Source organism: Enhydra lutris, unplaced genomic scaffold (genome assembly GCF_002288905.1).
Source record: "Enhydra lutris kenyoni isolate GAN:26980312 unplaced genomic scaffold, ASM228890v2 scaffoldscaffold63, whole genome shotgun sequence".
Lineage (NCBI taxonomy): Eukaryota > Metazoa > Chordata > Mammalia > Carnivora > Mustelidae > Enhydra > Enhydra lutris.
The window spans coordinates 9752136-9812707 of NW_019154147.1; the positions used below are offsets into that span (position 1 = coordinate 9752136).

The 60572-nt window shown below is 45.0% G+C and overlaps 2 protein-coding genes across 3 annotated transcripts; one reads left to right on the forward strand and one right to left on the reverse strand.

Annotated features, from left to right (window-relative positions):
• Positions 1–2748: 2748 nt before the first annotated feature.
• Positions 2749–21586, forward strand: LOC111158807 (aspartoacylase). The gene is made up of 6 exons (XM_022521076.1): positions 2749–3134; positions 6696–6891; positions 8562–8655; positions 12899–13006; positions 17371–17480; positions 21232–21586. The coding sequence occupies exons 1-6, from the start codon at positions 2899–2901 to the stop codon at positions 21427–21429; spliced, it is 942 nt and encodes a 313-aa protein (XP_022376784.1). The 5' UTR covers positions 2749–2898; the 3' UTR covers positions 21430–21586.
• A 6928-nt stretch (positions 21587–28514) lies between these two features.
• On the reverse strand, positions 28515–56994 carry LOC111158806 (transient receptor potential cation channel subfamily V member 3). Of its 2 annotated transcripts, none has more exons than XM_022521075.1 (17): positions 56876–56994; positions 50913–51017; positions 50678–50764; positions 49758–49912; positions 48796–48972; positions 44236–44376; positions 42318–42598; positions 40034–40210; positions 38948–39106; positions 38231–38332; positions 36431–36504; positions 34404–34569; positions 32978–33044; positions 31462–31736; positions 30117–30229; positions 28903–28982; positions 28515–28609 (listed from the first exon to the last, which is right to left on the reverse strand). In XM_022521075.1, exons 1-17 carry the CDS (start codon positions 56992–56994, stop codon positions 28515–28517), a joined length of 2373 nt encoding a protein of 790 aa, XP_022376783.1. The 2 variants fall into 2 exon arrangements, with proteins under 2 accessions (XP_022376783.1, XP_022376782.1); XM_022521074.1 differs by having other exon boundaries at positions 28515–28612.
• Between the last annotated feature and the right edge of the window lie 3578 nt (positions 56995–60572).

Sequence of the window (60572 nt, forward strand, 5' to 3'; positions counted from 1 at the left end):
ACCGATTTTTACCTTACACACACACACACACCCCACACACACCCCAAAAATGGATTTCTCATTAAAAACAAATACCTTAAACCCACTATGAGCAACATGTGTGTTACGTCTGTCAGGACTACTGACATGGTCAATGTGGAATCTTTACTAGCAGTGTATAAACTTACCTATTTTATACTGATCTTGTTTTGGCTACATTGATTTGTTTTCATCTGGAAAGTTGGTCAGAATGGGTGACAGCAAGAGGGCCACAAAGGAAGGAAAAAATTTAAATAGTGAGAGTAGTTTGATTAATTACATGACTGTTGGACAACCGCATTATGAATGAGATACCTTCCTTATATGTAATATTGGAGAGAAGACCCTCCTTATCCTCCAGTCATACTATTTTGTAAACAACAACTTAAATGTGTCTCCTACAAAATTTTTTGCATGCATTTATTGGATGAACAAGACTATGAAAAATTTATTCTCCCTTTGTTTTATACTACATTATTTTACTAATAAATCAGGCACCATCACCCCTACAAAACATTTGTAGTGCTGGAAATTACTAGGCTTATTCTTTTAAATACTTCCAAACATTAAATATTCAACCTAATAGTGAGATGGTGATAACTAGAAAGGGTTCCACTTTGTATACCATCAGTTCTTTGAATTTTCAAAAAAGAATTAGACTAATAAAAATTTTTAGATATTGTAGAGCTCAAAAATTTGGTGTGCTTTGGGAAACAGGGAGTTAAAAATCTTTCGGAAGTTAACTTGGTATAAGAGTATGAAAAGCCTCTGTTGCTCTAGTTCTAAGGAAATGCTCTCCTTTTTTTCTAATAAAGCTTTCCGCAGAAGACGAACTGTACACAATAAACAAGGTAAGTGTAGGACAGAATTGCTATAATTCTTTTAACTCTCAAAAAAGTTATTCATTTTGACATGTAAGGGAAACTTCATTTGTGAATGTTAAATGTGTTTCAAAGGGTTTATCTGTTAAAATTCCATAAAACAAGCCTCGAAATGCCAGTCATTTGTGCCAGCTAAGAGTAAATAACCAAGGCAGCATTTCCAGAGAGACTAGGGCAAAGGACAGAACTAACCACAATCAGCAGAAAAGAAATAAAACATAATCAAGTGTTAATAATTCACCATAGTTACAACTCTTAAAACAAAAGTAAACAATACAACTATCATTTGTTAACATTTAGGCTTGTTTTCAGAATCTCCACACTGAAGTGTTCTGTGTAAGTTGATGTGGATAGAAAATTAAAGGCTACAGAGGCATTTTCTTAGGTTAGAATGGTAATTTTAATGTGTAAATTTGGATTTCATTATTTTGCTTTCTCTAGCTCTGTATTACAATTTTTTAAAAGGAAGAACATAGGTATTAGTTTATTAAATATTATGAAACAGTCACATTTTATATTCTCCAACATGTGTTTTGTTTATATGCTTGTTGTTTCCTGAGCACACTGTAGTAACTGCTTATGTGAATTCCAAAAGAACAAAATTAGAACTTTGGGAAAGTCCAAAAATAACAGGAAGCACCCTGTTCTGTAAAAAACACTGGGCTTACAATCAGAAAACTTGGGTCCCAGCTCGATTTTCTCCTTGTAGCTGAGGGACTTTTCCTTTAACACTGCAATGGGAATGTCAATACCTAACCCACCCTATCTTAAAAAGTGAATATATGAATAAACTGAGATAACATGTGGGAAATTTAATTATAAATCAAACTTTTCTTTGGTTGTAATGAATTTCTCTTGTTGTACCCCTATCAAACAATGTGACATTACTAGTACATAGTATTTCCAGTACTTGAACGTATTTGCCTTTCTGGATGATTGAACATGAGATCAAATCTGATTTGGTTCAGAGTCATTTTCCAAAGGAATGTAATCATCTTAGTATTCTGGATAGTTTCCCCTAATAAGACCGCCTATTGAGTAACACATTCCAATGAAAATTCTGTACTGCCAGTAAGTTAGACTGTGTATTACAATAAACTCTTAATTTAGTTAGTATATATAGCATGCCCCAAGACATTTTCAAGCATTACAAAGACTTGAAAATTATCCCCAGTTGCTTTTCCTTTAGAATTAAGGCAAAAAAATGAGGATGATTCCTAAAGAAATTGATGGAATTATCAAAAACTCAATCAGAAAGAAATTAACGCATACTTCAAAGTAGCTTTTTAAGTCCTAGGGATCATTTCTTGTGTCTCTGACCATGAAAAAGCTACTGAAAGAAACAATACTGTTTCTTTCAGTAGAGAAGTAGAGAAGAAGGTCTCTTGGGATCTATCTGTCTTTGGCTGTTTTTGGAAGTGAGATTCAAATGTCCTCCGATGATGAAACAGATTGAACTCATTTCAGAGTAGAAATGTTTTCAAATGTGAGTGGAAACATAAATATCAAATAATAGCATGCATATTATGAGCCACTTCTTTTTTTTATATTTTTAAATTCTTTATATTTTTAAGGATTAGAAAAATATGAACTATTTTTACTATCACAAGTAGTTGTAGAAGCACCAATAGGTGACCTTCTAGCTGAAAGAAAAACAGAATTTTTGTATTAGTATGAGATGGTAATTTATTATTGCATTTAGATTGACTGACCATGTGAGGGAGTAAGAAGTTAAACAGTTGTGTCCAGTTAATCTCCGCATATTTTAATCCAAATATGGTAAAGGGCAGGGCTAAAGAAGGGAGTGTCCCTATAATAAACAAGGCTCTGAACTTGTAACAGAATAATAAATTATACTCCACTCACGAGAACTATGTACTTTGCACTTTGGTTAAAGTCTTGTTTAAATTTAAATTTCTAAACTTTTCTTAAGAAATTAAGTTTTATATGACCTCCTCTTTTCTGAATTGCAGAAATCAGATAAAACTACTTGATAAAAATGACTTCTTGTCATGTTACTAAAGATCCTATAAAAAAGGTTGCTATCTTTGGAGGAACTCATGGGAATGAGTTAACAGGAGTATTTCTAGTTAAGCACTGGCTGGAGAATGGCACTGAGATTCAGAGAACAGGGCTGGAAGTAAAACCATTTATTACCAACCCAAGAGCAGTGAAGAAGTGTACCAGATATATTGACTGTGACCTGAATCGAGTTTTTGACCCTGAAAATCTTGGGTAAGACTATATTTTGTGTTGTATGTATGGGTACATGTATGGGTGTGTATGTGAAAAGTGGTACGTGTGAGAGAATATGTATGTGTAGCACATGATATACAAATCCGTACATATAATTGCTGTTATGAATAAGATCACTTTCACTTTTAATTATACTATACTATGAATTTCTCAGTGACCTAAACTGGGCATTCACATGCTCTCTTATAAACTTTTGAAAGCATCAGACTGTTCTTAACTGATTTTCTTTTTAAATGCATTCTGTAAAGACTGAGACAAAAAATAACAATGGTTTTTATTTTTAAGCCATATCTTTAAAGAAACAGATTTAATGGTCTTATAATTTATTAGTGTTTGGCCACTACACTTGCATACATATTTGTTAGTTTTCTAGGTGGTTCGCCACTATGTGTTTATACCACTATTTTATGGTAGTACATAAAGTTCTAGTCAAGAATATTGTAACATTTCAATTAATATTTAATGAAAAATGTGAATAAATGCCCATCATAAAAAAAAATATATCAGGCAACTCTGAAATGAGGAGTAGATGTACTGGCTTCAGTGGTGGATCACTGAGAGTTAAAGATACTTCACCTGCATTAAATTTGAATTTAAATTGCAACTGGCTTATAATACATTGCACACAATATGCAATAATAATACTCTAGGTATTAATTATGATACATAATATGAATAATAAGTATTTTGCCTTTACGTAGGTCCTAGTGTAGATATATAAGCCTCTTAGTATTATTTGCTTCTTATCACTTTCTTTTATTTACCTAAAAATATTATTAAACACCTACTCTTTATGGGGCACTGTGCCAGGTACCGTGGGAGTACAAAGCTATGTACAAAATGGTTTTTGCCGACATCAAGTGGGAAGACTACTAAGATAGAAGACATGCAAAGGAACAACAAATACAGCACCGATTTATATACTCATTTTCTAGTAAAGACTAAATTCAGTTTAGAGTTTCTTAAATTTAATCTCACAGCCAATCAAAAGATGGTTATGACTTTTAGTTCAAGTATGCCTCACTTTACGAAATAGATATTTCCTTTTTTTTAAAGGTTTTTTTTTTCAAATTTATTTGACAAAGAGATAGCACAAGTAGGCAGAGCAGCAGGCTCTGGGAGAGGGAGGGGGAGAAACAGGCTCTCTGCTGAGCAGGGAGCCCAATGTGGGGCTCGATCCCAGGACACTGGGATCATGACCTGAGCTGAAGGCAGCTGCTTAACCAACTGAGCCACCCAGGAGCCCCAAGAAATAGATATTTTCTAGGGAAAATTATAATTAGTTATGTTCTGTGAATCAAATAATATTTTTTACTGGCATATATTTTAATCTCAGGAATACTTTATCTTTGTGACTGAGCTTATTTTGATACAATTAAGGTTTATCTAGTCACCTAAAATAGCTTTTAACTAACTCTTATAAGAACTTGTTGAAGAATAACTCTTTTAGGCAACTTCTCAAATGTTAACTTCTCAAATAACTCTGAAATGAACAGGGGTGAGTCTTCTTATTATGACCACTCGATAGTGTACATTTTCAATGAGAGCAGTCTTTTAAATTAAATACATTTTCTAGTTCTTATACTTGAATACTCTTCAGAGGCTAGACAGTTCTCTGTCAGGGTGGTTATAAAACTTATAGATAAGCTAATTACATTCTCCAGTCTTCCCTCTCCCAAATCTGTTCCTTTTCCTGTATTTACCCTCTCAGTAATGTCACCAATACCCACCAAATCCCCTATGGAAATCAACTTGGAACCTTCCCTGTTCCTCAAGCCCCATGTCTAGTAAGTCACTAAATCTTCCCATTTATTCAAGTATTGAATATTTTGCAAATCCAATCTTCCTCTGCATTCTCACTTCCTTAGTTTATTTCTTCTGTGGACAGTTAAAGTAGCCTCCTAAAGAACCTCAGCATTTAGCCCTACTCCAGTCCTTCCTGCTATTCACTCATAGGGATCATCCTGACCGGCAAATCTTATTATGTCTGTCCTCAGCTGAAAATTCTTCAAAAACCTCCTATCCAGCATAGATTTAAGTAACTTAGTATTGCTGCTCTGCCTTTTCGGAGCTTGCCCCTGCCTATTGTTTGAGCTTCATCCCTTGGGACTCCTCCTATGAGACCTGGACCCCAGGCATGAAAACGCAGGGTCCGTTATCTTTTAAGACTCCAGTCCCTAGCTCTGAGCAACTGGGCGGCTAGCGATGCCAATTATTCACCTGAGGGAGAATTAGAAGCAAATCAGTTGGGGGTAGAGGAAACTGGCAGTGTTGTTCTCTGAATTAACTTTTAAAATGCATATCTGGGTGGCTTAATTGTTGGGTGACTGACTCTTGATTGAAATTTAGGTCATGATCTCAGGGTTCTGGGATAAATCCCCACATCGGGCTCCATGCTCAGAGAAAGCCTGCTTGAGATTCTCTTTTTCCTTCTTCCTCTGCTCCTCCGCCCTAAAATAAATAAATAAATCTTAAAAAAAAAATAAAATGCTTATCTATCCATTAGGAACTGTGTTTGGTTGCATATAAAAACCTGAAAACAGTGGCTTAAATAAATGTTTTCTTTTTCACAAATAAACGAAGAGTTTGGCAGTCCAGCAGTGGTTGCAGTGGTTCAATAATATCATTGGTGCCACAGGTCCCTTCTGTCTTCCCACTGTACTGTCCTTCCTATGAAGCTTTTGTCCTCGTAGTTTTGGTTTATGGTCAAAAATGGCTGCTTCATTTTTGACTGCTTGATTACATTTCAGGCAGAAATTACCCAGGTTCAAACTGTAGGTCCCTTGAAGATACCAACAAAAATAGTCAGGGAACAGAAATAGATGGAATTATAGAGAAGTGGTTGAATTAAACCATTGTTTAATGAGGAATAATAAACTTACATCATCATCCTGTACAGTAAGAAAAAAAAAGTATCCTAAAGAGGAAGAGGACATAGAAACTCACTTGAGAATTCAATAAAAACTCATCCCAGAAAAAAAATATATATATATGCATATACCTGCAAAATTTTGCATTTTCTTAGAGCTTAACAGACGTTGTAAAACTTGCCGAAGACCCCTAGTGGTTCCCTGATCTCCATTAGAATCCCTAATTAGATAACATGATCACCTAAGTTTGACTATTTTCGGGCACTAGGAAATCAGCGAGAGGAAGAAGAAATTTAATGTGTGTTTGATGGTGTAGCCCCATAAAATAGCCCAGTGCACATAACTTTTTAAAAACTGTTGATTAAATTAATGAATAAATTTTGTTCAACATTGAAGTCAGATGGCAAATCCTATTTGAAATGTCTTTTCTGGGATCAGCCACATAAATGAACTATTATTTGTGAGCAGGACAATGCACCATTACATAAAATCAAATGGAGAAAAAAAGGAATTTTTTTATTTATGAAATTTTCAGATAAGTTCCACTTCCCTTACAGATTTTTCATATTAAAGGTTTGGCAACTGTTTCCTTATACACTATGTTCTTATTAGATATTTATGTTATCTTAGCCACAGATGTTGTTAATCTTTTTCTTTCTGTTAATAACAGCAAAAAATTGTCAAAGGATTTGCCATATGAAGTGAGAAGGGCTCAAGAAATAAATCATTTGTTTGGCCCAAAAGACAATGAAGATTCCTTTGACATTATTTTTGACCTTCACAACACTACTTCTAACATGGGATGCACTCTTATTCTTGAAGATTCCAGAAATGACTTTTTAATTCAGATGTTTCATTATATTAAGGTAATGTCAATGTTATTAATTTATATGTTAGTATAGTTCCTGTACTTTTAAGGCAGTTATTGGTATAAGACAAACAGAAAAGGATCAGGAGATGAGGGAGTGTCCAAGAGAGATGAGGGAATGAGAAGGACACTAGAATAGAGGCAGTGTTGACAAGCAGGACAAAAGGTGAGGAAATGAGTAAAATAATAAATATAGTGAATAAAATAATGAGACCGTTGTAGATACTTGTGTCTATAAAATTATAAATCTTTTATCCAGACAGCCACCAAGTCATAGGCTATTTGGTAAAATTAATACCAACGTTTAAATTGGTGTGGTTGAAATAGCTCAATTCTAGTTTTAGGAAGCTCAAGAAATAGTCATTTAATGTTGACTAAAAGTCAGTGTTAAAAGGAGTGGCTCTTTTTATTTCTGCCTTTGTCTGCATTTGATTCAGATACCCCAGCACACACCTATTCTTCTAGTACTTGGTAAAGTTAATCATTTTAAGGCTCAGAAATTTACAGGATGAAAACTTCAGCAATCCAGTGCCTATAGCTAGAGAATTGCTAAACCACAGCAAAACCACAAATAATAAACTCTATGTTTATTTCTGTGTAATGGGTACTCTTCCTTCCAGAGTGCTAGTATGATCTAGTGAAAGAGTTTGACCCACGGAGCCAGGAGAACCTAGGTTTATAAATGTCTTTTTTTTTTTTTTTGACAGATAGAGATTACAAGCAGGCAGAGAGGCAGGCAGAGAGAGAGAGAAGAAAGCAGGCTCCCTGTTCAGCAGAAAGCCCGATGCGGGGCTTGATCCCAGGACCCTGGGATCATGACCGGAGCCAAAGGCAGAGGCTTTAACCCACTGAGCCGCCCAGGCGCCCCAGAAGCTAGGTTTATAATCCTTGCTTTCTTACTCACTAACCTTGGACAAGATACCCCACTCCCAAAGCTGTGCTTTCCTTGTTGTATAAAATTGGCATAACAGCAACACTTACCCATATGGCTGTTGAAGCCTTAAATGAGAAGTATTTAAGTATTTAAAGCATTTACCCTCAAACCTAGCATACAGTAAAGAATAATTATTTTCGTTTCCCCTGAGTTTTTGATAATGAGTAGATAGTAGTTCTGGTTGGAGATCGTAATGGAGCAATTCTTCGTTGCTTATTGAAGGGAGAGTCGAACGCTCTGGTTGCCAGGCGTAGAAGCAGCATGGCTGACATTGTCTCAAAACCTGGAGGAGTTTCTTGAATTCTCACTCCGATCAGTGGAGGTGGGGGAAGTCACCCAACATCTACACAGACCTGGACTGTAGGGGTGGAAACAGAATTCATTATGTGATCAATTCAAAGCTAAGTAATAACTGTAACCAGCAGTGAAAACAAAAATAACCAAATCCCTCCAGAAGGAAAAATTATTTCCTGTGCTTTGATCACGGTCCTGGAGAATTGTTTACTGTACCTTCTACCCAGAAAGCTATGCAGGATTCAATTTGATATGTAATGCATTGGTGTGTTTTCAAGTTATAATAATAACACTGAATCTTAGAGTATTTCATAAAGCTGTCTTGCTAATCTTAGCTGATGTGGTAAAACATATTGAAGGCATTATTGACTCTCCAGTGGAAAAGAGAACAAAGCAAATGGTCTTTATGTAGTAAGAAAGATGTTTTAATTTCTTTTCAGACTTCTTTGGCTCCATTACCCTGCTATGTTTATCTTATTGAACATCCTTCCCTCAAATATGCAACCACTCGTTCTATAGCCAAGTATCCTGTTGGTAAGTCATATTTTCCATTGTCACAACTGCACAAAATGTATCCTAGGTGAAACTCTGAGAAAATTATTTTTTAAGAATATTTATAGCTATCTTGCTAATTATTATGGCTTATAACTATCAGTTAATAAGCAAACTAACTCCAGGCAGGCTCTAATTATATCAAATTTCTTCAATTTCATTGAACAGCTTTCTGCATTCCAGGAGATAAACAGTGAGCTGAAGGAACTTCAGTCTTTTATAATGAGCAGTAAACATGCCTACCTTTTGTCCCTAGAAAGAGATCATCCCCGTTTTCCAGGACTGTTCACTATACAAACATTCTTAAAAAATAATCTGGAACCAGGGCAGTCAGTGTCTTGCTGGGAAGACATGCAGAAACACAAAAGACCCATGAAAAATCTTGTCAACATTCTTCTTAGCACCTGCTTTGCATTCATGTCTCCCATAAACTGTTTGCTATCCATTCATTTGTTTGCCCTGAATGTTACTTGGTTGTGAATTCATCTTTGCCTTCTAGCAACTTCCAACAGAAAGGTTTGCATACTCAGTCTCTTTTTTCTGTATTCCACTCTCTTCCTGAGTGACCTACTAACATAGTTGTTTGCAGATATACTACAATCATTAAAATTGCTATCACAACTTAAAATCCTTTTTTGTTAGATCTCAAATGGTTTTAACCAAGAGTAATTCAATTTAAAAACAAGTTGTCAAACAATATAAGCAAATTTAAAGTCATCCTCATTATTCAGTTGTTGATAATTTGGTGTAAAATCAGGTATCTCCTGGGGCAGGCTAAATATCCAAGTATAGGTAATTATTTATTTTTTTTAATATTTTAATTATTTATTTGATAGAGAGAGAGAGATCACAAGTAGGCAGAGAGGCAGGCAGAGAGAGAGGAAGAAGCAGACTCCCTGCTGAGCAGAGAGCCCGATGCGGGGCTCGATCCCAGGACCCTGAGATCATGACCTGAGCTGAAAGCAGAGGCTTAACCCACTGAGCCACCCAGGCGCCCCAAGTATAGGTAATTATTTAAAACAAACCAAATGCTTAAGAATAAAGGATAGAGAGCCTATTTCTTTGGGACACCAAATAAATCAAAAGATTTCCACACTTTGAAAAAGCAGTCTTGGTTTGTGATGTTTGTGGGGGCAATGCTGCTCTTAGCTAGAGCAAATATCTACCAGTATGTTTGGTCCTAAAAAATAAAAACAAATCTTTCAAACATTTTAATATGACAGAGTATTAAGATCATCATAAATAGTTAGAAATACTGTATGCTCTCCCTGCAATTTTGCTATTTGGAATATTTTTATACCATCCACTCATTGGGGAAAAAAAACACTTAAGATCAGAGGAAAAACTATCTGCAACTCAACATTTTTTTTTTAAGATTTTATTTATTTATTTATTTGGGGGAAGATCGCAAGCAAGGGGAGAGAGAGAGGAGAGGAGAAGCAGACTCTCCGCTGAGCTGGGAGCCAGATGTGGGGGCTTGATCCCAGGACCCTGGGTTCAAGACTTGAGCTGAAGGCAGCCCCTTAACTGACTGAGCCACCCAGGTGCCCCTCAACATTTTGTAATACACCTATAACTTTTGCTCATAGAAATTTGCTTTAGCTTCTATTGACCTTCTACAAGAACTCCTTTTGCATTCTTTTGCCAAGGCACCTAAAAAATGGCAGGATCATTCCAGATAAACTTTATTCCAGAAAGAAGCTGTTTGCTTCAGCCAGCCTTAAGATCATTCCTAGAATCTTCTTCATTTTCTGTCTGTATCTCTGTTTGTCTGTCATGTGTGCGTGGGCATGCACACACGCGTGCACACACACAGAAGACTAAACAGATTTTTCTACTAACTGTCCCAGGTCGACTATGGCCTCATTAGAGACTCAGAAGATTTAATTTTATGACCGTTACTTCTTCAGCTCCACTCAGGACTATGCCATGGCTGTTTTCTACAAATCTAAACATTCTTCTCTGACACAGGATCTTGTGTCAAGGTTAATTGCTGGTTTAGAAAATAAGGCCGCCCTATTATCTTCCACTCACAATCAGAAAGGGAAAAAAACTGTCAATAACTGACTTCTGGGTCAAATACCCACTCCTAACCATCATATCTTCTCTCCACATAGGACTGCCCCACACCACACCTTCCATCTCCCCCATCTCCCCCCAGAACAAGGAAACGTAGAATATTTTTTGGCTGCAAGAAGCTCAAATGGCTTAAGCAATAAGATAGATTTATTATTTTATGTAACAGCTCAACAGCATCATGAAGAGCTAGGTTCTTCTAGACTAGAACGTCTACCATTGTTAGCATTTTTTTAGCAGCCCCATGGCCACAAGATGTCCTGTAATTTTAAGCATCATATGCCAACAAGATAATATCTAATGAGTGAAAGAAAATTCTTAGGAACTCCCCTGCAGATCTTGTATTATAACCACTTGGTTAGAACTGGGTCACATATCCATTCTTAAATCAATCACTAGGGTAATGGGAGTACTCTAATGACTTATATTATTCTACATTTACACCTGAGCTGGAGAAAAGTTCCTTTACCTGGAAGATTGGACCCCAACCAAAATCAGGACTCTGTTAACGGAAGAAGGTAGAATGGCTTTTGGGTGGGCAGCCAACAATGTCTTCAACAGCACAGATGTAGACATGTCCTTGAACATGTTTTCACACATCTGTACAAATCATTTATACACAAGATGCTTACCTCGGCCACACTTATACCACATACTTAAATATATGTCCAAACGTGTATACAAGGAAGCTAAGCATAGGAGCACCTGGGTGGCTCAGTGGGTTAAGCCTCTGCCTTCGATTCAGGTCATGATCTCAGGGTCCTGGGTTAGAGCCCCACATCTGGGTCTCTGCTCAGTGGGGAGCCTGCTTCCCCCTCTCTCTCTCTGCCTGCCTCTCTGCCTAATTGTGATCTCTCTCTCTCTCTCAATCTGTCAAATAAATAAATAAAACCTTAAAAAAAAAAAGAAAGCTAAGCACAACAAATAAAAAATGTTGATCGGGACACCTGCATGGCTCAGTGGGTTAAGCCTCGGCCTTCAGCTCAGGTCATGATTCCAGGGTCCTGGGATCAAGTCCCACATGGGGGTGGCAGAGGGTGGCGTCCTTGCTCGGCGTGGAGCCTGCTTCTCCCTCTCAAATAAATAAAATTCTTTAAAAAATATAGATCAAATACAGAAAGATTGTGTGAATTAAGAAATGAGAGAAGTGAGTGAAAACAGAATGGGTGAAAAAGAATGTATATGAATACATATGAATCGTCTGGAAGAGAATGGATGATATTATACTTGGTAAATGGTTTAAAAGTGGAGGAGGTAAGAATTGGAGGAATACCTGTGTTGGAGGGATAACTGTAGGGATTGAAGGGAACAGGAGGGAAGTGACTAGGTATTTGGTGTAAGACTGGATTGGCACTCGGGGCACCTGGGTGGCTCAATGGGTTAAGCCTCTGCCTTTGACTCAGGTCACGATCTCAGGGTCCTGGGATCAAGCCCCGCATAGGGCTCTCTGTTCAGCGGGGAGCCTGTTTCCCCTTTCTCTCTCTGCCTGCTGCTCTGCCTACTTCTGATCTCTCTCTGTCAAATAAATAAGAACTTAAAAAAAAAAAAAGATTGGATTGGCTAGGAGTGAAAAATAAATACAAATTTATTCTAAGGAAAACTAAAACTGTCACACTATCATGTCAGGATGGGTTGTTATGTAAGGGTAAGTAAGAATGTTGCTCTAGGGTCACATAGATTGTCATGTTGACTTACATCCATGGCTCTAGATTTCTGTGACTTAAATGGATGACTTTCCTCCAGTCAAAACTAAATATTAGGTCTATGACAGTTTCTCTTTGTGGCCACTTACTATTTTGTCAATATAAATTTGTCTACTCTGTTTATTAGGTTATGATATTAAGCATTTTGACAATATTGAAGGAGAAGAAAAATGACCCCAGGATTTTACTATTCTAATATAACTCTTTGATATTTTTCCAAATTTTTTCCCAGTCTTGATTCATTATGCTTATAGCATGTACATGCAGATGTTCTGCTTTCATTTTTTGCCTAACATTGTCTCAAATATTTTCCATGATGCTACATGGTCTATCTTTTTAATAATTTTAATCATGGATTATAGATATTTATACATCAAAATGATCAATTTTATAATGTGTTGTAATACTCTTTGTATAAATATGACTATTTCCCCTTTTGTACCGAGGTATAGAAGTTGGTCCCCAGCCTCAAGGGGTTCTGAGAGCTGATATTTTGGATCAAATGAGAAAAATGATTAAACATGCTCTTGATTTTATACATAATTTCAATGAAGGTAAGCAAGAGATTGGAACTGTTTACTTGTTAGTGTGTGTGTGTGTGTGTGTGTGTGTGTGTAAAGAAATCAGAAAAGGGAGCTGAAATGAGCACACAGTGACTTAACCACTGAACACTGAAATAGCAATTGTCAAATTTACCATGCCCATGGTAGTAGATGATTTTTAAAAATGTTATTCACTTCAGCCATTCTTCAGTGACCAGAGTAGACAGTTAAGAAAAGCAGCTACTAAATAAAGCTCTCCAAATAAAATCCTCATTTTCTAATTTCCAGTTTAAAAAGCAAATACTAAGAAATTAAAATGTCCAGTAAACGTATAAAAAGATGTCCAATATTACTAGTTATCAGAGAAATGCAAATTAAAATGAGAAACCATTTTCTCCCATTAAAGTGAAAAAAATATTAAAATCTGATAATATTAACTGTTGGTAAGTGTATACGAAAAGAGGATGCTCTCATCCCTGCTTGTTTAAGTTGGTAAGGGCACTTTAGAGATAATTTTTACAGTATCCACTTTTTAAAATACACAAATCCTGTGATCCAGCATTTCCATATCTCAAAGAAACACAAACACGTGCACACCAAGACGACATACACAAGGGCGGATATCAGTGTCATAGTAACAGCAAAACAGAAATGACCTGATGTCGATCCATCGGTGAACAATTAAATAAACTAATGTGGAAAGATCTTCAAAATATATTGTTAATTATAGAAAAGAAGCTACAGACCAAAACATGCAGTATACCAATTTGTTTAGAATAATAATAATAATAGTAATAAATGCTTGCTTGAATACATCTACACATATATCTTAATACACAGGAAAAGTTCTAGAGGAAAATACACCAAACTGATAACCATTGTTATTGGGGAGGGGAGTGAAAAAACAGATTAATTTTGTTTTTATTGTTTTCAAGGTGAATGATGCATTCATTTATTATTTGTGTAATTAAAAAATAATTAAATGGGGCTGGTGGTAGGATGATATATGGAACTCCACTATCTGCTCATTTATTTGGTAAACCTAAACCTGCAGCAAAAAAAAAGTCTTATTAGTTACTAAAATTACTAAAAAAGTGAATTTTTTTCTTTCAAAAGAATATTTTTTTAATTTAAGTTCAATTAGCAAACATATAGTACATCATTAGTTTTTGATGTAGTGTTCACCAGTTATCCCATCCCTTCACTCCCCTCCCTTCTGCAACCCTAGGTTTGTTTCCTGGAGGGAGTCAGGAATCTCTCATGATTTGTCTCCCTCTCTGATTTTCTTTAAAATTTAAAAATAAAGTATAATTAAAACCAGAGAGACCTGAAACTAATATAACACTGTATATTAATTATCCTGGAATTAAAATTTTAAAAACTTAGTAAAATTTTAAAAACTTTTGGGGCACCTGGGTGGCTCAGTGGGTTAAAGCCTCTGCCTTCGGCTCAGGTCATGATCCCAGGGTCCTGGGATCAAGCCCTGCATCAGGCTCTCTGCTTGGCTGGGAGCCTGCTTTCCCCCACCCCCTGCCTGCCTCTCTGCCTACTTGTGATCTCTGTCTGTCAAATAAATAAATAAAATCTTTTAAAAAAATTTTTTTTTAATTTTTAAATATTCCTAAAAGAAAGAGAGAGAGAGAAAATCCTATGGAAATAACTATTCCAGAAGGCTGAATCGAAATTGTTGTGGAGTTGGTCATTATAGTGACAAGGCTGGAGAATAGTTCAGTGTCGTGGGGTATATAATTCCTTAATGTCAGATTGTGCACCCTACTTCAATCACAGGAATTTCTTTTCTGCTTAGGAATCCTTTGACTCCAAAGTCATAAAGACTGAAAATCAGATTTTTGCCACCTTTGTCTGAGGACAGGGTCGATAGCATTGAATGGACCTGGTATTGGGAAGGTCACCACTAATTTATAAGACACCCTTCCAATAATAAGTGTGGGACTACAGTACGTTAAGAAATGATGTACCAGGTAGAAGGCCACAAACCTGAGTGAAGAAACATGGTTTCCAAATCAGAGTCCACAGAATCCTACTCGAGGGGTGGGGGTCTCCTAGCTGCCCAGTCGCTCTGGGACAGTTAAGGACAGTTGCTCCAGAGCAGTCCTACTGTTTTATTGCTCTTCCATGTAACATTTCACTTAAGCAAAAGATTCTACAGTTGAGAAATGTTAAACCACTATAACTTTTTAGTTTGGTGGATTTTTAACTAACATGGAAAGAGCACAATTACCCAAAGAATGCTGACAAAGAGATAACCAACCACCTAGAGAAAAATCTCTAGAAATGTGCAGAAGAGCTCCGTCCTTGACTCTGTGCTACTCAAAATTGTCAGTAAGTTGGATAAAGATATATGTGACATGCTTATATATAAATGAAAGGTGTCAGGAAGCTTGCAGGAAAATATTCAGGGTCAGGAGGTGGATCCAAAAAGTCCTGACAATCTTTAACAATTGTCTGAAGCAAATGCTTTAAGTTAAATACATTACAGGTACAAAGTTTGCTTTTATGTTTAAAAAAAAAAAATCCAGGAGGTGATGGTCTCTCTCCTGCATTGAATAAACACCACTTGGGGAACTGTGAATAAATTCTGAGTCCATATTAGTGGTTAGCCAAGGAATAAATTAAGAATGCTAAAAGGTTTGAAAACCAAAATAAGAGTAATCCCTAAGACACACACAGAACTTGAATTTACAAATTACCTTCACATAGAACCTCATGAATGTGACCATGTAGGAGTAGTAAATAAGAATATTTAGATCAGCAAAAGAAGACTTTATATTGGAGTTTTAGAAGTGTTATATTGGAAAGCAATTAGACTTGTTTTCTGTGACTGAGGGCAGAGTAGAATCAGTGGGATAGAGTTACCTACAGGCATAAATTTCTAGTTAACACTGACCACACTTTGTGAAGCTGTCCGAGCTAGAGTAAGATGACCACCAGTGGGCCAGAAAGAGATGGAGAATTCTCAAGCACTGATGAAATTAGGCATTTGAGGCTCCTTCAGACTCTGAGATTCAAAGTAGCAAAAACATGCTACTTTATTTTCTACCACTTTTTCCTTTACTCCCAATGGACCTTCTGCTTTAAAGAGAGGACACCTGGTAAGTTTCCATCTTCCCCTGAAAGGTGGGGTAGATTGTAAAAATGGCCACAAATTCTTTCCTTCTCTGCGTCCATGTTCTTACAATGTGCTGTTTTAGATCCTTCTACCAAGAAATGGAGTCTCTTTCCCTACCTCCTGAATTTGACATGTTTTGTGCCACAGAAGAAATTTGAAAAGGACTTGCCCTCTGGGGGTTGCGCTCTTGCTCCCCTTGCCAGTATGTGGATCAGCCTGGCCTAGCCTCTTAAATAATGGGAGGTTATGAGGCAGAGGACTCAGACACCCTAGCTCTAGCCCCATAGGCCTGTCAGATGCCAGACATGAGAGTAAGACCATCTTAGATCATCCAGCCCCCAGCTGACCTGCCAGCTTACCACAAACACATGAGCAAGCCAGTCAGAAATCAGCAAGCCAGCCTAAACCAGACAAACTGCTCAAACAACCCACAGAGTCATGATAAATTGAAGGTCCTTGTATGACACCATTGCGTTTGGGGGAGTGTGTTAAGCAGCAAAAACTGATATAGAAGTGATCACAGGTTACCACATTCCAACCCTGGCTGCACTTTCTGCTCTAAAGACAAAAGATTTTTCTTTGAGTTGCAACCATAGTGCACTACGAGCCCTATGTTGGATGAAACTTCATCCTTTTACTCAAGGCTGCCTGGTATACATGTACACTACGTCTTTTCCAAGTTTCTGGGCTGTTTGATGTTGCTGCATCTTTGGAAGGAGGACCCCACTGTTGGCAGGTTGCCTGTTTCCCTGTGTCTCACAATACTATGTTGAAAGAAGGGGCACAATGCTGAAGTCATCTAACCTGCTGGCAGTCCTCCTGAGGTTGTGCGATCATAGAATGTCAAAGCTGGAAGGAACCTCCAAGATAAGATAATTCAAAATCTTCATTTGACAGGTGAAGAAAGTGAGCCTCAAGAAGTTAAGCTTCTTGCTCAAGATTACACAGCTGGATTAAAGCCTGGGTATCTTGACTTCCATCCCAGCCTCTTTTTCTCCCACACTGGCTTCTCAAGTCCTGTTATCTACTTCTATCCATTAGTGTATTTGTGGACAATGTACCAATAGGAGTAGTTTGAGAACTTCTTTTGGCCAGATGTTGTTTATGAATATCCTTAACTACAATGATATGTTCTTGTAACTGTCTTCATTTTTTGGTGGTTGTTGTTTTTCCCTTAAAGTGTCAACTTCCTTTTTTTTCAAGAGGCATTTTTAGTCACCAAATATACATATTGTTTTCACCATAGGGAAAGAATTTCCTCCATGTGCTATTGAAGTCTATAAAATAATGGAGAAAGTTGATTATCCCAGGAATGAAAATGGAGATATTGCTGCTATTATCCACCCTAATCTGCAGGTAACATTTGCCATTTCTTTAAAGTATTCAAAATAATGATGCTCCACCTTCCAATAGAACTTAATAGCTTATAAACCATTTTACATACATTAACTCATTTGTGTTCTCAAAAACCCTACCGTATAGGTGGGGTATTCAAACCTTCATTCAGTAAATATTTACTGAGTAGATCCGTGCTGGCTCGGGGGGTACACAAATACTTTTGTGGTATTTACAAAGCAGATATACTAAATGCTAAACTGTGGTTTAGAAATCAAGATAACCAGATGCTATAACAGAATAATGAATGTAGGGAGGAAGGGGTCAGGCAAGCCTCTCAGGGAAGGTGAAATTCCTGCCCAAGTGCAATGGGCAGGAATCAGTGTATCTATTTTAACTTAAGAAAACTGAGGTTCACACAGGCTCCCACTTATGGAATGGATAAGTCACAGGGTAAAAGGCAGAACACAGGGAATATGGCCAATGCTATTGTAATAGCCTTGTACTCTGACAGTAGCTATGCTTGGGGTGAGCATAGTATAAAGTATAAACTATGCTGTACACCTAAAACTAGTGTAACACTGTGTGTCAACTACATTCAAAAAAATTTTTTTAAAGAAAACAGAGGCTCAGAAGTTAGATCTTCCCCATAGTCGTGTAGCTATCCGTGGCAGATCTAGAACTAATGTTCTTTGCGGTTTGATCACATTGCTGCCACCTCCCTGCGCTCCGTACTGAATAAGTTAGAGCAAAGCATTCAAATTTCTTCCTTTGCAATGTTTTCGGCCACATTCTTCACTCTCCTCAGAACCCTAGTATGTGTTCCTTGTCTGGCTTGATCAATTATGGCATAGTTAAGGGAGAAGAAAAGGCTCTTGGGAGAGTTTAAAACTGGGAAAGGCAATGGTAGAAAAAAGGAGGAGCAAAGATTCCAAAACGCTAAAACATCCATTCCCATTGTGAGTACCCTACTCACCCTTAGACATCAGAGATGGAGGAGACCTGGTGGATTATCTAATCTGGGCCTTTCAGCTCTGGCTACACATTGCCTAGAGAGCCTTTGAAAAATAATGATGCCAGGATCCCACTCAGATAATCTGATCTTATTGGCCTGAGTAATCAAGGTGGAGAATCACTGATTCAGTTCAGATTCCTATTTAATGACCTTAATACTAGTCATCCAGACTTACAACTTAAAAAAGTAGCCTGCCCCAAAATACAGATAATTGGAACAAATTGTGCTTGGTGCCTTTGTGGGATCCAGGTAGACACCAGAAGGAACCTTGGGCAGTGATTTAAAGGAAAGAAAGATAAAGAGTGAGGGAGAAAGAGGAAGTCCTACAGATAACAAAAATAGCAAGTCCAGAAACAGAGGCCAAGATGTTGATGTCCTAACTGACTACAACACGGGATTTTTTTAAGCAATTTGTATTCCTCAGGGATCCGAGGAATAGTACAAAATCATCGTGGGGAGGCCGAGAAGTGAGGCGGAGAACAGTTAACAAACAGGGTTAGTGGTAGGTGTTGAAAGGAAGGTTAGTGTTGTTCTGATGGCTCTGTATTCTACAAGGAAAAGTGATTCATTAGTTATTGCAAAAAATATATTTGAATGACTAAGTCTATTCTAGGCCCTGAGATTCAAGATAGACAAAGTCCTCCATGGAGCTTCCATACCAAGCAGGGGAGAACACACCATGAATAAGTAAACAATACATAAACAAGTTCATTTCAAATTGTAACGAGTACTATAAAAGAAATAAACAGAAGAATAGAGGCTAGCAGATGGTTCCTATTAGATGAAATGGTCTGAAAGAGCCATCTCTGAGATGATGGCATTGAAGCTGGATCCTGGACCACGAGAAGTCAACCACGTGGAAAACAAGTCCAAAGACCCTGGGGCTGGAAGGAACTTGGAGTGTTTGAGGACCAGCAAGACCAGTGTCAGTGTAGAGTAGGGGGTGAGCAGAGAGGACGGTAGGCCCTGGAGCTAGAGACACAGTCCAGGTTTTATGCTAAGAGTGATGGTTCTTAATCAGGATCTTCACTGGAGTGACCACAAGGATGTACCCCCAAATGCTGGGAGCCCATTACAAAAGCACCAACACAGTGCTTCTCAAACTTAGACCACAGGAGGGGTGCCTGGGTGGCCCATTCGATTGAGTGTCTCTGCCTTCGGCTCAGGTCATGATCTCAGACTCCTGGAATCGAGTCCCATGTCAGGCTCCCTGCTCAGTTGGGAGTCTACTTCTCCCTCTGCCTGCTGCTCCCCCAGTGCTTTCTCTCTCTGTCAAATAAATAACTAAAATCTTAAACAAAACAAAACGAGGGCACTGAGGAGCTTTGAAAAATCTTGATTCCCAGGTCCCATCCCCGGAGATTCTGATTTAATTCATCAAGGTGGGCACTGGATATCAGTTAGGCTCACCAGGTGATTTTCCCATGGCTCCAGTCTGGGTAGCCCTGCCTGACCGTGGCATCACTGCAGGTGTGGCAAAGCAGCTGTGTCACTTGTTCCAGAGGCACATCTCTGGCTGCAAATCACGGTCCAGAGCAGCTTTTCACACGCTGTCCTACAGAGTCACCTGGGGCTTTGAAAAACAAAACCAGCCAATAGGGAACTCTAAATAGTGAAGCGAGGGAGGGATGTGATGGAATCATGCACCATCGTTCCATATTCTGTGCTTACCTGACTCTCTACTGTGCATATCCCAACTCATAGAACAGTGCATAAAAATGAATAAATTTTACTCTATGTAAATTTTGAAATAAATGTTTTAAAATTAATGGCACCTGAGCCCCACCCTTGAGATTCTAGTTTCATGTATCTGTGGTACAGGCAGCCCTTCTACTCATCTATATTTTTTAAACATCTCAGGCGATTATAATGTGCAATCATGGTTGAGAAAATTGCCATAATGCAGTGCTTCCCAAACTTTAATGTTGTGCATGTAAATATCTGGAGATTTGTTAACATGAAGATTTCGATTTAGCAAGTTTGCAGTGGGGAATGAAATTGTGCTTTTCTAATAAACTCCCATGTGCTGCTGGGAAATGTTAGAAATGCAGACTCATGGGCTCTGCCCCAAACCCATAGAATCCAAATCTGCATTTTAACAAAATCCATACACCACCTGCAAACATGTCAAAGTTTGGGAAGAACTGGTTTAGGGTTCCTGTGGTGTGACAGCACTGGGGTTTGAGGGCTCAGAGGTCCAGATCCCTGCTGTGGGACATTCCAGATAACTCAGTTTTTACCACGGAATACACTCACCTTATCCTAGATTTGCCCCAGCCCACCCCCACTGTCTATGCTCGAAGCCCATCCAAGTAGAATCCCTTTGCAGGCAGGCACGATGGTACCATTTTCACATCCCCAGCAGTATAATGCCCAGCACACTGAAGGGTCTTAATGGTATTTCCTAAATTTTGCTGAACAGGTAGAATATACACTTAGAGAGACACGTGTTATTTTTGTCCTTTCATACTCTAAATCTCCTTGGCAACATTCAAGGCAAACTTGGTATTGAGGCAAACTCTAATTACATGTATCAGTTATAGAAATTAAATGCGAACTCTTAAAACTGCAGCCCAAAGTAACGGTTCGGCCTCAGTTTAGTGAGATCATGGTGTGCTTCCTAACACATCTGTCCGGTATCTCCTTATTTTACAGTGCTGCAATCTGTTAGTTGTCTGTCTAGAGCCCAGCTTAAACCTTTAAAAACAAGGGAAAAAAACAAATGTAACTTATGTTATTTTAATTGTTTCCTGAGAGGATCAAGACTGGAAACCGCTGCACCCTGGGGATCCTGTGTTTTTAACTCTTGACGGACAGATAATTCCATTGGGCGGAGACGATACTGTGTACCCAGTGTTTGTAAATGAGGCTGCGTATTACGAAAAGAGAGAAGCTTTCGCAAAGACAACCAAACTAACACTCAGTGCAAAGAGTATTCGCTCCTCTTTACATTAGGAATCACTTCTAACCCCCTGTGTACAGTATCTCTACTAGTTTGTAAGCTCTTGAGGGGCAGGATTGTGCCTTCTTCAGCTTCATACCCATAGCACCAGTCCAGTGCCTTGCACACAGTGGGCATGGAGGCAAATTTTCTGAATGAATGAATAAATGAATTAATGAGTATCTTTAAAAGTATCATATTGGATGGGTAGCTTATTCAAGGAGGTGTATTTCTTATTTCTGTATAGCTCCTTATATATTATACTTGGATAGTTTAAGATTCTGAATAAAACCACCTTTAAATTCACATTTCAAAATTGAAATGGATGTTATCTAAAAATGTTATTAATTTGAGCATAGAATTAAATGTGTTTTCAAGTAATGTATAAATGCTACTAGAAACTAATGATGCAGATTTGGCTACTTTTAAATTTTTCACATTTGAATTAATGTATTAAGTATCCCATCTGTAAAGTTTACCAATAGTTGTGATATCCATAGGAGGTTTTTAATTGCTCTTTTGAAGATGAAATGTGAACAAGAAATGAGGGCTGATTAGAAACTGAATGGACCTCTGTCCACAGAAAGACAGTAACCCACACACAGCATTGCTGCTCTCACATGGCTGCTTGTTCCACGCTGACCTCTGGGAACGGGGAGCCTCCTCCAGACATCTCACAAGCGCCTTGGGAAGCTAACATCCCTTCCCAACTTGGGAAAATCTGGAAGAGGCGTAGTCCTCCAACTGTCACTTCTCAGTTTGAAGGAATGCACTTGCCTTTGTCCCCAGCCAACATGTGAGGAAGTCTTTGGGCTCCTACAGCATAGGTGGTGAAGACAGAAATAGCAGAGGGCAGTGGACACTAGTGGAAATGTGACCCAAACTCATGTCTCTGATCAAATGCGTTCTTTCAAGAAAGCGCCCATGACTGAAGCGCCCAAATCCCTCTCCTCTCTTGATTTTTCTCCTCAAAGTTCTCCCTCTCCCTCCAGCCCCTACAGGAACCACGCGTGTCTCCTCTCTTAGGCCCCCAGGGCCAAGTTAAAGAGAGTTTTTAATCATATGATTTGGACCCAAATAAACCCATGTTTATGGTTTCAAATATATGTGCCAAAATCATACTAATATTATTGGAAACAAAGATATCTCATTCTTCCAGAGCAAACCCCATTAAGCCAATTTCATTTTAATATTCAGTGTTTCATAAAGTGCAAGTAAACTGTTTCCAAAATTTTCAGCACTAATATTTTTGTACTTTGCCAAAATGATTTTTATTGGAATAAACTCTCTTCCTTCTGAATTCTGAAGTAAAAATTCAATTTATCAATGAGCTTTCATACATAACAAGTTTTACCAATCTTCCTTCCCCCACTGTGAAAATGCCTTCTGTTTTATGTCTGAGTCCAATTTTTCTGGGTCAGTTTTTTCCAGATGTAAATGTTGACCAGAGTCCTTTTACTTTTCCATCAAATTTTAGTTACCTATAAAATTTTACCAATGCAAAGTCTTATTTATTCTGACTCAGTATTTACTGAATTCAGAGTTTCTAAATTAAATGTGATTTTTTAAAAATCTAGAGCATAGTGCTGTTTGGTTTTAGCCACTTTCAGTTTTATTCTGTTTTGATTATTTCTAACAGTCTGCACACTCGGTTTTTGCATTTGTAAAATGGGGGTGATCATAATAGTGTCCCCCTCTTAGAATTATTATAGAGAATAAGTGGGCTGATACAGACAAGTACTTAGCACAGTGCCCAACACAGAATAACAAGTTATTCAAGTTCAAATTCCTAATACAAGAGGCCTTTTATGATTTGCTGTTCTCTCCCCCACAGCCTCTCTAGATGCTTTGCCTTTCAGGTCCTCTCTGTTCTAGCCCGTTTCACATTGTTTTATTCCTATACGCCTTCACACAGACTGGTCCTTCCACTCAGAATTCTCTCCCTCCTTCCTCTACCCCTCACCCCCATTCAGCCCTCGCTCTAGCTAATCCCTCCTCTTCCTTCAAAATGCTCCTAAACTCTCCTTTCATCTTAAAGACTTTTTGGCCTGCCCCTTTGCCCCTCTCTGCTTTCATCCCATCTTGAAGACATTACCGATCTCTTTTCCAATGTCTTCAATCTATAAGTGCCCAGTAAAATTTAGTCGCCTGAGTGTGCTTAAACATCCCTTCACTACTGAAGTGTTTTCATATCCCACCAATGTCCTTGCCTTCTTTCCTTTTCTCCCAGCCACTCCCTGAGTATGCCCATCACTCTCAATTAGAATTCACTTCATTGTACACTCTTCAAACATTACTGTGTCCCAAAGGATGGCAGGGGGGAACATATACCATTTTAAGCCTGCAACCCCATTGCAAAAACAGGGGAATGTTCAGATTTAGTCATTCCTCTCTGTAAAGCCTTTTAGTAGCATCCTCTAAACTTTATATGAAAGCTGAACATGTCCTATGTGCTCTGGCCTCTGCCTACCTCTCCAGCCCTATTTCATGTCACTTGTCCCTTTGTTCCCAGCAGTTTGGCCACACAGATTCCTCCATCCTCAGCTGCATCAAGCTCCCTAGTCTTTGCCCACATTGTTCCCTCTTCTTGAGGCCCTATCCCACCCCCACACTCCCCTTACCTGGATGAGACGTATTCTTAAATGTGACTCAGGCTAAGCTAGCACGACTGACTAGCACTAACTCGTAAACCTCAGAGAACCTGGGCCCATGGCCCAGGAAAAAACACTGTGACCTTTAGATATCATTCCATGTCTGTCCAAGTCTCAGTTTCTCCACTTGTTAAATGGGGATATAATACTCGTCAAACCTATAACACTGCATTATTAAGATAACCAGTGTGGCAGGAAAACCTTTATAAATAGGAAACATATCATCTTAAAGGCTTAAGTTGCAAAATACCTTTTGGAAGGTAACTTTTTACAATATTGAGAACCACAAAACTGTTCATATCCCTTGACCTAGACATCCCACTCCCAGAATATATCCTATTAAGAGGGGTTTCCACCCCTCTTCAGTCTTCCACCACCCTATCAGTCCACCCAGAATGTTCCCATGGATAGCACATTCCTAGATTAGAAGCTGAAGCTTACTTGAGTTAGGATGTAGATTATGTACAATTCCCATTTCTTTGCCATTTAAGAAGACACATCCCAGTGAAGGATGCTGCTCTAGGAGTTGTTTGGATTAAGTTAATAATTCACCAAATGCAGCAGATCACTGATTAATAAATTGTTTGCAAGTTCTGCAACCCACCAAGACACAGCAGTGTCTTGGCATTCAAGTTAAAAACTGCCATCCTTATGAAATAACAAAAGAATTTTACAAATGACTATACATATGAGTTGGCCAGTAATGATAGTAATATCACTGCCTCCTCACAAAGGTCCTGTGAAGTGGACAGAAGGGATTTATACTTTCTGATCTCTCGTGGAGCCATGGTTTTATAGCCACACTAAGTAAATTGACAGGCAGCAGGACACGGTAGACGGAGCACTGCTCGGGGGTCATGTAAGCCTGAGCCGCTGACATTTTCTGGCTGTGATACTTTGGGCATGTCATTTCAACTCCCTTAGTCCCTCTCTACTCAAACTGGTTCTAGAGTTGCTGCATGGTTCAGCTAGGGTATTGGACATCAATACATTGTGAGATGTAAACACTGTTCAAAGGTGACCTGTCTCACAGTGTGCTTACTCTGTCCCTGAGTTGGGACCAATATTTCAGGTCCAAAAAGTGGGCTTTCCTTTAGCCTTAGATTAAGCAACACTCTAGGATTCCTAGTTGGTCTTCATAGTAGCATACGTAAGATAAAGGATAAACTACAATCATAGCAAGGCAAAATAAATATTTATTAGAAATCATGAAAGCATTTCTTCAATGGCACTAAAATCTTCTTACTCTATGACTTCTTAATTAAACACAGAGTTTCACACACACACAACACTAAGAACAAGTATGTGAATTAAAATTGACAAGGATCAGGCACATTCAATGAGAACAAGCTGATAATTCTATGTTTGGAACCAAGATCACAGTATAAACATGTAAATCAATGCAAAACTCAAGTATGGCTTACAGGCCAGGAATACGGCCCATCCACCTGGGCCCCGCCCAGAGCAAAAGGACACAGTTAAACCAGGCCTTGAGGAAGGAAAGGAACTTCAATAATACTGGGCTCTCTCAGGCAGGAGCCTTCTAAGAGCTTAATTACTTCACAGTACAATCTCATACACCTTCTACATCCCAGAGAGGAAGGTAAGCAGCATTTTTATTCCAGGTGCATACATCACATAATGTCTAGAATAATAGATTCCTCTTGAGGCAGTTTGGCCAAAGGAAAACTCCCAGCCAAAACCATTATCTGAGCATGGGGGATTCCATCCCTGGAAAAATGCCTATCCCTTAAATTACTGAAATGTAAATTCTGAAGTTTTAATATGTCCTGATATGCCGGTGGATTCGGTGTGATGTGTGTGTGTGTGGTTTGTGCACACCTATGTGCACACTTGAGTTTTAAACCTGTTCTGGGGATCACTGGGACCATGTAGACGGTCAACATGAATCATCTGAGCAAAATCCCTTAGCCCCCTGACGTAATATATGTGGCAACCGCAAAGGCAGGCTTAAATTTACTGAATAACTATGTTGAAACTGTGCTGGGAGAAACCTGTGGCCCAGGAGTCAGAGCACTCTGGCTCCAGCAATTCTGATGTGACTTCCCGCATGGCTGTATGGCTTTAAGCAAGTCCACTTTCTTTTCTGGTCTTTAGTTTCCAGGTATAAAATAAGGGAACTGATTCTTTCAAACCAATGATCTTTGACTCACTGCTTCCTTTCGCCTTGGTAAACCTACCCAGGCTCAGGTGACCTTGGCTGAAAGTCTTTCAGGGATGAATACGGTACAGAAAATGCCCCTGCCAACAAATTCCATCCAGATCCACAGATAACAGCTCTTCAGATGCGTGAGAGGACCAAGATACCACTATTGATTTCCATTCGCCTCACCCCGCAGCCTTTGTTCAAGTGGCAAATGGAGAGCTGTGCAACTTCATCCATTCCTATCCAAATCAAAACAATCCTGGAATTCCCAGATCATGGCACCATGGATCCCAATGGCTGCCCTTCAGACCAGAACATCTGCTCTGGACATACACAAGTAGGGAACTCCAGGCACAGGATGCTGACCTCCAGGCTAAAAGGACCTCACAGTCCATCTGACTGTGATCCTTAACATGCCTAATGAGTTCTGCTTAAACATCTTCAATATCTGGAGCGTTTGCTAGACTGGAGGGAACCAAAATCTTTGTCCTTGAAATTTCCTTTGGCACTGTTTCTGCCCATCTGGAACACAGGTGCTCCTCCCGCCTCCAGGACAACCCTTCTCCCTCAATCATCTGTTTCCAGAGAACATACCTCATCCCTGCTACCCCTGCTCACACCAGAGCACCACAGCTTAGAGCCCTGGTCAGCTTCAGCTGGGAGTACAGGGACTGCAGCAAAGTGTGCAGGTCTCGGGCTCGTCCTAGACCCACCCCTCTTCTCCCAGCCCTGGCTCATCAGGGACACAAAGGCCAAGTGTCCACTCACCCAGGGAAGCTGGCACACAGAGCATCCCAGAGTGGAGAAAAGGGCCCAGAGTGGCTCAGAGTGGCCCAGAGTGCTTGGCTCACACTCCTCAGTTTGCCTCAAGTCAGCTTCACTAGCCAATTGCCAAGTTGTTTAAAAGGCCACATTTATTTTTATGCCCTTTAAAATTCAAACTCGTGGTTAACACCTTGATAATCCCGCCTCCAGAAACTCTCACATGAATCATTTGACCAGGTTCCTAAGGCAGAGCAGATTTTATAGTTGTTTAAGTTCCAGTAATCCGGAAGAAGTCTCCCATCCCCACTTCACCTCTGCCTCAGACTGACTCTGCGTAATTTCAGGGGGAGAAAAATCAGAGGATGAGGCTCTAAAAAGAAGACCTATGTTTTGGCAAACACTCCTTTCTCACACTCCCTCTCTTCAGCCTCAAAATTCACAGTTAACAAAAACATTTAATACCAGAGCATTCTGGGTATTTCGTTAAATTCCTCCAATGAGAAGTACTGATATATAATAGTAACCTCTGAGATTTAAGACCATGGAAACAGAGCAGCTGCTATTTCTATATCAGAAGCCCCGCTCCCAGCTGGGAGGCATGCATGACGGCAGGGCCAGAATGACGACAAGGGCCAAGCTCTTCCACCCAGGTCACAGCAGCCCACACAGGCCCTGCCTGGCACGTCTCATGTGGACTTTTGTGTCTGTAAAGAAAAGCTTTTTGTCCCTGCTCTGGCCACGCTGAGGCCAAGTATATAATACTTATATCCAGCCCCAAATCCCCAAATCTGTTTCTCAGCTTTTAAAATCACATACTTCATCTGAAGTAACTTTCATTCAAAACTGAAATGTTTTTTCTCTATTGAAAATAAAAAATTAACTGTGTTAATTACTCTACTAAAAATGTCTCTTAGTTTGAGACATTTCGAGCCTTGGGATACCAAGGCACTCATTCCAAGGGTAGTTTCCTTTTCCCTGAAGGGTCCAGAAGGGCATTTCCAAAGCTCAGTCCCTTCGACCCTCAGGACGTCCGGCTTAGTTCAGTCCTGTTTGTTCTGGGATGGGATGGGATCAAGAATCGCTTAAATTCAGGAGACCCAGTCACAGTAAGGGAGACAGTGGAAAGTGAGGGCTGGGGCTGGGGGCTGTCGAGGAGATGTTGGCAGGAAGGAAGTTCTGCTCCTCAGGCCTCTGCCCCTTCCCCGCCACCCCTTTCTCCCAGCCAAGCTGTCCTGCAGTTGGTGAGTCCAGGCCTTCGCCCTGGACTTCAAGGACTCCTAGCCATGGGTTTACACAAACCCTTTGCTGAGTAAAAAAAATAAATAATCCAGGGTGTTTCTCATTCAAGCAGACTGACAGGTGCCTCTTAGCTTAGCCACCACTTGGCATGAGATTGCTTTCCATTTCTGGTCATGCAGTGCAAGGCCACATTCTGCTGTAGGCCCTTAGCCCGGAGTCCAGGACCCAGACTGCAGCGTCAGACAGCCCAGGCTCACACCAGCTCTGGATTTTGCTTCTACACCGAAGTTTCCGGAAACTCATCTATTTCATCAAATGCGTTGAGGGTAGTTTTGCTGTTGCTTCTGGAAGAATCTTGGATTTTGCTGAAATCTGCTTTAAAAACAAAACAAAACAAAACGCCAAAATCACTATTTTAGCAAGGTGGTGCTCTGTAATGTGGGATTCCATGTCTAGCACACCACCTCATTCTTTTATCCCCACCTGATTGTTAAAAGTTATTCCTACCAGGGATATAAAATGTCACAGCTGAAAGGGACCTGAGAACCCATTTAATTCAACCTCCTATTTTGCAGATGGGGAAAATCAGGGCCCTCAGACACAGTTTGCCCCTGGTCACATGGTCAGACAGGCATGGTCAGCACACTTTGAGACAGCAACGGTACCTGTCCGTCTCACGGGCCCCGGGTCTTCGTTGAGGAAGGAGACGTGTGTTTTCCATTCAGTCCACTTCACCTCATTGATCCTGCAAGTGTGATGATCATTCTCACTACTTCTCAACTGCGCCTCATTAAATGCAAACAACTAGCATGACATTTGGAGTGTTCTAAACAGCTCCCTTTCTTTCCATCCCAGGGATCTGGGACTCCCACCACACATGGTCATTCAGCAGTTTGGGGGTTTAAAACTCCCCATCTTCCCAGCCCTCAGAGATCAGTCCCGTCCCAGTGTGTGGGGCCCAGAAACTCAGAGAGGTGTCAAGGGGACATTTTCAGACAGCAACGGCTGTGCCTTACTGCCGAGAGGCGGTCCATGGGGAAGGAGGGGGAGAGGGCCGAGGCTGAGGTGACAGTGTGAGGATTAAACTTGTAGAAGTTTAGAAGCTTAAGGTTAAACTAGAGTTAAGGTTGCACTAGGAGAATGCAGTTAGGGTTCAGACCCCAGTAAGAGTGGGCAGAGTCTAAGGTGCTAGATGGCAACAGAGGCAGTGGTTTGGCTGAAGTTCACATTCAGGGAGCAGCTCTAGAATGAGGGTGTGAACATCAGAGATATTCGTCAGGGTAAGCGTTATAGAGCTGGAAACAGTGGTTTCCACAGCGTGGGACTTTCAGTCAGAGAAGCTGGGCATGGTGAGGTATACATGGAAGGCATCCATAAGGTCAGGGAGTCAGCCAGAGGATAAAGTAGACTCATCATCAGAAAAGTTGGTCATGGCACGTGCAGGTACTTTTTAAAAACCAAAAACCTTGATATCTGTCCCAAGTAGCTGTCTCACTCTCCAGTCACCCACGACAAACATGGCTCACGTCCCCTGGTGTTCCATGAACCCACACAGGCTAGAGAAAAGGACAGAGACTGCTGGGTTGGCAAATCTTTCCTGAACAAGAGAGTGGACCGGGAGAGGCCACGGAGGCAGCTGCACGGGCAGAGACGGGAATGGCCACCAGCAGTCTCCTTCCCTCTCCCTGCAGAAACTGGAGAAGCTTTGTCCCAGTGCTAGCAACCACAGAGGAGCAAATTCCATGTTCTAAGGAGGCCAGAACCGACTGTAGGTGTGGTTTGGGAAACAAAGGACAGCACCATTTCTCTGACATTCACTGACTCCTCTCTCTTCAGCCCCCCAAAGACACACACCAAGGGGCCCCTTTCCCTTTGTTACCGCAAACACAGCCGGAAATCTTCCTCTGCTACTTTACATAGCTCTCCCATCCGGAATCTGCTCCTCAGCCATTCTGGTAACATCTTCTCAAACTCCAAAATTGTCCTGGCTCTCTGGGGACATACATGAGCCTAAGCACATCAATGAGAAGCCGGCCCAGGAACACAGCTCTGTATGAGTGTGCAGACACCCCCCCCCTACACACACACCACCAAACAGCCAGCTTCACCTCCAACTGGAAGCTTAATGCACAGATCCGAAGGGTCCATCTAATCTCCAGAATTCAAAAATGAAAAACCAGTAAGTTAGGAAAAGGTATTCAAATTACTTTAAACACAACATAAACACTGTTTCTGGAAGTCCAGGAGCTTCCTAACTGAAAATGTTAGGATCCTGGGATCCCATGGTGAAGAGAGGTGCTGACATCGTGTAATCTTACCTGCATGCCAGGCTTGGAATCCCCTCACCGTTTAACTATCAATAATTTGTCAGATCTCTCTTGAATGGAATCAACAATCCAATTAAGAAGGCCCTAATAGGGGCGCCCGGGTAGCTCAGTGGGTTAAAGCCTCTGCCTTCGGCTCAGGTCATGATCCCAGGATCCTGGGATCGAGTCCCGCATCAGGCTCTCTGCTCAGCGGGAGCCTGCTTCCTCCTGTCTCTGTGCCTGCCTCTCTGCCTACTTGTGATCTCTGTCTGTCAAATAAATAAATAGAATAAAATAAAGAAGGCCCTAATAATTAGAAACTTCCTCGTGACAAAGCAAAGCTTTTCTCCCTGTCATTGCCCAGATACCTCAGTTCTGCCATCTGGGGCCACAGAAGGAAGCTGTCCCTTCACAAGCAGCTCCGCAGCTACCTGAAGAAACTCTTACCTTTTTCAACCCTAGTCCCAATACCATTTCTTGTGAGGCACAGTTTCCAAGTCCTCTCCTAAGCCTGGTAACCTGCTCTGGACCATCCTGTGGGTTACTGTCCTCAGTGTGTAAGACCCCCAGCATGTAAGGAATGTTGCAGCCCGATGGAGGAGTGCAGAATTGTCACCTCCACTGTCCTATGCCGTATAACTCCTCTTAATGCAATCAAAGTTCATATTTCAACATCCACACATCACACCAGACTCTGAGCAGATCATGCCTGTAAGCCTGAGTTTTTCTCACCTGTGCTGCTGTCCAGTCATACTGCCCGTACCCTAGACTAAGATCTCCCCAAACCTGGCCAACCACAGGGAGCTGATGCAGATTCCCAGGCCCCACCCCAGGTCCCTGGTACAGACAGCTGTCCATACAACGTGCTGAATGGAGTCCCCAGGAAGACCCTCATAGCAGGGGTCCTGCCAGGCTCACCTGTAGACGCCAGATGCGCTCACTCTCCTTGGAGACATTCTCCACGGTTTCTCCCATCAGGGCGATGAGCATGTTGAGAAGGAGGACGAAGGTGAGGATGACGTAAGTGATAAGCAGGAACAGAAAGAGGATGGGGTACTTGGAGTTCTGCTGTATGTTCAGGTCACCCAAACCAATGGTGAGCTTGAAGAGTTCCAGAACGGCATCACTGAAGCTGCCGTAGGAGCTGCAGTCCTTATTGTCACTGGGACACTTCTCAATCAGCGAGGCCAGGGCTGGGAGGACAGAAGAGGGTGTTCTCCTCTGGTGCTCTGGCTGCTTAATTACCCAACAAGCTCCTGCACACTTGCATGTACACACACGCCCCTCCCCCACACACCCTGCAGGCCTACAGCCTCAGCCTCTGCTTATTTAAATTTCACCTCCCGCCTCCCTCAGCTCCTAGAAGCTTCCTTAGGCTGCTTCTCTCGCCATGACCTCCTGTAAAAAACTCTTCCTGCCTAACAAAGCCCACACTCTTCTCTCCTTCCTCTACTCTGCCATTCAGCCCTTGATCACTCCCAGCCTTGCAGAGCTGTGATCTATAATCTCTGTGTGTCCCGCTTTGGGCTCCCAGCTTCCTGTGGCCTGGGTCATCTCCTCCAAGACTGTAAAGTCCTGAGTCTCTTCCTCACGCTCTGTAGAGAGATCCCCTGGCCAAGAAGACTGGGGCCTCTTTCTTCTCTTCTTTCCAACACACCATAGACAGGTGGATGGATGGATGGATGGTCAAATTAATGAGTGAGTAAATGCATGGATGAATAAACAGGCAAGTGAAGGAGCAAATAAATAAACAAATTGTGGCCCAGCAAAGGTACCAGAAGATGTGAATGTCTGCCTAATTTCAAATGCCAATGATCATGGCTGAGGATGAGGGGTGGGGTAGGGGGATGGAGGAGATGGGAAAATTCAATGATACCTCTTTATGCAGAAGCTAGAAATAAAATCAGGTTGTACAAATGAAGAGACTTTAAGAGGGGGCTCCCCATCCCCAGTCCCCAGGAGAGCAGAGGCCCTCACAGATATACCTGAACCAAACCGTAAGTAACATGATGTGGGGAGCCAAAGGAGCTTACTTCGATGCATTAATTTACTCCTATTTTTCAAAGACCATCAGTCACATTGCTGCAGACTCTACCTTCCGTGTCTGTAAAATGGGGCCAACACCACCTATCAATCCTCTTTCAGGTTGTGGGGGCCACGTAAGATGCTGGATGCGAATGCGGGAGGCACACCCCACAGTGTGGATGACAGGTCTGATTCTAAGCCTCAGTTACCTTACGACCAGGGACGATGACTCCCCCTTGGTCAAGATATTGAGAGAAATAAAAAGACAATGCCTGGAAAATGCTAAGCACGGCCAGTGCTCCGCTGGTAGGTGACATGACTTGCTGAGGCTGCTGGGGATGCTGTCATTTGACATCTGTATAAAGTGCTTTACGAATGTGGCAGTTCCTATTATCTATAAATAAATTACCTACTCCAAATCCAAGTAAGAACACGATATATACAAACAAGAACTTCAGAACATCATGCAAAATGACCTATAAAAGGAGAAACATGATTTAAGGGTAAGATTTGAGTATATATTCACTAGACCCTGATCTTATTGTTTCCCACCCTCCTCCAACCCCCGCCCTGACCACGCCTTCTCCCAGACCATTCTCCCTTCCCCTAGCAAACCCTTCTGATGCCCCAAAGCTCTGTTCTGGGTCCCATCTCCTCCAAGAAGCCTTCCCTTCCGTTCCTGCTCTCCTCCCTCCCCCTTCTGGCACATAGTCTGTGCCTGTCCCCGGTGATTCATTCTGTACGTGAGCACTTCTTTTCATAGTGTCTCGTGTCAGAAACCTCACGCTTCCTGGGGGCAGTGGTGTGCTGGGGTCTGATGTCAGCTCATTAGAGCTGACGGTTACATTCTTATCAATTTTGTAACCTGGCTGTTAAACAGAACCATTATGAAAAATTAAATCACGTAAACTTATAATTAAAGTAAATTATAGTAAAAACAAAGATAATATTCAAAACTCATCACTCACTTTACAATTATCTACGTGACTAAGGGTATTTACGTCACTGGCAGCCATACTGTGTACCTACTATATCTTGCATTACTAAGCATCGCTTTCTGACTCTGTGTTTGACTCCATCATCCTGGCAGCTGGAAATCAGCCGTGCTAGGATTTACACTATGGGAATCAGTGAGTGGGACAAATCACAGACTCATGATTTTGCTGACTGTCTAGACCTAGATTTGTCTAGATCTAGATTTAAGACGGCAATAGAGATGATGGTAAGGCAGATTAAAATTTAAAATGTGTCCTATCTGTAGCTGTTGTGTCATGAATAAGACAGTAACATTCATGAAGTAGTCTTCCAATATTTGAGAACTATTATTCAAATCAGCGAGTAAGTAGTTCGCATCACTGACAAGCAAGGGAAGTTCTCATAAGGCTGCGCTGTTTCACTTTCGTCTTACTCCTTCAAGAAAACATCAACCGATATTGACATATCTGTCACTTGCAACCATAAATGGGCAGCAGATACAGGAGTCCAAGAAAAATCAACAAATGCTTCTGGCTATGTGGAATTTAAATAAAGGCCATTATATAGTTCATTATTTGTAAATATCCTTGTGGCAATAAACTTGTTAAAGACTTACCAGCACACCACAGCCTGGGGGTGAGATCATTCCTTCCCAGGGCCCAACAAGCCCGGGTGTTTCAAGGTCTAGACTCTTAAAGCCTGGCCACAAGCAAAGGGAGACAGTGGTGTTTGGGAGGGAGAGAAGCAGGCTTCTCTTCCAACCTGCTTCCCCATTGGAAAAATGGACATTCTCTGAGGACTTCCCATCTCCCCAGCACAGATGCCTGTGTGTCTGTGATGCTCACGAGCCCCCAACGCACCTTCTGGATCATGACGCTGTACATGCCCATGGACTGGAATCCCCGTGTGTAGTAGAGCATGTTTGCCCAGCCCAAGGCCATGGCCAGCACGAGGCAGGCGAGGTACTCTTTGTAGGCAAACAAGTACAAGAAGACAGACAGTATCACAAGCACAGCTTGGACAAAACTGTTCAGGAGACACAGGAGACAAGGGCCTTACTTACTTCTCAGCATCCAGGGAGACATTCCAACCCCAATCTCCCCTCCACCCCCAAAATGGCACCCTGAAGGGTAACGTGGAAGAGACGGGTAAGGTTGACCCAGACCCTCTCTACTCGAACATCCAGCCTTGCGGATGGCATCAGCAGACGTGTGTCAGAGCCGACAGCAGGTGGCCTGCAGCTGGCAGGGACTTTTTAAAAGTACAGATCCTGAGGACTCAAGGAGATTCTGGTTCAGAAGCCCATATATCTTAACTGACACATGTGATTTCTGATGCCCACATAGATCAGGGAGCCGCTGGAGTAGACTAAGGGAGGTAAGTGAGTGATTGCGTTTTTAACAAAAATGATGAAAGCTAACAACGTCTATACTTAAAAGCCAATCATAACAAAAGTCTTTTAACAACTATAATATGTGCTAAATGATAGCTCTCTTGAACATATTGGTTGAAGAACAATATGAATGTACTTAACACCATTGAACTGTACGCTTAAAATGGTTAAGATGGCAACTTTTAGGTTATATATATTTTAAAGTACAACATATAACAAACACACAGGACCAGCATCAACTCCTAAACATCACTACATCATCAGTGATGCAGACATCTAGATAAAAAGCTCCATTGCTTAGAACATCAGACGGTCTCCATGATTATAAAATATCCAATGAGTTAAAGTTAGGACACAGGCAACCTTGCTTTTCATGTGCAATGAAAAGCAAATGATTGGGCGATCGATGCATTCTAGACTGAAGTGAGGAAGCATGATGTATCCCTCATTAACAAAACACCTAAGAAGCTGAAAAGCAGGGCAATGCATTGGTGCCTTTTGTCTGCACTAAAGCCAGTGGCTGGATAAACAAACGCTTCACTGGAATTCTCATATTTTCTCAAAGGTGGAAGACTCCCATGAGGGAGATATCATGGGGTCCATCTACTCACTGCAGTATCTGGGCACCCCACTTGCCCACAGGGATGAAGAATTCCATTTATGCCTCTAGAAGGCAGGTGCATACATAATAAACACCCAGGTATTTGGAAACATTGGGCCAAGATTTAAGGTCCTATAGAACCAGCTTCCCAAATACTCTGAGGCAGGACTTTGGTGAGATCTGCAGAGCCGAAGAGCCCAACGTACTTCGTTCCACACTGCAAGTCCTATTTCCTTTGCATGGCAGCAATGTTGAATCAGCCTCTGTTCCTTGAGAGACAGGTGTCCCATAAGCCTCTGATGTCAACTCGTGACCTCATTCAGAGAGGCTGCTGAGCTGGGCTTCCTGGCCCTATGGTAGCCACCCCTGCTCTAGCATAAGGTGAAGATGATGGGGTGGCTGGGGCTGGCTTTGACACCACCGAGGCTTGGTGTGACCTTGAGTAACTCATTTCCCTGCTCTGGGCTTTGGTTTTTGTGCCTATGGATGAGACTTGATGACTTCTCTAGTGCTTTTCAGCCCCGATCTGCCAGAGTCCAAGATGGCAACCTCTAGACCCCACAAAACTAGGAGGAACTGGCCCAGACCATCTCTTCCTGAAGAAGTAAACCACTACTAAGCCTCTTCCTGCCTTCTCTGCCACACCTGCCAGGGTGGAGACAGTCATCACTGCAACCTGATGGTGGGCACTGTGCTAGGCTCTTCTGGTGCTCTCCATGGGTGTCCATGGGCTTCTCTCACTAGAAGGGAGAGGAGGTCCCTGGCCACGAGACTACGGCCAAATGACTGGGACATGGTGACATGGGAGGGTGGTTCCAGAGGACACAGCGGCCACCATACAGGACTTTGGCCCTGCCTGTGCAGTGGTGACCAAATGGGACAGACCTACTTACAAGACAAAGTGAAACCAGGCATCAGAGAGAATGGACTGCAGATCTGAGGGTCTCAGCAGGAAGATCGCGATGCCCTGAGGCCAAAAAGGAAAGAAAAGCTGCACCCCCTGCATGCCTCTCACTGGAGGATCTGAGGAAGGCAGTGTTTCCTCAGGACTGAGACTCGGTGAGGGGGAGGGCATGAAGGCCAAGCCAGAGCCCAGGTGAGAAATACAGAAGGGGACCTATGCCCGGGAGCAGAGGCATCCCAGGGTAGGAGTGGCTGCACCCCCAAATCCTCTCACATCTCTCACTCCCCCCGCCTTATCCTCACCCAGACCCTGCAAAGCAGCACAGTCACACAATTCCCTGCCATTCCCCAGACACAGCCTAGCTTCTAAAGCCAAAAACAAGAAGCAACAGGTATTGGTGAGGATGTGGGGAAAAAAGAACCCTCTTGCACTATTGGTGGGAGTGCAAACTGGTGCAGCCACTGTGGAAAACAGTGTGGAGTTTCCTCAAAAAGTTAAAACCAGAAATATCATATGATCCAGTAATCGCACTACTGGGTATCTACCCAAACAATACAAAAACACAAAATCAAAAAGATACATGCACTCTTATATTTATTGAAGCATTATTTATAATAGCCAAACTATGGAAGCAGCCCAAGTGTCCCCTGATAGATGAACGAATAAGGAAGATGGGACATATATACAATGTAATACTACTCAGCCATAAAAAAGAATGAAATTTTGCCATTTTCAATGACATGGGTGGGGCTAGAGAGCATTATGCTAAGTGATATAAGTTAGAGAAAAACAAATGTCATATGATTTCACTTACATGTGAAATTTAAGAAACGAAACAAATGAGCAAAGTGAAAAAATAGAGACAAAGCAAGAAACAGACTCTTAACTATGGAGAACAAACTGATGGTGGCCAGAGGGGAGGAGGGTGGGGTCTGGGGGAAACTAGGTCAAGGGGATTATGAGTACACCTGTGATGAGTACTGAGTCTTGTACAGAACTGCTGAATCACTATATTGTACAAAGGAAACTAATGTAACACTGTAAGTTAACTACACTAGAATTAAAATTAAAATTTTAATTAAAAGAAAAGAAAAAAAGATATGGATTAGCTCTCCTGCCTCTGAGCCTTTTAATGCTATTCCCCCTGCCCACTCTGTAATGACCTTCTCTCCAATGCCCTCATGCCAAATCCCGCCCTTGCAGACTAAATACCAACTCTGCTTTCATGCCTTCCCTCCCTGTCCTGTCCCCAGATAAAAGTCATCTCTCTTCCTCTGAGTGCTGGTCTGAACCCCACACAGGGCCCTTTACATCATCCATTTTAGGATCCAGATGTTTGTGCCTATCTGAAATCCCCCACAAGACTGTGAGTTTAAAGAGGACAAACTCCCTCTCTCCCTCTCACCTCCCCCAGGGCTCCACATATAGAAGGTGTTCAAAATATACCTGTTGATTCATTGGTGGATGGTTGACAAGGGACTGATTGATAAACCCAGACGAAGGGCTGGGTCAGTGAGAGAAGTGACTGAATGTGTGGATGGACGGACAGGAGGACGGGTCACTGAGTGGCTGGGAGGGTAGATGGCTGATAGAGGGATAGAAGGGTGGATAGATAAAGTAGGTGGGACAGGCCTGCCTAAGAAACTAATTTTGGATCTACAAAATCTAAAGCTTAGAAAGGAAGTACTCCCCAGAAGCCCCCTCTCCATAGTCAGGCAGAGCAGGGTGGATCAAAGCCAGGCCTGTGGTCACTCTGCCTGCCTTGTAAAGGGCTTAGTGAGCCACTCACCTCTTTCACAGAAATGCACATGGCCCAGATGAGCACGAACATCCTTCCTAACAGCTGCAGCCACCCCATCTTGTGCGTCAGGGCCAAGGGGTGTGGGAGGGCCTGGGAAGAAGGGAAGGAATGGATGGGAGCAAGACGGGGAATGAGGAAGGCCCCTCTGGGTGTAGGGTTCACACACACGTGCCAAGACCACTAGTTGAGCTGGAGGCCAAAGTGAAGCCCAAGCTCGGTACAATGGGAGAGAAAGAACGGCAGCTCTGTGCCCCTGTCCCCACCCACAGTGGGACCCAGAACTCTACAGTCCAATCCATGCTAACGACCCCTCACACCTCATGGCATTTGTTCGCTCCAGAACCCATTCATATCCAGACACTTAGAGGACACTCGAAGCTAAAACTCTGCCCCATGTAATGAATGGGAAATTGAGGCCCAGAGTGGGGGAATCCCCCCTCCCATTTCTGCGACCCTCATGGCAGAAACACCCAATTAGCTCTAGATTTAGGTGGAGCCTGGGTCTTCCAACCCTCCAGATTTCCCCCAATTGCTGAGGACCAGAGACGTATTCAATTCCCTAGAAGCTGTGCAGGATGACAACTGGGGAACACCGTGCAAATGTCTTGGTCATTCTGGGTCTCACTTTCCTCATATGCACATGGGACTCTCCAAGCTCTTGGAGCTCTGACCACCCCACCCGCCTCCCTCCAGGGGCCCACGTACCTCCTCTTCCCGGGGGCGGTAATAGGAGACTAGAGTCAGAGTGATGTTGTAGAAGAAATAAAAGCAGAATGACAAGAAGAACATGTACTTGGCAAACTTCTTCCACTTCATATGCAGCAGCGTGTGCAAGGGCTCCAGGGTCAGCATCTCATGCCGGTTCTGGGGGTAGAACACCACCACTTTCAAAGGGCCCTCATTCCAAAGGGAGCTCTGAGTCAGCACCACCCCTGCAAGAAGGGGCCAATCGTTCTGTCCCATAGGCTGGTTTGGCTGGAAATGTGGGGAGAGTAATTTCTGGCTCCTGTAGCTCCTTCCCAGTGCCCCCAGGCAGCAGCCAAACCCCATAGGAGCTGGGCTTCCAGTGGGAGGACCCAGTGCTTAGTGGGGAGCAAGAGCAAGGGGGAAGGGCCGTGACTGAAACCAACTTGGCCCCTTCACTGTGTAACCTTGGGAAAACCCCCAATACTCCCAGGGCCTCGATTTCCTCATCTATAAAACTGAAATCAACCAAACTGCCCTACCAACCAGCAGGTTGTGAGGGTTCAGGGAGACCCCAGACAAGGCAGGCTCCAGTAAGCATGGCTCTTGGTAACATGGGGATCATGAAGGTCTAATCTGCTGCCTCAATTCCCCCCCCAAAAGCTGAAAACCTCTCACTGCTGATCCTCTCACTTCCCCTCCAGCTTCAGTGATCTTCGCCCCAGCCCTTGCCTCCTCCAGGAAGGCCTCCCTGATTGCTGCAGCTGTGCCTTCTCTGTGGGTAGGGGAGATTATAGAACCATCAGGGAAGAGAAGGAGAAACAAGATGGCGAGGATCAACACCAATCATCCCACCCGCCGTCTCATACTGCCCAGGATTCTGGGGCCAGGAGACACCCACCACAGAAGTTTATAACGCAAGGTTAGTTAGGATTAAGTAAACACAGCACCGGCCCTAGCCCTGCCCTTTCTGTGTTGACTCTCCCCACCGAGGTAAAGAACTGGAGGACTACAGACATGTCCAGCTAGTGCCATAGGTCTTCCCATTGCAGCCTGAGGCCCAGCCCCTCGTCCCCAGCCCTCCCCCAGCCCCCCTGAGAGACCCACATCAAGGTTGGTGTTGTAGACGATGATTTCCAGCACCGAGTTGTCTGTCGTAGTGTCCACGTTGGTGAGGTCGTAGAGTGAGGACGACACAGGCCCGTATGCCCAGTCTGTGAACTTCCTGGACAGACTCCGGAGTGGCTTTTCCTTGATCTCACGACTGAGGATATACTTCAAGATCTGGGGACAGAAAGAGGAACAGCCATTGAACAGGGCTGGGAAGATGTTCCCACCTGGATGGATTGAGCCCCTTCTGCACCTGCCACCGTAAGCCCCGAGCTCGGCTTCCACTGCAGAACCCGTGTGAACCTCACTGCTCTGCCTAGTTCGCCAGGGACTGAGAATACAAGGGACAAAAGGTGCGGAGGCCCTTTGCAAGGTGCAGAAAGCTGCACAGTAAGATCATAAAACCTTGTACCAGTTGGGGACTCCATTCGGTGAAGCATCTGAGAACTGACAATTTTGAGAAATAATTTCTATTTGACCTGGATGGGAGAAGAAATTAGAAGTTTTTCCAGCTTCCCTAGCCTACCCTCAGTCAAGACCGTTCCAGCTGAGGGTCACTGTGGGCCATACAAGTTGCCAGCCTGGCAGAGAGGCCTGAGAAATCCACTCTCCAGGTGACCCTCAAACTCTGGTGCACAGTAGAGTCACTTAGGGACACTCAACAATCCCATACCACTGACTAATTCAGTCCAAAGCTCTGCAGGTGGGACCCAGATATCTATGTTTTGTAAAGCTCCATGGGCAGTTCCAAAGTACAAGCAAGGTGGAGAGCCACTGCTCTCCAGTTCACTCCTTTCTAGAACTGGGGCCGGAGCTTCCTGGGGCACCAAACCAAGACCCAGGAAGAGGGTTCTGTTGGGGAGAACAGTATCAGAGCCCTGGTTTCACACCACCCAGTGGGGTTCCCATCTCATCTCATATGGGAGACTTGTCCTCACAGTCCAGGCAGAGAACCTCCAGATTGACTCCAGGGCCAGTCTCCCCATCCTGGGCCCCAGCCTCAAAGAGCCCCAAGGAACAGGGTCTGTGTCTAAGCATCTCTGCACCCTCCACTCCCAGCATAGTGGCCAACTTGGGCAGCATCCAGAAAGGTTTTCCAAAGAACACTGAATGAAGAAGAGAGAGGGCCAGGAATGGGGGAGTCCCCTCCCCAGGACTGGCCACGGGGGAGCATATTATCCTCTAGAGAGTCAAAAGGTCATGGGGCCATGCTCCAAGCACCACAGCACATGCCACAGCAGCTATCAGGAAGCTCCACTTGCAACCCTAATCTGACTCTCTTCAAAGTCCCCCACAAACTGTGTTCCTGGGGGAGGGTAGGAGACGGTAGGGAGGGTGGGAAGGCATACAATTTCTCCTTTGTCAAAGCCAATCTCCAACCCTTCCTTCCCCCACAAGAGAATGAAAAGGTCCCTTGTGGGCCCCAGCCCTGACCACTGACACTGGGCCCAAGGCCCTCAAGGCCCCCGCCTCCCCTGTCAGCTGCCCTGAGGAGGGCACAGCTATGATTGTTCAATAGCCCCCTGCACCCACCCAGTCCTCTCACAGCCTCCCAGGAAACTCAGTCCACTCTTAGGGCTTGGACACATGGAGGCTGAAGAGCAAGCTGCTCTGGGCCTTGCCCTCGGGCCCACCTGAGTCCTGACCTAGATCTCAGACCGAGCTGTGTCTCCAGGCACCCACAGTGATGGGAGCCCGCCTCAACCCAAGTCTTCACCAAGGTTAAGCCTTGAGATCCTCAGCCACTCCACACAGGGCACAAAGGGCCACAAAAAACCACACTTTCTGCTGGGGACCTGGCTCAGAGTTTCAACATGACAGACAGAGAGAAGTCTCTCCAGACTCAGGCCGCTCACTGGCTCTGGATGCAGAGCCGGCATTCTGGGACTCCTAGCCTCCTGAGAGGCTGAAGGCCCTAAGGGTCTTCAGACATAGCTTTGGCTTGTGTGCCTGCCTCACCACACAGGAATCCTCAGCCACAAAGCCTGTGAGGTCCCACGTCACCACAGCCTTCAAGTTCCTCCACTCTGACCCCAGATGGGAGTCCCAGAGCAGGGCATAGAAACACAGAGTGTCAGGGACTAAAGTCCAGAGGGGGCTTCCATGTGCCATATTTCTGTGTGGTCACTCAGAACAAACCCACCCCATGCCACAAATGTACTTCCTAGACTTCAGGCTGACCTTTCCCAGGCCAAGGTACAATCTGTGGGGTCCCCAGAAAGGCCAAAGCACTGGCCAGGAGCCTCCCTGCCCTCCTTCCTGCCCCCCCCCCAGGCCCCACCTCAGCCTTGCCCATCTTGGCAGCCAGCTGCAGTGGCGTGAGCCCATCCTTGTTGTGCATGGTCTCCAGCTCCCACGTCCCGCTCCTTAGCAGGATCATGTCGTACATGCGCTTCACAAAGTCGTTCTGTGTCTTGAAGTCCTCAGCCACTGTCACCAATGCGTGTAGGATGTTGTTTCCCCGTGAGTCCTGCGAGGTTATGTCAGTCTGCTCATTCTCCATCAGCAGCTGCACAATCTCAGGCTGGTTGGTACACGCCGCCAGAGCCAGTGGGGTCTCGCCTGGGGCAGTAGGGAGCACTGGACCTCAGTTCTCTTCTAGACCTGCCCAGTTTCCGCAAGCCCTAGGACTGAGGCCCATGTCCTCAGTAGGACTGACACCCGAGCTTCCCTGTAATTCCCCCCACCTTCTGCCTTGTACGGGGAGAGCGGGGAGACCAAAGCTGGATCACTGCCATTACCTCCTAACTGATCTCCCTACTTCTATCCCAGGCCTCCATCACTATCCCCAGCATAGCAGCCAGACTGATCCTAGTGACACAAAAGACTCACCTCGCCCAGAATAAAAGCCCAGGTTCCAGCAAAAGCCCACAGGCCCTGCATGTTCAGACATCACCTCCTCTCTTATCCCCCTCACTCCTCTCCGGCCACAGTGGCCTTCTTCCTTTTCCTAGAACATGCCAAGGCATTTTTTCCTACCTCAGGGCCTTTGCACAGGCTGTTCCCCCTCGCTTGTAGTACTGTTTCTCAGCATCTGCCTTGGGCATCTCCACACTTCTACCAAGTCTTCACTCAAACATCACCTTTTTAATGAGTCACCCTAACTGCACTATTTAAAATTGAAATCCACTTCCCTGCCCTGGAACTCCTGACCCCCTTTCCCTGCCTTGATTTTTATATTTTCATAGCACTTACCATTTTCTAAGATATTACACAGTGTTATTTATTATGTTTATTATTGATCATTTTCCTCCAGTCTAGAACATAAGTTCCATGAGGATAGGAATCTTTGTTTCATTTATTGATACATTTCAAACACCTAGAACGGTGCCTGGTGTGTATAGTAAGTGATCAATAAATGTTTTTTAAGAAAAGAGAAGGCAGGTGACTCATACATGGTCACACAGCAAGCCTGGGATGGAACTAGGACTGGACAGGAGGTCTCCAACTGTTTCCCTTTCAATCTCCCTTCTGTTCCCTCTCTTCATCCCACCTGACAGACATTTCCCAACACTGGTTCCAACAGGGTCTAATGTTGGACAATGGACTGTACAAGACCCTGTCCTCATGGCTGCTCAGACCCAGCTAGTCCTACAGATAAAAACCAACCAAACAAACAAAAAACCACCCAGAAGAGAAAACAGGTCAGTGGTTGCAGCCAAGGGCTGGAGTGGGAAAAGGGGTTGACAAATTTGTGGGGGCAAAGTTTCTGGTGTTATGGGACTATTTATACCCTGCCCTCATGGTGGTGGTTAGTCAACTGTATACATTTGTGGGGCTGAACAGAACTATCCATTAAAACGGGTGAATTTCACTATATCTAAATTAGGCATTACAATCTTTTTTTCTACCCAGAGTATCCTAACCCCAATTCCTTTTGAACTCCCTAATTTGTCAGTCAGGGAATCTTCCTCTCTGACTCTTGACTGCGTGTTTGCAGTCCTGGAAAGCATTGAGCGCGGGGACAGAGGCGAAGTTGAGTCTGCTCACGTGGATGCCCACTCGCGCCCCTTCCCCCAGTTCAGAAGGCTCTATCCCAGCGGCCTCCCCGGGCACTGTCCCTCTGGGCCTGGGGCGGGTCCACATGTCCACGTGCCGAGCGGGCAGGAACCGGCAGTGGGGGCTCCAGGCCAGCCCGCTAGCGCCTACTGGGACGGGGGCGGGTCGGGAAGGCCGGACGGTGGGGGGGCAGCACCCACCAAAGTAGAAGCCCTCGTGCAGGTACTTGGGGTTGAAGAAGACTCCCCTGGCGTGGGCGTTGACGTCGGCGCCCGCCGCAATGAGCAGCGCGGTGATGTCTCCCTGCCGCCGCTCGATGGCGATGTTCAGTGCAGTCTGCCCTGCGACCCGAGTGGGGAGGGAGGAAGGGGGGCGCTCAGTGGCTGGGCCCTGGGGGACAGACCCTCCCTGGCCCCCGAACTCCCTGCCGAGCCACAGCAAAATACTAGCTGCCTTCCTGCTCCAGGCTGCGGTGAGACTTCAGTGCTACCATACTGGGAGTCGCAAGGGCTGGGGGACTTGGGCGGGGCCGGGCGGGTGGGGGGCAATCGAGACTGCATAAGCCAGGTTAGAACTTTATCCTAAGTGCTGTGGGAAGTCACAAGTCATTGAAGCAGGCAAGGGACACGACCAGAGTTTTGAGTTTTGCACATGTGTATTTTCGGATCACTCTGGATGCAAAATTGGAGGATGCATTAGAAGGAGCCCAGACTTGGCAGGAACCGCCACTTCAGTGGAGAAAGAGATGATGAGGGCCAGAGACCCATGGGAGAAAGTCCTCAGAATGGCCTGTGGGGGCTGGGAAAGAAGGGATCTGGGAGAGTGGTGCCACAATGACTGAGGAACAGAACCGGAGAAAGCAGCAGGAAGGGGCTGAAGGGACATTAACCCAGCTGGTGGAGTCTGTGGACTCTCCAGATGGAAGGCTCTGAAAGGCTGGGGGAGGGGATAGCTCTAGGAATGTCCCACCAGAAACAGCATTTTCCAAAGAGCTGCCACCATTCCATATACAAAAATAAATTCCTGGGTGGATTAAAGAAGTAGGAGTTTAAAAAAAAAAAAAAAACAAAAATTCATTGATAGGGGCGCCTGGGTGGCTCAGTGGGTTAAGCCTCTGCTTTCGGCTCAGGTCATGATCCCAGGGTCCTGGGATCGAGCCCCGCATCAGGCTCTCTGCTCAGCGGGGAGCCTGCTTCCTCCTCTCTCTCTCTGCCTGCCTCTCTGCCTACTTGTAATTTCTGTCTGTCGGGTAAATAAATAAAAATCTTAAAAAAAAATTCATTGATAACTAATCTTTTCATAAGGAAGAACTTCTTAAGCAAAATCCAAAAATGCAGAAACAACCACAAAGAAAAAACTAACACTACCACAAAGAAAAAAAAAACTAACAAAGAAAAAAATGTAAGGTTTCTGTAATTCAAAAGACATCGTAAAGTTAAAAGGCAAGTGATAGGCTGGGGAAAATATCTGAGACATAAATAGACAGTAGGTTTTTTAAAGTTCCTAATATATTAAGACCACTTACAAATCAACAGACAAACAACTTAAAAGAAAACTGAGAAAAAATTAACAAACACCTCACAGAGAAGAAAATACACATGGCCAAAAAAGAAAGTGAAACATGATTGGAATCACTGATAATTGAGAAAATGAAGTTAGAATCTAGCAAGTTAACACTTTTCTACTTTTCACTGACTAGATTGGCAAAACAAAACAAAAAACAAAGCAGAACCAAACAAACAAAAAAGATAATTTCCAGTATTAGTGAAAGGTGAGAGAATGAGGGAATGAATACTTTGTATTTCGAGGAGAATAAACTAGTATCTTTTGGAAGCAAATCTGACAATTATCATTACAAATTTTAATGTGCATGCCTTTGAACACAGAAAATCCAATTCAAAGTATTTTCCTAAAACGTGTGCTCTGAGCATGGGGTCATAGGCAAGAATACGTACTGTGATATTTTCATAGTGAAAAATTGAAGAACATCCATATATATATATATGTATATATATATATATATATATCAACAGGGGAATACAGAAATTAGCCACAGGATAGCCACACTCAGACTAGGGCAGGTAAAAAGGAGGCAGACTTGCATATTCTGGGATGAGAAGGTGTCTAAGGCATAGAGTTTAAAAAAAACAAAATGCAAGGTGTAGAACAATGCAAACAGTATACTATTGTTCTATGTTAAATAGATACATGAATAAACAAACATGTTTCTATGTTCACATATACACATTTGTAAAAAGCCTAGGGAAGTCCTCAAGGTCTACACAACATAATTATTTCTAGAGAGGAGAGTGGAAAAAGGGGCAAAGGGTTTGTTTTTTTTAACTTAATTAAATACTTGAATTTTTTTTATGTTTTAAGGGTATTTATCTATTTTTAAATTTTAAAAAAGATTTTATTTATTTATTTATTTATTTATTTATTTAGAGTGTGTGCGGGGGGAGGGGCAGAGGGAGAGAGAGACTCTTCAGCAGACTCCCTGCTGAGCACAGAGCCCAATGTGGGACTTGATCTCATGACCCTGAGGTCAAGACCTGAGCAGACGTCAGTTGCTTAACTGACTGAGCCACCTAGGAGCGCCTCAGTGGGTTTTTAAAATCTGGAAATGTAGGTCCTTCAGGTCTGGAAAATATTTTTGTATTACTCCTTTGACCATGGACTCCCTTCCATTTTCTCTATTCTGTATTTCTTCTGCTGGGCTCCCTAGGTAGATCTTTTGCTTTCCTTATTTTTTTTTCTCTCCTCTTTTGCATACCTTTATTTATTTATTTATTTACTTTCTCAAAGTTTTCCTTGACTCTATCTTCCAAACCCTCCTGTTGGCTACTTTATTTCTGATGCCATATTTTCTTTCATTTTATTTGAATGTTTTACAATGAAACTCTATTCATGTGTTATTTATGTAATTAAAAATAATTATGTTGAATCGCAATGATGGATATAAAATCATTCATTATATTAATCTCAAATGCATGTTTAAAATTTTTAATAATAATTTTTAGTTGAATACATCGCTTTAAAAAAGGCAAATTTCTGAAGGCCTTTAACAAAATGTTAAAAATAATATTTTAAAAGTTGCTTTTGGATCCTCTTAGCAGCATAGGAAGGAAATATTAGCCCCTGACAGATGGAGGAACGAGACTCAGAAAGGCAAAGTAACGTGCCCAAAGTGAGGAAAAATGACTCCCACTCCCCATGGTTCTATAGCCCCTCAGCCCCCAGTGGCGGGGAGCACCCACCCAGACACTGGAGAGAAGGTACGAGCAGATACCATCAGAGGGAAGAATGGGGAGTTGGTTTCTGAGAAGACAGAAATAAATGGCTCCTCCCACCATGCAGAGAGAATGTTCACAGCCCCCAACAAGGCCACCAGCAAAAGACAAAGTCATGAAAGAAGGAAGTGATAAGGGAAGGCTAAGAAAGAAATAAGGAATTGCAGCCAGGACAGCAACACCTTAATAGTAACCTTCATTTATTCACTCATTCAAAAAACATTTATTAAGGACCTCTTATATGAGACCCCAAGGGGCCAGGGAATTCACTATGGGCAAGACAGACTCCATCCCTGGCCTCAAGGGGAACATGCTTCTAGAAAGAGGTGTAAGTGTCTATATACTGACAAGAAGAAAGAAGGGGACAGAAAGGGACTGAAAAGGGGAAAGAATCAAGACAGGCAAGCTTGAGGCACTGACCTAAAACTCCTTGGCTAAGGACTAGTATCAGCTCCCTAGTGACAGGCTGAGAACATTATACACAGCTCATCTAGTTTCTCTCTTTGCTTTGGCTACCAGGGAGCTCAGCGTGCAGTTCAGCACTCAGCTGTAGCCATCTTCCCTGGATCCCCTCTCTTCCAATGAACGGTGTTAGTTTTCACAATCCTTTACTTTTTCTTGAATATAGCAAAAATGCTTGTGAACATCTGGAGTATAAATAAATAAATAAAAATTTTAAAATGACTTTTTCCCATGAGAAAAGTTGAGGGCCCAAGCTAGACCATCCCCTGCAAAGAGCAATGTTCAGCACCCCTTGGCATGTCAGCAAGATAGCATCTGGTCATCCCTGAGCTCATCATGTTTGCACCTTATTAGAGATGAACAGGATGTTTACTGAGTCCAAAAACTCCAGTGAGGGCATACCTTACTGATTATTCACAACAGATTTGCCGGGCAGGGAAACATTATCCCAAATTTGGTCTTCTACCCCTTTCTAGTTCACTTAACAGAGAAGCCACAAAATTGAGACCCAAATGGGGCAGTAGTGATAATGATGATGGTGAGACAGACAGTGACCATGTGTGGGCCTCGCCCAGCTGTCTGACAGCATGTCTGGCCTGCTTCCCATTGCCCTGATAGGCCAAACTCGTTCCCATCTCGGGCTTCAGCCCTTGCTCTGCTCCCAGTCTTCCTCATCATGCCAGCCTCAGGTCAAATGTTCCCTCCCTGCTGACCCATTCTAAAGTTGCCCATACCCAGTCACTTCAGATCATTTTCCTAGCGTTTTCCATCTAAAATTACTTTATTTAAAGCAGTGGCCTACATCTGTCTTGTTCATCACTGCACCCCAGTACTAAGAACAAGGCCTGCCTGGCATGTGGTGAGCACTCGAATCTCTCTACAGAATCAAGGATGGAGGCGGGGAGGGCCTGCTTCGTGCTTTGGGTCCACAGTGACAGTGGGGGGCTCCGCATGGCTTGGTTCCCACCCCACCCCCTGTCCACATGGCACCTCCCACAGGTAGCATACCTTCGTAGGCCTCCTCTGTGTATGCAGCATTGATGAACCTGTCCAGGATGTCATTCTCCTCCGCGAAAGCCAGCAGGATCCGCACAATCTCCTTAGTGTTGGGGTTGATGTTTAACAAGGCCTTCATCAGGCAGGTCTTCCCCGTGTCAGAGGCTGTCAGCTTGTGCATGAGGAAGTCTGCAGGCAGGGTCATGGGTGAGCCGCGGGAGGGGCCCCGGCTCCCCCTAGGCCTCCCAGCCCTGAGCAGGGGAGGCCAGGGTGAGGGGGCTGCAGTCTCAGATCTTGAGACACCCATGCCGTGCCCTCCACTGGCCTCCTGGAGCCTGTGCTACCTGCTCCCCACCTCCCTCTCCAACTTTTGCCCCCTTGAGGCCCCCAAAAGCCTTATGTGAGGCCTTTAGCTCCCCGCCTTCTGCACCTGCTACCTTGGAGGGGACAATCTCACCCACTGCATGCCTTCCCACTGTCCACCTCAGTGCTGACACCCAAAATCTCCAGCCTGCCACCTCCTGGCAGCCCACAAATAAAGCTTATCACCTCCCTCTAACGAGCTATTCCCCAGTCCCCCAGACAACATGGGCCCCACCAGCCAGCAAGTCGCCAAAGGCGCTACCCGGGAATCCTCCCTTTCTCTCACTCCCTTTGTCCTTGGTTCCAGACAGTTCCCCTGCTGAGGAGCTGGTCACCTTCCCCCAGGTCTGCTGCTGTGATCCCAGCATTGCCTGAATAGTGCCCTTCTCCAGTTTTACACCTGCCCTCCATGCAGTAGCCAGACATGACCTTCACCTGTCTAAGCCCTTCTGTGGCTCCCCATTGCCCTCAGAGTCAGGTTCAATGTCCCCAGCCCAACATTCTGGGCTCCTCACATGCCCCCCTCATGGGTTGTTGTGGGGAAAGGTGGACAGCAGAAGCCAAGCTGAGCCCCCAGCCCCACACTCTCTCTGCTAGAGCCAGGCACTGACCAGCCACGTCCAGGCCACGACGCCGTTTGCAAAGTTCCTGCAGCTCCCCCAGCAGCTCCAGCAGCTCCTCCACGCAGCCCTCTGACACGGCTGCAAAGATGCGCTGCTTCAGCCGCTTCTTCCTCCGCCTCTGCTCTTCCTTGGCCAGGTTTGCACTGAGGCCAGAAAGTATCTCCAATTCACCACATGGGTGCCACCAACCTCCTCTCCCTCTCCTCCTGCCAGGGCCACTGTGCCTGCACAGAGCTGTACCACAGCCGGGTCCATGGCCCCAGACACCACAGCCGCAGCTCCACAGCCAGTCACCAGGCCCCAGACGTCTTCCACCAGCGCCCTGGGCCCCTGGCATCCGTGTTGCCCCATGCAGGCTTCCCTCCAAATCCAAATGCAATCACAGTTTTCCAAACTATATATTTGGATACACATAGCAAAGATGACTAGAAAGGACAATTAATAGTGATTATCTTAAAAAGTATGAGATGAAAGGAAGGAAAATCCCACTTTCATCTTTGGCAGTGTTTGAATTTTTAAACTCTGTCTCTCCCTGCCCCCACACTCCAAAGAGACAGCCATGGCAATTCGTATTTTTTTGTTTGTATGTGTTCTTGCAAAATGCACATGGTGTTTTGTGGTTTGGGCACATGTATTTTTAATTTACTTGTATGGGATTGTGTTACAGTTCTCGCTCTGCTGCAGACTGTTGTCTGAATATTTTATAATGAATGGGTAATACTTCTTATAGTTTATGAAATGTAATACTCCCCCCACAAAAGAAAATTCCTACATGCCACAGCCATGGGCCCAGACATTTGTCCCAGCCCCGGGAATGGAGGCTTCTTTCTCTTCCCTGGGTTGTGATGCCCGTGCCTCTGTCACCCACCTGGTGGACACAGTGGGCGGAAGGGAATGGCCAGACTTACCTGGGGCTGTTGGGATTGGACGGGGTCTCTGTCACATCGTCCTGAGGAGACTGTGGTGAGTCCATGTCATCACAGTTCCCAGAGAGGCTGTGGGGGAGTGGGGAAGGAAGAGAGAGAGACAAGTTTAAAAGAAAGAGACAACCAGGCCTGGCCATTAGGCCCCAGGTGAGTCACTGCCCATCCTAGAGTGGAGGGCTGGACTGAAGTAGGGGCTGGCAAGGGGGCCAGTACTCACCACTGCCGGATGTTGGAATCCATAGGCTTGGAGAAGACGGGGGGAGAGGTCTTGGAGACAGTGGGGTTGGGATCGAACCCTTCTATCTCCAGGAAGAAGTGTGCACTGTGGGGACACCCAAGCAAGGCCATTAGAGCGGGACAGGGACTGTCCACCCACATGCCCTCCACCCTGAGAGTGACCTGCCACACAGCACACTCGCTCTTGGCTGGCTCCACACTAGGCTCCATCCCTCATGGCTTCGCTCAAGCCGCGCGGCTGCCCTCTCATATAGGTATCATCCCAATCATCCACGCTTGACAGGTGGGCATGTGGAGGCTCTGAGGTCAAGCTACTTGCCCAAGCTCACACAGCAAGCAGGTGGCAGAGCTGGGTCTGGGTGACTCTTGTCACTAAAAATACCGGGAGACGAGCCCAGGGGTCTAGGGTGGCCTAGCATCTGAGGGGGACTTTCCTGTCTGCAGCTTCCTCCAGGTGCGAGGACTCACCAGAGATGGGGGACATGATAACAAGAGCTACAATTCCCCAACATTTCCCGCAATAGCCCCTCTGGCCTCAGGTCTGAAGAAGAGCTCTTCCAGGGGGCAGTCCCTAGTTGCTGACATCGACAAAGGCCTTTCCTGGCTGCCAGGGCATATTCAACCCCCTTTGATCATCTCTTGTACAGTTGTATCAGCACGGAAAACAGACCTAGAGCTAAGAGGGCATGTAAAAGTTCAGGGGACAAGACTAAGAATCCTCGTCAAGAAGGAAAACTCAGGAGACCACTTTGGACAGTGGACATGAGGAGAAGTAGAGGGGCAAATGAAGGGCACACTTTCTCCCAGGGCTGGAAGAGAGATGTGGGCCCAGGGCCTGTGACCTGACTAAGCCCCAGGGAAGGGGACAAACTTACTGGCCGCTCAGAGGTGAGACACACGTCCAAGATATGACTCCCGAGCCAGACACCCACAAACAGAGACACGCGTGCTCACAGAACCCACAATCACACACTCAGGGACAAGCCTTCCCATGACAACCAGGATGATGAGCACCAGGACAAGGGTCGGTTGCTGCGATACCTCCCACCCCGTGGCTGCTGCCACATACCTGCTGGCTCTGTGACCTGGCCTGGGAGAGTGGCCTCCTGACCAGCTGCTCTTTCTCCTAAATGCCTTTGCTGCCTGTTTCCTTCCCACACTCAGGAGGATCGACATGCCCCCTTCCTTTCTCATAGGACCACAGAAGAGCTCCCAAAGTACAGTTCCAGCCATGTCAAGTTCAGAAGGGTAGCAGGGAAAGGATTGTGGCCCCATTCTATAAATGAGGGAACTAAGGCCCAGGATGGAGCAGCAGATCACCATGGATATCCTTTGACCCCAAGGATAGAAGCCACGTTGGTCAGAGAACTGACTCGTGATTCCAGGCTCACAGTTTATACCATTATCCATGCTGCTCTCCTCTCAGCCCTCTGGATCTTCTTCTAGCCAAACTGGTTGTAGGGATTAGCTGAAATTGGACACTGCCCAACATAGCCACTTCCCCGGATGGGCAGGCATGAGCGAGTCCTGGGTATTCCAGGGTCTTCTAGGGTCTTCTGGGACTTTCCCAGACAAGACCCAGGGCTCCCTCTCCTGTCCTCCAGAAACAGACAAGACTGGAAGGCTCAGAACCAATCCAGAACTGGGGGATAATTGGGGTGGGGAGGCAGCACTGACTGGCACATTGGCTCTCACCCTCCTGTCTTCTGCCCATCAAGAGGATCTTTCTGACCTGAACTAAAATCAAATCCTTCTTCCAAAAGAGAATTACACCCCTGACTGGGAGCCCAAAACCTGGGTTCTAGTCTGGCTTTGCCTCTGCCTCTTTCTCCTGTGTGACCCGAGGATGGAGAGTGGTTGGGCCAGATGATCCTGGACTCTGAAGCCAGGACTGTTCTAAATCATCCACAAATGGACTGTGTAGCTAAAGTGGGCATCAGAGGTCATCCAGTCGGATCACCACTCCCAGCATCCCTGAAATGCCCCAGAAATGCCATCCTAAAGCTATTCTTACTTGTCTAGTCTCCTTGGTAGTACATCTACTCGACAAATATTTATTGAGCACCTACTGTGTGCCCCGCACTGTTCTAGGAGATGGGGATTAGACGGTGCAAATGAGCAAATGAGCTCATTTGCAAATGAGCAAAAATCCATTTGAAGAGCTATTGTTCCAGTGAACTGGTCAGAACTGGTCCCAAGGATTGGACCAGGGACCAGTGCATAGCACAATGAGGTCATTGCTTTCCCTACTCCAGACAACACACTGACCTTCAACTGTAAGATCCTCAATGGGAGGAAATACACTTGCAGTGTCCTTAATTCTCCAGAACCCAATACTTGTTCTGACACTTGGAAGACTTAACTGAACAGGGGAGCAGAATATGGATAGATAATGTGTGAAAGGAAGGGAAAATGGCTCATCAGATAGATGGACAGATAAGTTGGATGGATGAATAAGATGGTTAGAAGGCTGGATGGATGCATGAATGGCTGAGGAATGAGTAGTTGGGCAGATTGGTGGATAGATACAGAGGTGAGTGGAATGAACCAATAGATAGACAGACCAGTATAAACCTCAGGTGACTCCTATTGGGCTCTATGTTGCCCAAAGCTCTCATCTTTTTCTCAGTCTTTCCCAAGAAGTTGGGGAAGGGTCCTTTGCCTTTCCTCCAACTCCTCTCCTTCTCAAGTTCTCCTCCCAGAGTCCATAGGGGGCCCCGAGGGTGGACCAAAAACCAAATCATGGCAGCATCTACCTATTCCAGGCCTGGAAACCAAAGGGACAGAGGGAGTGGAGGAAATGTATCCTCATATCACCATGAAGTGTCCTCATTTGTGCTGAGGGACTGTGCTGAGCCCCCAGGACACTTACTCATCAGCTCACTCACTCTGTCTCTCGTTGTCTCACCTGCTCTTGTACCGACCCACCTATTTACTCAAAAAATACTAATATGCTCCGTGTAGGAAATGTGGGAAACAGGGAAGGAAGAGATGACCCTTCCAGGAACCTTGTCCTCAGAGACAAGGGAAAATCCCCAGAAGCAGGGAGAGCAGGTAGAAGAAAAGCTTCTATGGAAGAAGGTGAGGACTATGTCAGAGGAAGTCTTCAGTGGCTAGGAAGGAGAGTGGTGAAAGTCAGACTGGAAAGATCCCTGACCACGAACAAGGACCCAATTCCTGGGACAAGGAGCTGTAGACCATGACAGTCCATCCCACACACGCCTTAATTGCCACTGCACATGCCACATCTCACCTGCCATGGTGACAGATGGTGATGTCTTGGCCATGTGACAGCCTGGCTTCTAACCTGCAGCATATGCTGTTTGTTTATTCCTACCTTTGATCCAGACCAAAGGACACCTCACAGGTGTTGTTAACTCATGTGAGCACACAGCTCTCCACCATCTCTCCTTCATTTCTGTCCCTTTGAAGATGGTGAACTATCCCTGAGCATCCCCGGGGCTGGGAAGGAGGGCCTGTGTGACCAACTACTTTGTACCAAAAATTGTCCAAGTGCTCTGATCCCCAAAAGGCCAGCTCCTCCATAACCTTCATCAGCCCATGTCTACCTCAGGGCATTTGCCTTGCTCAGGATTCAGGAAAGAGGCCACAGTGGCAGCTGCTCATGAGAAATAGCATGATGGCTCAGGAAAAGCTCCGGGTCCAAAAATCTCTCCCTACTTAGACTTCTTGGTATCTTCAATCCTGCCATTAGTACAAATTTCCTTACTGGTCAGACTGGCCTTCTTTATTTACATTGAATTTTTTCTTTTCTTTTCTTTTCCTATCTAGGCTGAGTCCTATACTCAGTTTTGAGGGAGATGCTCAAACCTTCAGGGAGAAGTAGGCACTTGAGGGCCCACAAGGAGCCCTTGGGTAGAAGGTGCTACTGCTTCATGAGATGAAGTTCACATCTCACACCCAGGCCATTGGCTGTGTGAGAACATAGGTAGAGCTGAGTATGAGGCTAAGTTCATGAGCAGGGATAGGCTCAGAAAAGGCAGCTTGACTGTGGGAAGATCCTGGGATTTTCCTGAAGTCATGTTCACCACCTTTCCCTAAGGTCCAAACCTCCCCTAGGAATGGGAGAAGGCAGGGAAAGGGAAAGAGAGGCAGGGGGGTGGTGTTTGGTGGCTTGGATCTGGAATCTCTGCCCTTACCTAGACAACTAAAGCTGCCCCCATAGCCCCAGGTCTTCCCAGTTTTCTCTCCTGCACTCCAGGATGGAGCCTCCACCTGAACATCCCTCGGGCACTTCTCAGACAACATTCACACCTGAACCTGGCTTGTCTCTCCTCATCTTGCTCCTTCTCCTCTGATGTGCTCATGTCAGAGATGGCCCCATCAACCCTCCCATCAAATGAAGGGGATGTCTCTTGGTTTGCCTTGTCCTTCCCTTCTCATAGTTGATCCTGCAGACCCCATGATCCTGATAAATTTCTGACCTGACCCCCTCTTCCCCATCCCTGATCACCCAGGTTCAGACCTTACCAGCTATCACTCAAGCTTCCCAAGAGCCTCCTTGTCATCTTCCTGGTCCCAGTCTCCCCTCTAATCCATCATCCACATAGATCACCCAGACTATCCTTTCCAAAATGCAAATATCACCATGCCCTCTATCTCACATAAAATCCCTCTGTGGCTCCTGACTGCCCTTGGGCTTGTCCAAACTCCTTAACCAACCCCCAAGACCCAGCCCCCATGGGACTCATGTTCTCCAAGATTCCATCACCCACCCAGCACTTCAGTTACACATTTCCTCACTGGTCCCTGCCCCAAGCCTCCATCTGGGGATGCCATTGCCCTTCCTCTCCACCTGCCATCATCCATGTTAAACCAACTCATCCAGGAAGTGCCCTGAGTTGGCCCACAGTCTTCTCAGATCCCTTCTCATATCCTTCTCAGATCCCATCTCAGAAGTTGGGACACATCTCACATTCTCCTGGGTGCCCTTCTCACCAGACTGTGAGCAGGGATAGCTATTCTTTCTCTCTGTGTCTCAGTCTCCCCAGCCTGAGCCCTGGTGCACAGAAAACTCCAGTAATTATTACTCAAAAACAACAGACAGAAGGGAAATCGCCATTCTCACCTCTGGCCCAAGCAGGGTGCTGGGGCTGGGGCCAGAGGAGGCAGGGCAAACAAGCTAAATCACATCCGGGGCCCAGCAGGGTCCAGTGAAGACACAGCTTGTGGTGAGGAGGGTCATTTGGGCTGGAAGGGGTTGGGCGACCGCCACGGAAGCAGCTCAGGTGCCAGGGATGACCCTGGAGAAACACTCCCGTGCTTTGCTTCCTCCACATCCCCAGCTGGGAAGTAGTCGTAACCATCCCAGTCCTATTCAGTTCCCAGGGGCCCCTTGGAGTGACAATAACAATGACAGTGATGAAGATGAAGCTCCAAGTAACAAAAACACCATCAGCACGTGTGTGCAGGATGCCAACTGCCTGCCGACAACCCCAGCAAAACCATCACCCTATGAGGAGATGCCTTTGCTTCTCGCCCATTACACAGGTGGTGTTTAATAGCTTGAACACCCTGGCTGGGCACCCAATGGATGGGAAAGCAGTTGGTGTATGTGAAAAAAGCATTCATTTGGGGATCCAGGTTGCCTGGAATGTCCATGCCTCTTTCTGCTCCTTGTCTCACGGATGGCTCCAGGGATCCCTTGCCTCCCCGAGAAGCCCTCTTGAATATTACTGCCTCAGCACTTCTGATCTCTTCAAGGAGACCTCCCTGATTATTCCCATTGTAGTGGCTTCCCTAGCTCAGCCCCTGAACATGTAGGGCTGTTTCCCCACCCTCCCCCCATTTATACCTAGCTGGATACCAGGTCGCCCCAGATGAGACAGAGTCGTGTCGACCCCAGGCAAGGGCTGCCTGAGGGTGGGCACCAGAATCCCTCTTGTGTCCCTACAACACAGTGCCCAAGCCTGCCCGTCCTACCTCTTCTTGGTGGGGGTGATCTCTGCTGGCCTCTTCTCCTGCAGGACGGCAGGGTTCCCACTGGGGACAGCAGCTCTTCTGCCCATGAGGGGCACCATCTCCTTGGGGTGGGCATTCATGGCTGGAACAAAATCGTAGCACAGGTGCTTAGGTTGAGTGGACATGGGGGAGCTTAAGGGGGCTTCAGACGCCCATGTGGCACCGGGTGGTCCCTACTCATACCCCCAGGACAAGGAGCTCACTCTCTATCCTCCAAGCCCGCCAACTTACGTGCAATTCTTCCTGTTCCCTGCTCCAGCACCTCTGCCCTTGTGCATCCTAGGAGAGCCCAACAGAGCTTCCAGGCAGAGACCACCATGCCCTTAGCTTCTCTCAAGACATCATCTCCACCCACAATCTTCAGGAGGACTCCTAAGAATTAGCTCTGCTTTTTCCATTTCCCCATCAGATGTTGTGTTCAGTGATATCCTCAACAGAACAGGACTACTTTCTCCTTTGTCCTAGACACTCTGCTCCTAGTAATACAGCTTCAGGCCTCTTCGGTGCTTTGGATTTCTTACTACCCTGGTGGTCTCTGCAGCTGACACACTCATTATCTTTATCTTATCCCCAAGAGCTGAGTGCTACTAGCCTTGTGGCTATCTGTCTGTTAGATTCCCTTCTCACCTGAAGTGAGCAGCTGAGCTCCCTCCCCAGAGGCAGGCAAGGCAGCCCCTCAGATGTGCTCAGTACAGGCTGGACCCCATGCTGGGCTCAGAAGGATGTGCTGGGGAGAGGGACTGACGTGTCTTTTGAGAACTCTAAGGGGACCTTAGAGGTTTCTGTGTAGAGGAAGGATAATCTGGGCAGAGGGGATAGCCTGAGCAAAGACCACGCATCAAGAAAGATAGCAAGTGGCAAGGAGCTGGTGTGGCTGCAGAGCCCGGGGAGTTCTGGAGACCACTGGCGTGAGAGGCTCCAAAAGCAGGTGGGACTATGTTGTGAGAGCCTGAAACACCAGTGAGGAGTTGTAGCTGGTCCCAAGGGCAGCGGGCGTGGGAGGGTTTACACAGGAGACAGACATGTTAGAGATAGCAGACTATGAAGGATGAAGGAGACTAGCACATGGAGCTAGGTGCAAGCTAGCTAGCAGAAGGCTACTGTGGGGGCAGTATATGGCAGCACCCATGGAGAAGGGTAGGCTGGCCATATAGGATAAGATGGACAGGACAAAGGGTTAGTGGATAAGAGGTGACTCTGCAATCAACAGGGGGCCATCCTCAGCTTGAGCAGCCCTCAGAGAACACCCTCAGGGACATGGAGATAGGAGCAAGGGACAGATTTCCTCTAAGAAGAGCCTAGCTAGGTGGGGTAGAGCTGGGGACACTGGTAATCCTGGCCCAGATAGGAAAGCTTCCTGGAAAAAGTATCCAGAGCTGTTCGTTATCAGATGGCAATGAGGTTTGGAAATGGGACAGCTGCCCTCCCCAAAGTAAGCAGCCCTGGGAGAGGAGGAGTTATCCAGGGGAAGGCTTTGGCCTTGGAGTGCAGGGAACTTGAGGCCAGAGAGATGAAGTATCCTACCGAGAAAGAATCATGAGCATGCAGGTCCCTGACTGTCTCCATAGTCACAGGATGAGGATGGGTGGGCTTTAACTCCTTCCTCAGCCAGGAGTGGTCTATGGACAGATAGGGCTAAAAGGCCGAGCTAAACCAAGACTGAGGCAGGGGGTTGGGGGAGGGTAGGATGGAGGGCATGTCTCTTACCCTGGGCCTCTGTTTTCCCTTCTGATGAATGAGCTGAAAGGACCCCAGGACCCTAGAGCTCTCACCCATGACATCCGGCTGTTCCATCCTCCCAGCACTGGGCCTATGAGTTGGGGCAGCCCTGGGAAGCTGGGGCAGGAGAGGGTCAAGAAAACTCTGGGCTGGAGCTATAATTAGTGGTGATAATTAGCTCCCTGAGTCACCCCATAAACTCTGGATTCTCACCTGTGGGACTCTCTCACTGCCTTGCCCTCCCTCCCTGGGTTTGGCCTTCCTCACTGGAGAAGTGCTCCCAAGCCGTGATACTGACTGAACGGCCTTTCCCGGGAGACAGGCCAGGCCTGGGGCCCACAGGGAGCCCCTGCAGCTGTGGGCTTAGCCCCTGTGAGGTGCCTGGGCCTTGTCTCTCTCAAGCTCTGGGCTACCTCATCTCATCCTGAACGCCCCCCCTCACTTTCCTGCACTGGAGAGCCACATCCTGGGGCCCACTAGTGGTGACAAGAGCCTCACCTTTGCCCCTAGGTGGTTGTGAGCCCTTCCCCCTCCCAAGATCTCCAAACCTCAGGGAAGTTTCTTGGGTCCATCAGAACCTGGGCTCTGCACTTACTCCCCGGGCCAAGAGCTTACACCTCACTTTGTTTCTCCTGCTAGAGATACAAGCTTCTTCCCAACCCCTCCCCCAAGGCCTATCAGCAAAGGGCAGATGCGACCTAAAGGACCCCTTTAGTGAGAACCCTGGGTTCTCACTCCAGGGTCCCCTAGGACCTTGGAGAGTGCTGGCTGCCATGTGTGGTGAGGACTCACCTGGTGAGGTCTGGGTGGTGGTGGCTGCCTTTGCTCTGAGATCACCGCATGTCCTGGGCCCAGGGACCCCCAGAGGGACTGCGGCTGAGGCGGCGGGAGGCTCTCATCCTAGGCAGAGAGAGGGTTGAAATGAGGCGTCAGAGGCAGAACTGGCTGGGCCACCTGCCCTAGGCGTCAGGCAGGCCACACCCACCAGCCATAGCTGCAGCGCCTGCCCACCCACATGCCCTGCCTGAGTCACCCCACACCCACACAGCAGCCCAGCCTAGGAGAAGGCAGGGGAGGCAACAGGTGCCAAGGCCAAAGTTTTGGTCCCAACTCTTTTCTCTCTTGTAGTTGATGCTTCCCATCACGGGCCTCAGTTTCCCCAACTGGGAAATGGGAATTACAACTACTTTCCAAGGATGCTGTGAAGAGTCAAAGAGATCATGCTGGTGGGAGAGCCCAATGAATGGTCAAGTGCTCTGCCCTGAGCCCTGGGAGGAAAGGCCACAGCTGAGCACTGGCTTGGTCGATCCCAGGGTAGCCAGTACCAAATTGGTATCTGTCCTTCAAAGTCTAGGATCAGATCCTTTTAGAGACAAAGGAAGTCCCCATTCAAAGACTACCACCAGGGGCACCTGGGTGGCTCAGTTGGATCCTGGAGTCCCAGAATCAAGTCCCACATCAGGCTCTCTGCTGAGCAGGAAGTCTGCTTATCCCTCTGGCCCTGCCCGCCCCCGAGCCCCCACCCCATGTTCTCTCACTCTCTCCCTCTTTCATTCTCTCTCTCTCTCAAATAAATAAGTAAAATCTTTAAAAACAAAACACCACTTACCACCAGAAATTATTTACTTCAGATCTTGGTGTCAAACAACCTCACCCCTCTCTGGCTCTATGATCTTGAGCAAGTCATTTCTGCCATTTCCTGTCTGTGAAATGTGCATAATAAATCCACTTTGCAGGGACACCTGGGTGGCTCAGTCAGTGAAGCGTCTGCCTTTGGCTCAGGTCGTGATCCCAGCGTCCTGGGATTAAGTCCCACATCAGGGTCCCTGCTCAGTGAAGAGCCTGCTCCCTCTGCCTGCCACTCCCCCCACTTGTACTCTCTCTCTCTCTCCCTGACAAATAAGTAAAAATCTTAAAAAAAAAAAACAAAAACTTAAAT

Bases quoted from the DNA above. Each gene is read 5' to 3' on its own strand.
- LOC111158807 (XM_022521076.1), top strand. From the start codon at position 2,899: ATGACTTCTTGTCATGTTACTAAAGATCCTATAAAAAAGGTTGCTATC. The intron at 3,135-6,695 runs GTAAGACTATAT...TGTTAATAACAG, and splicing joins TTTGACCCTGAAAATCTTGG to CAAAAAATTGTCAAAGGATT. The intron at 6,892-8,561 runs GTAATGTCAATG...ATTTCTTTTCAG, and splicing joins AGATGTTTCATTATATTAAG to ACTTCTTTGGCTCCATTACC.
- LOC111158806 (XM_022521074.1), bottom strand. From the start codon at position 56,994: ATGAATGCCCACCCCAAGGAGATGGTGCCCCTCATGGGCAGAAGAGCT. The intron at 38,333-38,947 runs GTACGTGGGCCC...CCTTCTTCCCAG, and splicing joins ACCGCCCCCGGGAAGAGGAG to GCCCTCCCACACCCCTTGGC. The intron at 28,613-28,902 runs GTACCGTTGCTG...TTGTTTTTAAAG, and splicing joins GGGGCCCGTGAGACGGACAG to CAGATTTCAGCAAAATCCAA.